This window comes from Budorcas taxicolor, chromosome 11, assembly GCF_023091745.1.
Source record: "Budorcas taxicolor isolate Tak-1 chromosome 11, Takin1.1, whole genome shotgun sequence".
NCBI lineage: Eukaryota > Metazoa > Chordata > Mammalia > Artiodactyla > Bovidae > Budorcas > Budorcas taxicolor.
Window position 1 is genome coordinate 162,267,640 of NC_068920.1, and position 69,929 is coordinate 162,337,568.

The following is a 69,929-nucleotide window of genomic DNA, read 5'->3' on the forward strand; positions in this document are numbered from 1 at the left end:
TCCCTGCCCAGGTCGACTCCCAGGAACCTGCCCACCTGCCCCTGGCATCTCTGTCCTTCAGCCTGGGGCCCTGAGCCTGTTGCCAGGAGACCGGATGGTCCTGACCCCTGGTGGAGCTGCTTCCTACAGCTTTCTTCTTTCCCCCTTGTCATCTCCGTGTCCACTGCTCCCCCTGAATGTATGCCACGGTCTCCACCTGTGAGGTCACTGTGTGTGTCTGTGGGCACGTCGGGAGGCCGAGAGGACAGGGCCCCTCGTGGGAGGGGGAGGGGATGGACAAGGGTCCCCCCAGGACGTCAGAGGCTCTCCTTCCCCAGGGAAACTCCATGGGAGTGGCTGAGCCCTGAACTAGGAGGCTGGAACCTTTCCTTCTCTTCTGGAGTCTGCCTCCCCCCTTCCACGCGACTCCGCCGTGGGCCCCGGGCCAGCCCCTGTACCTCTCCTGGCCTCAGTTTCCCAGTCGTACCAGGAGGGGCTGGACATGGAACTGCGTAAGCGCGCGCTCTGCGTGGACTCTCCCTCCCGGCTGGGTCCGGTGTGGGCGGGGTAGTCGGGGTAGGGGGGCAGACGGTCCTCCCTCCACCCGCGACGACTGGGAGGGCGATCGCGGCCGGGCGGGGCACTCACCTGGCAATCTACCATCATTCTCAGCCCCGGCAGCACATCGCCGGCCCCAGGGCGGGGCCCCGGGCTAGCAGAGGCCGCTCGCCTCGGCCCGCGCGCGGCGCAGGGGGGCGCCCGGCTGCGGGGCTCATGGCGCGGCCTCCCGTCCCCGCCGGGCCCAGGGCTCCGCCGGCGCCGGCGCCCGCGCCGCTCCCATTGTCTGCGCCCGCGCCGCGCCACCGGCCGCTCGGGCCGCGCCGCTCGGTTGCGCCCCGGCTCCCGGGCTCCGGCCGGGTGGGCGGGCCCCGCCGCGGCCCCGCCTCCGCTCGTCCCGCCCCCCGCCCGCCGCAGGTGTGAGGGGCGGGCCCCGCCGCGCGCAGCGGCCTCCCTCCAGCGGGAGGACCGTGGGGGTGGACACCGGCGGAGGCAGGCGGGCCGCGAGCCTGCGGCCGCGCGCGCGCACATCCAGGGCCTGCGCGGGCCCGCGGGCGGCGCGTGCACCGGAGCCCCGCCTGGCCGCGGGCTCGCGCGCCGCGCCCCGAGGGCTGACCGCGCGGTGTGGACCCGGCGCGTCCCCCAGCCCCCGCCGCTTGCTGCATTCCTCCTGTGCCCCCTAGCGCTTCGGGCCACCCCTAACCCCACCGGGCGTGGGTGCTGGGCCGGTGGTCGTGTAGGCCTGGAGATGTGGGAGTCACGGATTGTGCACCCCCATCCTTCTGTCCCCGGAGGAGGCGATGGCACCCCACTCCAGTACTCTTGCCTGGAAAATCCCATGGACGGAGGAGCCTGGTGGGCTGCAGTCCATGGGGTCAAGAAGAGTCGGACACGACTGAGCGACTTCCCTTTCATTTTTCACTTTCATGCATTGGAGAAGGAAATGTCAACCCACTCCAGTGTTCTTGCCTGGAGAATCCCAGGGACAGGGGAGCCTGGTGGGCTGCCGCCTATGGGGTCGCACAGAGTCGGACACGACTGAAGCGACTTAGCAGCATCCTTCTGTCCTGCACCTCGTGTCCGGGCCAGCTCGATACACGGCTGGGACAGCAGTCCTGGAAGAGGAGTAGGAAAAGGAGATCACACTCCCCCACCCCGACTCCCTGTCTCCTGGACTTCCAGACAGGAGGTCCAGCCTTTCTCCAGCTGCAGCCCTGGTTGGCGAATGGGGGGCTGGAGCCCAGGGAGGAGGGGGGCGGCCCACCTGGGATGAACGCCTGTCAGTGGGCGTTAGTGTGACTAAGGATACCCCTGGGTGCTCAGGGATTTTGCCCCTTTTAATTTATGAACAGTGACCTCAGCTCTCAAGGTCACTCAGCTGTAAGTGAGCAAGGCCAGCTGTGAACAGAGGACTCAGAATCACTTCCCCTCACCTTTGCTCAGCCCATGGCGCTGACCATTAGAGAGGCCTTGTCCTGGGTTGGGCTCTCCCAGCCAGGCCACGTCCTGAGCCCAAATCCTCTGGGTGTCTTCCTCTCCTTGCTTTAATCCCCAGCCTACCTTCCCAAGGGCAGAGTTCAGTCCAGTTGAGTTCAGTCGCTCAGTCGTATCCGACTCTGCGACCCCATGAATCGCAGCATGCCAGGCCTCTCTGTCAATCACCAACTCCCGGAGTTCACTCAGACTCACGTCCATCAAGTCAGTGATGCCATCCAGCCATCTCATCCTCTGTCGTCCCCTTCTCCTCCTGCCCCCAATCCCTCCCAGCATCAGTGTTTTCCAATGAGTCAACTCTTCTCATGAGGTGGCTAAAGTACTGGAGTTTGAGCTTTAGCATCATTCCTTCCAAAGAAATCCCAGGGTTGATCTCCTTCAGAATGGACTGGTTGGATCTCCTTGCAGTCCCAGGGACTCTCAAGAGTCTTCTCTAACACCACAGTTCAAAAGCATCAATTCTTCAGTGCTCACCCTTCTTCACAGTCCAGCTCTCACATCCATACATGACCACAGGAAAAACCATAGCCTCGACTAGACGGACCTTAGTCAGCAAAGTAATGCCTCTGCTTTTGAATATGCTATCTAGGTTGGTCATAACTTTTCTTCCAAGGAGTAAGCATCTTTTAATTTTCTGCAGTGATTTTGGAGCCCCCCAAAATAAAGTCTGACACTGTTTCCACTGTTTCCCCATCTATTTCCCATGAAGTGATGGGACCGGATGCCATGATCTTAGTTTTCTGAATGTTGAGCTTTAAGCCAACTTTTTCACTCTCCTCTTTCACTTTCATCAAGAGGCTTTTTAGTTCCTCTTCACTTTCTGCCATAAGGGTGGTGTCATCTGCATATCTGAGGTTATTGATATTTCTCTCGGCAATTCCAGCTTATGATTCCAGCTTATGTTTCCTCCAGCCCAGCGTTTCTCATGATGTACACTGCATAGAAGTTAAATAAGCAGAGTGACAATATATAGCCTTGACGTACTCCTTTTCCTATTTGGAATCAGTCTGTTGTTCAATGTCCAGTTCTAACTGTTGCTTCCTGACTTGCATACAGATTTCTCAAGAGGCAGGTTAGGTGGTCTGGTATTCCCATCTCTTGAAGAATTGTCCACAGTTTATTGTGATCCACACAGTCAAAGGCTTTGGCATAGTCAATAAAGCAGAAATAGATGTTTTTCTGGAACTCTCTTGCTTTTTCCATGATCCAGCGGATGTTGGCAATTTGATCTCTGGCTCCTCTGCCTTTTCTAAAACCAGCTTGAACATCAGGAAGTTCACAGTTCACGTATTGCTAAAGCCTGGCTTGGAGAATTTTGAGCATTACTTTACTAGCATGTGAGATGAGTGCAATTGTGTGGTAGCTTGAGCATTGCCTTTCTTTGGGATTGGAATGAAAACTGACTTTTCCAGTCCTGTGGCCACTGCTGAGTTTTCCAAATTTGCTGGCATATTGAGTACAGCACTTTCACAGCATCATCTTTTAGGATTTGAAAATAGCTCAACTGGAATTCCATCACCTCCACTAGCTTTGTTCGTAGTGATGCCTTCTAAGGCCCACTTGACTTCATATTCCAGGATGTCTGGTTCTAGATGAGTGATCACACCATCATGATTATCTGGGTCATGAAGATCTTTTTTGTACAGTTCTTCTGTGTATTCTTGCCACCTCTTCTTAATATCTTCTGCTTCTGTTAGGTCCAGACCATTTCTGTCCTTTATCAAGCCCATCTTTGCATGAAATGTTCCCTTGGTATCTCTAATTTTCTTGAGGAGATCTCTAGTCTTTCCCATTCTGTTCTTTTCCTCTATTTCTTTGCATTGATCACTGAAGAAGGCTTTCTTATCTCTTCTTGCTTTTCTTTGGAACTCTGCATTCAGATGCTTATATCTTTCCTTTTCTCTTTGGCTTTTCACCTCTCTTCTTTTCACAGCTATTTGTAAGGCCTCCCCAGACAATCATTTTGCTTTTTTGCATTTCTTTTCCATGGGAATGGTCTTGATCCCTGTCTCCTGTACAATGTCATGAACCTCCGTCCATAGTTCATCAAGCACTCTATCTATCAGATCTAGGCCCTTAAATCTATTTCTCACTTCCACTGTAGAATCATACGGGATTTGATTCAGGTCATACCTGAATGGTCTAGCAGTTTCCCCTACTTTCTTCAGTTTAAGTCTGAATTTGGCAATAAGGAGTTCATGATCTGAGCCACAGTCAGCTCCTGGTCTTGTTTTTGTTGACTGTATAGAGCTTCCCCATCTTTGGCTGCAAAGAATATAATCAATCTGATTTCGGTGTTGACCATCTGGTGATGTCCATGTGTAGAGTCTTCTCTTGTGTTGTTGGAAGAGGGTGTTTGCTATGACCAGTGCATTTTCTTGGCAAAACTCTATTAGTTTTTGCCCTGCTTCATTCTGCATTCCAAGGCCAAATTTGCCTGTTCCTCCAGGTGTTTCTTGACTTCCTACTTTTGCATTCCAGTCCCCTATCATGAAAAAGACATCTTTTTTGGGTGTTAGTTCTAAAAGGTCTTGTAGGTCTTCATAGAACCGTTCAACTTCAGCTTCTTCAGGGTTACCGGTTGGGGCATAGACTTGGATTACCGTGATATTGAATGTTTTGCCTTGGAGACGAACAGAGATCATTCTGTCGTTTTTGAGATTGCATCCAAGTACTGCATTTTGGACTCTTTTGTTGACCATGATGGCTACTCCATTTCTTCTGAGGGATTCCTGCCCGCAGTAGTAGATATAATGGTCATCTGAGTTAAATTCACCCATTCCAGTCCATTTTAGTTCGCTGATTCCTAGAATGTCGACGTTCATCCTTGCCATCTCTTGTTTGACCACTTCCAATTTGCCTTGATTCATGGACCTGACATTCCAGGATCCTATGCAATATTGCTCTTTACAGCATCGGACCTTGCTTCTATCACCAGTCCCATCCACAGCTGGGTATTGTTTTTGCTTTGGCTCCATCTCTTCATTCTTTCTGGAGTTATTTCTCCACTGATCTCCAGTAGCATATTGGGCACCTACCGACCTGGGGAGTTCCTCTTTCAGTATCCTATCATTTTGCCTTTTCCTACTGTTCATGGGGTTCTCAAGGCAAGAATACTGAAGTGGTTTGCCATTCCCTTCTCCAGTTGACCACGTTCTGTCAGACCTCTCCACTGTGACCCACCCGTCTTGGGTTGCCCCGCGGGCATGGCTTGGTTTCATTGAGTTAGGGCAGAGTTACTGACCCCATTTTCAGTGGAGGAGACTGAGGCCTGAGAGTCACCACACGAGCTGGCCTGGCACAGGACCGTGAGGTGGCTCCACCGTGGGTTCGAGCCCAGGTCGTTCTGATCCCAACGGCTGTGCTTTCATAGGAGCCTGCGGAGGTGGCCTCTCAGCCCGGCCTTGGAGGTGAGTCCATGCTGGATGGGGGGGCTGTGGGGAGGGGCACTGCAGGCAGGGGGCTGTGAGGGGGAGGGCATGGTGGCAGGGAGGTCCCTGAGGGAGCAAGGCTACAGGGAGGCTGGGTGGGGGAGGTGAGGGGTGCTCCGTGGGGAGGGTGTCTGGACCAGCCTGCACAGGGCTCTGAGTGCAGGGTAAGAAGTCGCGGGTCACCGCAGGTTGGTGGGGGTCATCGCAGGCTGCGGCCACAGTTCACATGGTCTCCAGGTGATTTTGTCAGAGCCGCAGCACCTCAGCCGGGAGGCGCTTAGCAAGAGTGTTATTCACCCCACCACTCAAGCATGCACCCCTGCAATGCCACCAGGGATGGGGCCTCCTCCTCCTGTGCACAGAGTGGGCTGTGGTGGTTGTCTGCCTCTTCCCAGGGCTGGGCATATTGCCTGGCTTCTTCTCCAAGTGCCTGCCCAGAAGGCAGTGCCCAGAGGGCTCCCAGCCATAGTCCCATTTGATCATCACCTCAGGCCTCAGGGTGGTGGAGTGGCCTGCTGAGCATTCCACGTGTGCTGCTGCTACTGCTAAGTCACTTCAGTCATGTCCGACTCTGTGTGACCCCATAGACGGCAGCCCACCAGGCTCCTCCGTCCCTGGGATTCTCCAGGCAAGAATACTGGAGTGGGTTGCCATTTCATTCTCCAATGCATGAAAGTAAAAAGTGAAAGGGAAGTCACTCAGTCGTGTCCGACTCTTCGAGACCCCATGGACTGCAGCCCACCAGGCTCCTCCGTCCATGGGATTTTCCAGGCAAGAGTACTGGAGTGGGGTGCCATAGCCTTCTCCCCTGACGTGTGCCAGGACAGACCAAAACCCGATTTCTCTCAGCTGCCTCACGTTCATGCAGTCATTCAACAATCATTCAAAGAATGCCTCCTGGGTTTCAGGTACTGGGGTAAACCTGGTTGACCACCACCTGTATCCTCTTGGGGTTTATGAACTGGGAAAGTGGTGGAGGTGGACAGAACATTGTAACTGATGACATAGGGATGAGGATTTATGGGAACACCAAAAGGCACTCACTCTGGAAGGGGGAGCAAATCAAGGCAGGCTTCCTGGAGGAGGTGATGTCATGAATATATTCCTGGAATTGGGCCAGGTGATTGGACAGGGAGACCTGACCAGTAGGCAGCATGAGCGAAGGTATGCTGGTCCTGGCCCTGTGGCGGAGCAGTGATGTTGGACTGTAAGGCGTGGGGAGGAGGTAGTTGGTCATGAGGGGACAGGAAGCTTACATTTCAGGGGCCTCCATTGCAGGGGACACCGCAGACATTTTGCACTTGTGATTCTGTTGATTTCTATTTCTGTACTCCCCCTTTCTCTGCTGGGTCAGGCCTGTCTCCCGCCACCCCTCCCACTCCTGCCAGGCCCTGTACTTCTTCCCACCCACAGAGCAGCTCTGGCCCCAAGCCCTCAGCTCTCTGGGAAAGGAGCCTGGACCCTGTTTTAGGTCTAGGAGTTGGGTAGTCATTCACTCAACTGTGTCTGAGGGCCATGCCTGGGATGTGGTCCGGGGTAGCCATAGTGCCTGGGGGCTTGGGCCGAGGCTGAGAAGGGCCCATCAGCTGGACCCAGAGCTGGGCTGGAGTGAGCAAGGGTTCATTTCTCTCCTGCGATGCTGCCCAGGCTCAGGGCCACCTCCTCCTCCTCTGATCTCCACGTCAAGGGGCTTCTCCCTGCTCCAGCACAGAAGCTTGGTGAAGGCAGGGCCTGCCCCTTCAACACTGCCAGCTTCATATACTCCGCAGGGCAGGGCTGGGCACCCTGGGAAGGTGAGGACACACGGGCCCTCTGCCCGGGGAGCACCCCAGGGCCTTTCTGACTCGTCCTCTCCGGCTCAGGCTATCTCCCCACGTGGTTGCTCAGCCTGTCTGTGCGCCTGCGGTCTGTCCTGGCTTGCCAGCCAAGCGCCGGCTGCAGGAAGAGTAGCTTCGGGCTGGCCCCAGCTTTGCCCAAGGCGCCCAGGTGGGTGGGTTCCTGCTCCTCATGACTTGGCCACAGACCATACCCCCTGCCCTCTACCTTATGTGGCAAGGATGCTGCTGCCCCCAGGGGAGTGCATACTGGGCCCCCCACCCCCCTGCCCACCGCTTCTGTCCCACCAGGCAGATGCGACCACCGCAGGGCTCTGAAGCCCCTCTCTTCCTAGGCCTGCCTTGTGGCCTAGTGCCCCGCGCCCACCAGGAGTCCCCCAGGCTGAGGTTGATAGCAGAAGCATCAGACACACGTGCTCTGCACTTAGGGACCAAGAGCCCAAAGGACATCCAGCTGGGGGGCAGGGGCTCTGCTTCCCCCGACTCAGGAGAGCTGCATAGCCAGTGATGTTTTCACTTCACCCATCTCCCAGGAGAACTGGGATGAAATCCTGCCTGTTGCAGTGGCCAGCAGCAGCCCAGGCTTTCTAGAAAACTGTACCCTGCCCTCCCACCCACGCTGACTGTACTTGCAATCCAGGCTGCCTATATCCCTAGGGGCCCGGCAGCCCGGATGCTCAGAGATGCAGGTGAAGAAAGCCTGGTTAGGCCCTAGCACACGCTACTTTTTATTAAACGCTGCCCAAACCCTCTTACAGAAGAGGTGCTTGGTGCCGGGGACCGTCCACCTTGAGTGAGGCAAGGACAGGAAACCAGAGGGCCTAGAAGGCTTCCTCTGGGTCCTGAGTGAAGAACTGGCGGGGACACAGCAGGGGCCCCTGCAGCCAGAGAAAAGGGGGGTGGGGATGCCTTTCCTATGAGTGTTAGAAAGTGCAGCTTCAAGGGCAGCAGGCAACGAATGGGCCGGTGGCAGAGAGGGGATTTGGGGTGCTCGGTGGGGCTGCCCCGAAGGCTCGTAGGCTGGCAGAGGCCCCATCTTCTTCCACCTCTGGCCTCCCCTCCTTGGGCCTCGGACAGTGTGATCTTTGTGTTCTCCTCCACGTGGACACCGCTCTTCACAGTGGACAGAGGCCTTTCCAGGCCCGTCTTCCCGCTGGATTCCACCAGCAGAAGCGGAGGTTAGAAGGCACAGGGCTGATCCCACCTAAGGCTTTAGGAGTGAGGCCCTGGTGCTCGGAGGCTCTGGTGAGCTGGGTGCTCGCTAGGGTTCCCCCGTCCATGGCGGCCCCGCCTCTGCTGTCAGCTCCGCAGCCAGGCAGTGTCCTCGTTCAGGGTGGAGAAGCGGATCAGCTTCAGGCTGGGGGGCTGGGGCTTCCTGTCATCCCAGAGGTACTCAGGGGACAGCACCTTGGAGGGCTTGTGCGAGAGGAAGCGGCGGTTCAGGTGGCTCTCCTCCTGCCAGGCTGCCATGATGCCGTTGGCCTTGTCTGCCAGGATGCCCATGTGGCAACCCCTGGTGAACTCATACACCCTGGCCACCCGCCCTCCGAAGACTGCCCCACCATAGTAGAAGTCCCCCTCGCCGTCTGCCACGAAGGCGGTGGAGACAGGCCGGCGTTCATAGGGGAACTGGTGGCGGGGGACGGTGAAGTAGTCCGGGTGGATGGCAGCCACAAGGTCCCCCAAGGTCTCGGGGCCCCACGGGTTTCGGAATGCCATGTCCACATCCAGGCAGAAGAGGTAGTCCACCTCCCGGTGCGCCCTCTTGGCGATGTGCACGCTGATGGCCTCCATCCGGGGCATGGAGGCCTCCTCCCACTGGGAGGGCCCGGGGACTGGGATGACACTGAGGTGGCGGCCGGGGCCCAGTGGGACCCGAGGAATGGCCTGGGGGTCGTGAGTGAAAATGTAGTAGTGCACGCGGTACCCCTGCATGAAGAACCGCTCGGCCGACTCCAGGAAGTGCTGGACGAAGTGGGTGTACCTGCTGGAGAGGACCCGTCATGTACCACGGCCTCCGCAGGGCGCACCCCATCCCCAGCTTCCCGTCTCAAGAAGTCATACCTGGTCTGCCCCTCGTGTGTCAACTTCCCTTGATCACAGTACCAACCTCTAGGGACCGTCCTAATGATATCTTGATGATATTCACAGGCTGCATGCCCTGACTTTTTCTGAGCACTTACAAGTGCCAGGCAATGTTCTAAGGGATTACCTCCTGGCCTCACAAACTCCCCGCTTTACAGACAAGGACACTGAGGCTCAGAGAGAAAAAAGTAGCCGAGAAGGTGGCTGCCCATCAAGGGGAAGTGAGTGGTGCTGGGTGCTGACTGGTCTTGGGGAGAGGGAGCCCCGTGACTCCAGGTGGGCCATCCATTAGCTTTAGTCATTGGCCACCCCCACATTGGGGTCCCTCTCTCAGGAGTCCCAGAAAGGAAAGGCCAGGTGGGTAAGGGAGGAGGGGGGAAAACAGGGGGTGTCCAGAGAGCAGTCAGGCCTAGGGGCGGAGGAGAGAGGGTCCCCAGGGCAGGGCCAGCTCTCTCTTGACCTGCCTGTGGCCTGACCGTGGACCCTCCATTTCTGGGGGCTTGCCATTCCTTTACACCTGCCTGGACGGTTCAGGGGAAACAGATGGGGTGAGGCAGCAAGGCGTCTCTTGACAAAGGCTCCTGGTGCTCCCTCACTGGGCTGCCTCCCCTCCCCGCTTGCATGCCAGGCCCAGACCACCTCCTTCCTCCAGGAAGCCCTCTCTCACCATCACACTCAGCTCTGTCGCTTCCCACCTGGCACAGCCTCCCTGGTGCCCGGGCAGGGTCCTGTCTCTTCCCAGACCCCACTCCCACCCCCACCTCCAGCCCAGCCACCTACTCACTTTCCCACGGCAAACGCCGTAAGCCCGATGGTCAGGTTCAGTGGCTGGTAGATGTGACGCAGAAGCTCGGCGTTAAAGGTTCCCTCGGAGACGATGGGTGCCAGCCAGGGTGTGAGTGTCAGTAGCTCTGTGGGCCTGGCAGAAGAGGAGGCCGAGGGGGCTGAGACCCTCCCCTGGGGAAAGCCTCCGTCTCATCTTGGTCCTGCCTCCCACGCTGTGTGACCCTGGGCAGCTTCATCCCTGTCTCTGGGCCACCGTATCCTCAAGTGGGGATGATAATAGCTCCTTCCCAGCGAGAGCAAAGGACCAGGAGTTACCGCACGTCCAGTGTCTAGAGGAGCCTGGCACTTCTGGGGTCTGCGACGGGCCTCGGAGATGGCGGTTATCATTCTCGTCATGAATAATGGATCGAGCACTGAGGGCGCGGTGCTCGGCAGTGTTTTTGGTTTGTTTGATTTTGGCTGTGTCGCCTGGCTTGCAGGATCTTAGTTCCCTGACCAGGGAGCGAGTCAGGGTCCTTGGCAGTGAAAGCACAGAGTCCTAGCCACTGGGGCTGCCCAGGAATCGCCGCTCTGCATTTTGCCAACCCCATTTCATCTGGCCCTCTGCCCTGTCGAGTGAGCATCACTAACCATCCACCTGTACAGCAGCAGCTCAGAAGCGTCGGGTTACCCGCCCAAGATTACAGAGCTGGTGACAGAGCTGGACTGGAGCCCAGGCCCCAGAGTGCCCGGACCCCGAGGTCGCTGACCCCCCCAGCACCCCAGCTTCTAAATCAGGGCTTTGCCCCCGACCCCCACCCCCTCGAATCTCTCTATCCTGCACCCAGGCCCTAACAACACCTACTTTTGCTCCAGCAGCTTGGGCTGAGGGTACTGTGACCTGCAACCAAGAAGGGCGAGTGGTTAAAGGGATGGCAGCCCCCTGCCCTGGGGCCACAGAGGGCGAAAGGACAGGCTGCTTACTGTGCCACAGGCTGGGACGGCTCCTCCTTGTACTGAAGCTTCATGTTGCTGGTGGGAGAGGTGAAACAGGGCCATCGGTGTCATTAGTAGAGATGCTCAGCAGGGATGGATGAAGCGGGGACAAAACACCCCCATGGGCCAGGCACCCCCTCCCCCAGGCTCCCTGGCCCCTCCTCCATGGCTCTGCCCGCTCTCCGGGGGCTGGGCTCCTACAGAGGCCATCCACCCAGGGTCCCCGTGTGGCAGGGCGGTGATTCAACCTGGTGCCATTTGTCTCCACAGTCTTTTTCGGCTCTGGAAGAGCCTGGGCACCGTGGAGAAGCTTTGAGAAGCTGCAAAGTGAGCCCAGTTCTGCCTCTTTCTAGCCCGGGAGCTCAGATAGACAAGGGTGCAGGTGAGGCCCCTCCAGCTGGAGAGACCCAGGGCTGGACATCCCACTCCTTGGGGTTTTGTCCCCTCTCCCTTAAAGTGGGGACAATAACAGGGTCACTCCGCAGGGCGGAAGTGAGGCCTGGAGACGGGAAAGGCCTGCTGCTCTGACCTAGGGAGCCAGTCAGAGCCGGTTCCAGCAGAGGCCTGAGGTTGCCTGTGAGGCTCAGACCACCTGAGGAGGGTGTCTGCCGTTCATTCTATCACCCATGGTGGGCTGGCTTAAGCTTCCTGGAGCTGTCCTGGTGCTTTCCGTCAATGCTTTGTGTGTGTGGTAAGATATACAAGACAAAGATTTACCACCTTAACCATTTGAAAGCACAGAGTTCCAGGGCATTAGGTAGACTCTTGTTGCTGTGCAAACATCACCTCCACCCATCTCTAGAGCTCGTTCATCGTCCCCAAACTGAAACTGTCTCCCTGAGATACTGCCTCTCCATTCCTTCTCCCAACCCTTGGTAACTATTATGCTTACTTCTGTCTCCGTAAAAAAATCTTCTTCTTCTTCTCTTTTTTTTTTTTTCAATAAGATCTCTATTCATTTTGGCCACACCATGTGGCATGCAGGATCTTAGTTCCCCGACTTGGAATCAAACCTGTGCCCCCTGCATTGGGAGTATGAAGTCGCAACCACTGAACCACCACAAAGTTCCATTTCTCTATACTAGAGATGTCTTATAAATGAAACCCTACAGTATTTGTCCTATAGTGATTACCCTATACTCTGGAAGATATATTTTTTAAAGTTGACCCATCAATTTGGCCCTCTGCCTTAGTTTCACACAAACAAGCACATTTCAGGTCCTGCTCAGAAAGTGACGGGACTCTGAGAAGTTGGTCAGAAATGAGAAGAGGAAAGGGGCCCTCGTCCCACACTTCCCTGGCCAATGGTGTCTCCCTTCGCCTCACCAGCCCCGACACGCTCCGCTCTGGCCACATTAAAGAGTTAGACGGAAGAACACCGAAGCACAGATGAGCCAGAGCCAAAATAAGAAAAGGGACTTCACGTTTCCAGACCTCTGAAGGTAATAACATTGAAAGAAGAGATCCAAATGAACAGAGAGGAAGGTGTGACCATCTAAAGCTGACAAAAAACCGCCAACTGTAATCTGTTTAAAACACTCAGAACCTGAAGATAGACTGCAAATAATTGCTTAAAAACTCTCAAGGAAGTGAAATTCAAAACACAGCACATTTCCCATCTCTCAAATCAGCAAGGTGGTTTGGTTTTCGTTCTTCATGACACCTAATACTTGCAGCCTCAGCCCAGGTGCACTGCAGCTGCTGGGGGTGGGGGAGGGTGGGGAGGTGTACCTGTGTGTTTGCCACGGTCCCCCTGGAGAGCTTCCAGGTGGTGTCAGATCGTGTTAGTGGTAAAGAACCCGCCTGCCAACGCAGGAGACGCAAGAGATACAGGTTGGATCCCTGGGTCCAAACAAAAACCCTCGTGTCCTATTGGCCTGAATCACTCTGACTCAGGGTCAGGAAGATCCCCTGGAGAAGGAAATGGCAACCCACTCTAGTATTCTTGCCTGGGAAATCCCATAGGCAGAGGAGCCTGGCAGGCTGCAGTCCATGGGGTCACGAAGAGTCAGACGCAGCTGAAGCGACTAAACAGGCAGCCTGGAGAGCAGCCTGATGAGATGGATGAAGACCCTGGCCATATCCTTTGGCCCAGGAACGTACCAAATAAAAGGATTTCTAAGATGTAAAAAGCTGGGACTTCCTGAGTGGCCCAGTGGCTTATACTCCATGCTCCCAAAGCAGGGACCTGGGATTCAATCCCTGGTCAGGGAGCTAGATCCTATGTGCCACCCACAACCAAAGATCGTGCACGCTGAGCCGAAGATGGGAGATCCTGTGTGCTGCAACTAAGAACCAGCACAGGCAAATAAATTAATAAAAAAAAAAGATGAAGAAAACTTTATATCCAGAGTTGCTCATTACAAACTAACTTAGAAGCTGGTAAACCACAAACAACCTAAACGCCCCACAGTTGCTGGTGGAAAAAGGAGACGGTTTAAGAATTAGGGCCCGGCCCTTGCGTGGAGTAACATGACGGTGACCAGATGCTGAAAACTGAAGCCAATTCTGGGGAAATAAGATAAGAACTGCAAAAACATTCTGGTCACAACTACTTTCAACAGCAAGCGTACTTTCTGCTTCCATAACCATCTGAATAGAAAGTGCAGCAATCAGCAAGCTGACAATGGAGTCAGAGTGTGGTTCAGGCCACTGGACACAAGAGGGGTTTTGTTTTCTTTTGCCTTTTCTGTTGTCCTGCCTAATTTACCACATTCTGTTTATAATAGTGAAACACACCTTACTGTTCATTAGTAGTCTATGATCCAGATTTTAAACTTTCCTTTCGGTGTCATGAAAACCAGAAGACCACGGGGCCAAACACCACCTTGAGACTGTCCCAAATCATCTGAACTAAACTGTCACTCTGAACTGTCCAAATGTCAGATCTGTTATCTGAGGGAGACTGGCCATGTGTGCATTTGTCCTTCGAATTCACAGAGAGCACAACACTGAGCAAAAAGGTCAAGTCCTAAAACCATTCTTTCCTGAGCACCTCCTATATACCAGGTGCAGCACCAGGATATTTACAGGCATCATCACACCCCAGGCTCTATCATCTCGTTTTACAGATACGCCAAGTGAGGCTCTGAGCTATGCAACAGGCTCAAAGTCACACCGTGGAGAGGGCACTGCAAAGATACCTGAAGACGGAAACAGGGAACTTCCCCATTCATGGCTCAGAATCATGAGTTTAGGACCTAAGAACCTACAAAGTGACCTGAAAAGCCTTCCCATCTTCCCTAGTCCGGGGGCCTCTAATTCTGCCTGCCCCATACTTACAAGATCTCTGGGCAGGGGAGATAATAGGGGATGTAGGAGACCAGCAGCCAGTTCTCGACATACACCCTGGGAAGGAAATACATGTGTTGGCTTGGATTTTTAAGCTGAGGCTGAGAAGTCACGTTGGTGCATGTTAGTGGAAATGCAGGTCCCCAGTGGTGCACCCCCCCTCCCCCGCCCTCCACCTATCAGTCCTTGGGTCTGGCTGACCTCAGAGGACAAAGCTTCCTGGCCTTCTGCAGTGAGTCATTACACAGCTATGCAGCCATTCATTCCTGGGGCAGGAATATTCTTGACACCAGTCCCACAAGGGACTGGTGGTGTGGGGGAACCCCCAGAGCTTTGCAGAAAGGACACAAGAGGTGAATTCTGGAGCATAAACAGGAGTTCCTCGTTAACACAGCTAGAAGAATAGTCCAGGCAGAGGCAAGAGTTAAGTGTAGAGGCCGGGAGGTCAGTGCAAAGGAAAACCCATAAGCCAGGCTGGTTCAGTCGTACTGAGGCTAGGGGGAGGGACAGGTGTGCCTAGAGAGTAGGGGGGGACCTGGAAATCCTGGGAAGGGGTCCAGGTTTGGGGGTTGAGATGCTGAGAGAGGAAGGAGTCTGGGGTGGGGACAGAGGGCTGCAAGGGGCATGCTCACCACAGAGAGCAGAGGGCAATGCCCAGCAGCAGGCAGAATCCCAGGCCCAGGGCCAGTCTCGGGCAGTGCATCGCTGGGGGCGGCATCTGAGCCTGGGCACCTGCAGAGACCGAGTGGGTCTTGGTGAATCGGCCCACCTCTCTCAGGGGTGTCAGGCTCAGAGTCTGGGTCTCCGGGGTGGGGGAACACCTGCAAAGGGATGCTCCTTATCCACAGGACACTGACCTCCCCTTCTTTTTTGTTGTTTTGCTGCTCTGCCCTCCCCTGGGCACCACCGTCAAGGGGAATGTGGAGTCCAGGCGTTGCCCTGTCCAGCTGGACCCCAGGCCCAGATCTGGCAGTTCCAGGGGACAGAGGCTCAGGATTCAGCCAAAGCCTGCTGCTGTGCCTTGGGAGAGGCACTGGGCCGGAAAGGCGACTGGCCGCCCCCCCTGCCTTGCCTCGCAGGTCTCCCTCCTGAAACCTTCCACCATGAGCCGGGCTTCCTAGCGACTAGGGCCAGAGCACATGGAGAAGGATTCTGGGGGAAATCCAGCCCGGAGCCGGCACCGCGGGGGCACACACGGCCTGCGGAAGAGGGTTGCTGGGCAGAGATGGGCGGCGGCGATCTCCCTGGCCGGGGGTGGGGGCCAGGGGAGGCAGGCGCGCGTTCCTCCGGGAGGCAGAGCTCTCCTGGGAGCACGTTTCACCTCTCACCTGCTCGGCGCCAACCTTGGGCAAGGCACTCTCCTCCCCGGTCCATCACAGCCTGGTGGTGGGGGCGGGGGCGGTGGTCCTCCTCAGCTATAGGCGGGGTGGGGATTGGTGCGGGGGACAAGACGCAGTGCGCGCCTCTCCGGACACGAGGGGAGGGCTGTGAAAGCGCTACGCCCAGCCCGGGCCATAGGGAGCGCGGGACCCCCCTGCGTCCTCCCGAGGTCAGAGCGAGATCCCCAGGCAGGAGCTTCGGGGCTTTGGTTCCGCTCACGCCGCGCGTGGCCTCTGGCCAGCTCGCTGGCGCTCTCGCTCCCTCTGCGGACCTCGGCTTCCCCACCCGGGCTTGGGGCGCCGGTTCCTCCAAAGGCTCCACCTGACGCGTCGGCTCCGCTAGATCGTGGGCCGCGCCGCCGACGCAGAGCCCGGCCCGCACTCCGGCCGCCCCAGCCGGTGACTTGCACCCCGGAGCCCGGGGCCCGCACGCGAGCGCCTCCACTTCCGCCGGCCACTGCGGGCCCCAGCCAGACCCGTGGCGCGGCGGACGGAGCGCGACTGTCCTTGCCGCCTGCAGACTCACCCCTTGAGGCCGGACCGAGGTGGGGACGAACGGAGGGGCGCAGCTGGGCCCGGAAATCAGGGACGCGGCTGGCCGGGGCGCCTCAGAGAGCGCGGTGGGCCGAGCCGCACGCAGCCTGTGGGCGGGCCCCGGCGGGCTCGAGTGGGGCGGGGAAAGGAGCCTCGGGTCCCGCCCACAGGCTGATGCTCCTCCCACCCGGCCTCGACCCGCCCACCAGCTGCAGCCCCCGCCCCCTAGAGGTCCCCCGGGGGCTCTACACTCTGTGCCACGTGGGCCACGCCTCCAAGGCGGAAGACCCATCTTAGGTGAGAGGAGCGTGGGTCAGGGAACTCCGGGATGGGGGGGCCGGTGCGCGCTTGAGAAGTCAGGGATCCGATTCGGGGAGAAAACTTCATTGTTTTTAGAAGAGCGTTGGAACAGTCACTGGAAGGGAAATCCAGAAGGACGTCGTCCTTACTTTCTGGCTTGGGATCATCACTCTTGCTTAGGAGCCCTGAGCTTGGCATGCTGGCCTGGAGACCGTGAGCAGCTCTCGGAATCTCTCGGAGCCTCTACCTCCTCTCTGAACGGAATTAGCCATGCTTTCCTCCAGAGGTTGTACTGACCCTAGTTCATCCTAGGGAGTCCAGGAGCCCCAGGAGGACTGTCTTAGATATCTCCAAGGGTAGGCCAAGGGCAGAGATAGTGGACCTCAAAGGCAGAGGGGTGGTGAGGGAGGGGGCATTCAGAGGGACAGAAAGGAAGGCACCCTGTTTGTAAAGAAGGGAGCCGTAACAAGGGCCAGTGACGAACAGATTCAAGGGGTTAGATCTGGTAGACAGAGTGCCTGAACAACTGTGGACAGAGGTTCTAACACTGCAGGAGGTGGTGACCAAAACCATCACAAAGAAAAAGAAATGCAAGAAGACCAAGTGGTTTGTCTGAGGTGGCTGTACAAATAACTGAGAAAAGAAGAAAAGGAGGGAATGTACCCCTCTATATTCAGTTGGGTATGTCTTTTCTAGCGAAAGGCAAGGGAGAAAGGGAAAGATATACCCAACTGAATGTAGAGTTCAAGAGAATAGCAAAGAGAGATACGAAAGCCTTCTTAAGTAAACAATGCAAAGAAATAGAGGAAAACAATAGAATGGGAAAGACTAGAGCTCTCTTCAAGAAAATTGGAGATACCAAAGGAACATTTCAGGCAATGATGGGCATGATGAATGAGAAACTGTAAGGACCTAGCAGAAGCAGAAGAGATTAAAAAGAGGTGGCAAGAATACACAGAACTATACAAAAAAAGTTTTAATGACCTGGATAACCACGATGGTGGTCACTCACTTAGAGCCAGACATCCTGGAGTGTGAAGTCAAGTTCGCCTTTGGAAACATTACGACAGACAAAGCTAGTGGAGGTGATGGAATTCCAACTGAGCTATTTCAGATCCTAAAAGATGCTGCTGTTAAACTGCTGCATTCAGTATACCAGCAAATGTGGAAAACTCGGCAGTGGCCACAGAACTAGAAAAGGACAGGTTTGATTCCAATCCCCCAAAATGTTCAAACTACCATACAATTGCGCACATTTCACAAGCTAACAAGGTAATGTTCAAAATCCTGCAAGGAAGACTTTAGCAGTAAGTGAACTGAGAATTTCCAGATGTACAAGCTGGATTTAGAAAAGGCAGAGGAACCAGAGATCAAATTGCCAATATCCACTGGATCAGAGAGAAAGCAAGGGAATTCCAGAAAAACATCTACTTCTGCTTCATTGACTATGCTAAAGCCTTTGACTGTGTGGATCACAACAGACTGGAAAATTCTTGAAGAGATGGGAATACCAGACTACCTTACCTATCTCCTGAGAAACCTGTATGCAAGTCAAGAAGCAACAGTTAGAACATGGAACAACAGACTGGTTCAAAACTGAGAAAGGAGTACGTCAAGGCTGTGTATTCACCCTGCTTATTTAACTTATATGCAGAGTACATCATGAGAAATACTGGGCTGGATGAAACATGAGCTGGAATCAAGATTTTAGGGGAAAATAACAGCCTCAAGATATGCAGATGATACTACTCTAATGGCAAACAGTGAAGAGGAACTAAGGAGCCTCTTGAGCAGGATGAAAGAGGAGAGTGGAAAGGCTGGCTTAAAATGCAATATTCAAAAAGGGAAGATCATGGCGTCCAGTGCTATCACTTCATGGCAAATAGATGGGAAAAAATGGAAACAGTGACAGACTTTGTTATCTTGGGCTCCAAAATGACTGCGGATGGTGACTGCAGCCATGAAATTAAAAGACGCTTGCTCCTTGGAACAAAGGCGGTGACAGATCTCGACAGTGTATTAAAAAGCAGAGACGTCAGCTTGCCAAAAGAGTTGGACCATAAAGAAGGCTGAGCACTGAAGAATTGTTGCCTTTGAACTGCGGTGTTGGAGAAGACTCTTGAGAGTCCCTTGGACTGCAAGGAGATCAGTCAATCGTAAAGGAAATCAGTCTTGAATTGAATTGGAAGGACTGATGCTGAAGCTGAAGCTCCAAAACTTTGGCCACCTGATTCTAACAACTGACTCGTTGGAAAAGACCCTGATGCTGGGAAAGATTGAAGGTGGAAGGAAAAGGGGACGACAGAGGATGAGGTGGTTGGATGGCATCACTGACTCAGTGGAGATGAATTTGAACAAGCTTTGGGAGTTGGTGATGGACAGGGAAGCCTGGTGTGCTGCAGTCCATGGGGTTGCCAAGAGTCAGACACGACTGAGCGACTAACATAAGTTAAGGGATATCTATGCAGAGAAACAGCATCAGACAGCAGCTGTGGCTCAGAGAGGTTATAGTGAGACAGGAAGTGGACAGGGCACAACCTTTGAAAGGATGACACAGTTTGAGGACACGACCTAAATTGATTAGAATCAATTAGGTCTATGATGGCAGACTCAACTCGCACTTGATCTTAAGTCTCAGTATACAGCTTATTATAATATCTCAAGCGGCTTGAATATGACCCTGATCTTGGGAAAGATTGAAGGCGGGAGAAGGGGACGACAGAGGATGAGATGATTGGATGGCATCACCGACTCAGTGGACATGAGTTTGAGTAAGCTCCGGGAGTTGGTGATGGACAGGAAGGCCTGGTGTGCTACAGTCCATGGGGTCGCAAAGAGTCGGACACGACTGAGCCACTGAACTGAGCTGAACTGAGGAGGCTTGACCATAAATGTCAAAAAGTGGCCAGTGACCCAATTTCTGAAAATCTCCACCACTTCCCTAAAACAGCTATAATACTCCTCCCACTCATTCAGTTCAGTCGCTCAGGAGTGTCAGACTGCTTCCCCATGGACTGCAGCATGCCATGTCTCCCTGTCCACCAGCAGCTCCCCGAGCTTGCTCAAACTCACGTCCCACTCATTATCCTGTGTAATCACCCACCCCATCAAAAACTGATGACTCTGTCCTGCTTCCTCTCGTGCGTCTCCAGATGGCGCACATTCTGTCTATGAAGTGTGTTTCTTCCTTGAATAAACCTTGTTTCACTTTACTATGCCTCCTCTTGAATTCTTTCCTTCAAGAAGCCGAGAACTGCCGCTTGGCTCTCCCAGGGACTGAGATGTGACCATCCTCTCTCACCCCCACTCTCTTCCCTGCAACTATAGGTTTGTCAGGGTCGCGATGATGCAGTTTGAGGCTGCCAACGTGGATCCGTGTGGCACCGGCCACAGCATCCTTTGTGGGTGCCTTTGCCTGGGTCCCTGGGCTTTCCCTTGAGGGTCACAGGTTCCTGTAGGGCAGGGCTTGTTTCCCCAGAGTCTGCAGGGGCCTGGCACAGGCCAGGGAGCTGGTGACTACTGACTGAAAGATTGTGCTTCCATTTTTAGCTGCAAACAACTGGTTCGCTGGGACTTGGTCTGGGACCAGCTGACTGGTTTGTCTCACTCAGAGGTCTTCAAAGTTCTCTGGTGTGCCTTCCGGGCGCTGGTCCCTGCCTGGTCACTGCGGGGAGCCAGATGCGCAGATCAGCCCTGGGGCCCTGGCACGCAGGCCAGCATTCCATCAACAGCCAAACCAGCATTCTCTGTTTTCCCCATTCCCCCTTCCCTCTAGGAGAGGATAAATCCAGCCCAAGGACAGCCTCAGGGCTGGCCTGGGAGAAGCTGGGTGAAAGGGTGAGGGAAGATAAAAGGTCCTGGTCTCTCCTTCTGGCGGGTGACTCCGCAATAGGACTCCGACACCCCTCCCCACTTCCAATGTTCATATCCACCCTTCCAATGAGTGAATGAATATTCATGGGAAGGACCAATGCTGAAGCTGAAACTCCAATGCTTCCGCCACCTGATGCAAAGAACTGATTCACTGGAAAAGACCCTGATACTGGGAAAAGGAGGAGAAGGGGGCAACAGAGGATGAGATGGTTGCATGGTATCACTGACTCAACGGACGTGAGTTTGAGCAAGCTCCGGGAGTTGGTGATGGACAGGAAAGCCTGGCGTACTGCAGTTCATGGGGTCACAAAGAGTCGGACACGACTGAGCGACTAAACTGAACTGACCCATCCCCCCTTCAACTGGGTTTATCTACTTCTAGAAACCAGAGGAAATGGCTCGAGACATATAAATTGCTCATATACATCACTGTTCATCTCTGTAGGGGACCCGCAGGGGTGGGCAGGAGGGTCTGGTGTCCTGCCAGTGGGAACACTCCCAGGCACCCACAGTCCTCACCACTGCTCAGCGGGCTGTGGCCGAATTGGAAAAGCTGGGACTTTTATGTAAAATAGAAAACGTTAGAGGGACTTCCTTGGTGGTCCAATGGATGACTTTGCTACTCAGTGCAGAGCACACGGCTTTGACCCTTGGTCAGGGGGCTGAGATCCCACATGCTGGAACTTTCTCGGGCCAGTGGCTAAGACTCCCACTGCAGGGGGGCCAGGTTCAATCCCTGATCAAGGAACTAGATCCTACATGCTGCAACTGAGACCCTGTGCAGCCAAATAAATAAATAAAATATTTAAAAAAAGATTCCTTGTGCCTTGTGGCCAAAAAGTCAAAACACAAAACAGAAGCAATATTGTAAAAAATTCAATAAAGACTTTAAAAACAGTCCACGTTAAAACAATTTTTTTTAAAAAGAAAAGAAAGCATCAGAGGGCAGCTCTTTGAGGAAGAGCCAGTGTTTCATGGACTGTGTGTGTGTGCGTGTGTACGGTTTCAGATATGAAGTGTGCCCCAGCTGGGGCTGGGCTAGGGAACAGATATCCCAGGTCCCAGGGTTCTGACACCCTTGCTTGGGTGTCCCCCAGGTGGAGGCCAAACCAGTCATGGGGAAGGAGATGCACGGGAGGGCAAGCTTGTGTCTTTGGACCAGAGGATGCACGCCTGCTCTGCATGCCAAGTCATCTCATTTGTGGGTGACTCTGGGTGACTCCGTGGACTGTAGCCCACCAGGCAGGCAGTCCATGGGATTCTCCAGGCAGGAATACTGGAGTGCGTGGCCATGCTCTTCTCCAGGGGATCTTCCCGAACCAAAGACTGAAACTCCGTCTCTTATGTCTCTTGCGTTGACAGGCAGGTTCTTTACCACTAGTGCCCCCTGGGAGCCCCGAGGGCTGCTTTAACCCCTGGGCTGCTACTCACAGGCCAGGGAGGGATTTAGCATCTCAGTGTCCACTTAGAACAAGGGGGAACCGTGGGGCCCAGCTCAGAGGCTTTTGTACAGATGATGGAGGTCTGCCTACAAACTCCAGGCCCACATGAATGCAGCTGGAGGATCATTGAACCTTTGTCCCGGGGCCTCGTCAGGCAGTGATCTCACCCAGCCAGCTTCTCTGAGCCAGGCAGGCTCTAGGATCACTTCACAGCCTGGCCCCAGCAGCTCTTGGGCAAGCCCTCTTCCCCTGTGGAAGCTGGGGTCCTCCTAGGCTGACCAGATCTTCAGCCCTGGCCTTCTGTATGTGATCTTCAGGGCCTGGCAGGAGGGGGGAGGTGTCTGGAGGACCCCGTGTGACAGAGGGGAGGCAGACACTGTGCTGGGGTTTCCAGCTGTCAAAGTGCCCTGTGTGTCTGCATGGCAGGGGCGGCGGGAGCGGGGCTGGACCAGAGCAGCGTCCATCCTCACGCTCCCAGAGCGACTTTGGAGCTGTCCCTTCCTCCCTGAGCTTTGGTCTCCTTGCAACTTTGTTTACACACGGTGGTGGTGCCCGCTCCCAGGCTGGACAGAATGAAATCAGCAAGCTGAGCAGGCCACAGCAGGACCAACAATGGGACTTAACAGGTTGAGAATAGAGGCGGGTGTGGCGACCTGCTGCAGAGGCTCGAGGGCTTGGATGTGGGAAACCTGGGGTGGGGATGCTGCTGTTGTGCTCACGCAGTCCACCTGAACGCACCTGTAGCTGGGGGAACCGGTCCCCGAGAGGCCGACAGCGTCTGCCTGGAACACCTGTGTCCTTCCTCTCAGCCTCGGGGAGCGTCCTGTAAATCAGTGCCAGCCTGCAGTGAGGAGTGTTAACATCCTGGCGATAACCCTCCACCTGTGGGGGATGGAGCCAGTTCCTTTGGGACCTGACTGCCCAACTAGTCTGAGCTGATGCCCATCACAGCGCTCCCTCCCCCAGGCCCCTTACCCCGGTCCTCCCCCAGGCTTCCTGGGCTCATTTGCAAGCAAACAACTTGCCCCCAAGTCCCATTCACTCTGCGGTGGCTCCACACTGTGTCTTTGAGCAGCGGACAGGTGGGCTTCCTCACTTGTAAGAAGGGGACAAAAGGCCCGCGTCACCGAGGCCCCAGAGGGGACGCAGTCCCTGAAAATGCAAACCGAGGCAGAGCACTGTGCCAGGTGGCTACAGAGTGGAAACCAAACCCGGCCAAAAAAACACAAGGCCGAGGAAGGAATCTGGGTGGCGGGCAGGCCCTGAGAAGTGGAAGAAGAGACAGGGACAAAGATGGAATGGAGGTTCCCAAAGAGAAAGATTTCAGAATCAGAGGGTCAAAGGGCCCTTTGGAAAATTAGGGAAGATGTTTGTTGAAATGCTCTTATTGGTTAGAAAAAAATGTGTCACAAATATCCAGTTAATTCTAGATTTATTCTTTGCTGGTTCTGGGAGTCAGGAGAATGGAGACTTTCCAGCTGTCCTTCAGCACTAAAACTCCTTCACCTGTGCTGTGCTGACCTCCTGGACCTTGTTCACATAATGCTGCCTATTCCTGGGGGCAGGGCTGCAGGACGTGCCCCTGAGGAGGGACATCACAGACCCTGACCCCTGCAGGACCACTGTGAGCCTGGCAGGGGGCTCTGAACACATTCTAGGCTTTGGGCAAGAGATCCACATGTCATTTTTTGAGTAATTCTCCCAATAACCCACCAGGCAGGCCATTTCACAGATGGGAAAACTGAGTCTCAGAGTTTTGCCTGAGGTCACCAGCTAGAACGAGGCTGAGCTGGATCTAGGATCCCTGCCTCCCTGGCTTTGGACCCTGTGCTCTTCGCTAGCCACTGTCCCAGGCTGTGGCCTCTTGGAGCTCTGGAGCCCTGGCTTCCCTGGGGGCCGCACCCTCCCAGCCTCAGCCCTCTCTGAACTAGAGGGGTGTGGGGCAAAGCTAATCTCTTTGTCTGGGTCTGGGAATGACGGCTGGGGAATGGCCACCAGCCCTGGGCACTGTGGGCTCTCCCAGTACCTGGACCAGCCTATCCCCACCAGAGGACGAGGTTCCTCTCTGGGCACCGGGACCAATGGCTCAGGGAACGTCAGAGCCCAGAGGTCCCTCCTGTAGCATCTGGATGCAGCTTTAATGTCAGGTGGGCCCCGTGGTGTCTGACAGGCACTGGGTTCAGATCCTGGCTCTGTCACTCTGTAGGGCACAGAGGGGGCAAATCTCTTTCAACTTCAGTTTCTCCATCAGCTTATGGCACAATTCTACCCCTACCTGTGTTGGGGGCCAGAGGTGGGAGGGAGGGAGGGATGGCGAGCCTCCCTTCCTCCTTTCCTTCCCAAACCACCAAACCAGCTGCCCTAAGCTCCCTGGAGTGTGCCCCACCCACCCGTCTCTCTGTGCACTTGGTAGGCAGCATTTCCCCTTCCAAGGGCACTGAGTGGTCAGAGTCATTCTGGCAGTATAGATCCAAGGAGTCCACAGACGGATGGGGGCAGAGCCTGGGGGTCGGGCAGGCGTGTGTTGGGGGCGAGGCTTGCTTGGGGGCCTGAGGAGGTGCTGGGACTGGAGGGGGGTCAGGGTAGGGAGCAGAGAATGAGAGAAGGGCTGGGTGGAGCCTGGAACAGGCTGGGGCAGGTGTGGTTGGTGCAGAGGCCTTCCTGCTGGGCCAGTTCAGGCGCCTTCATCATCTCCATTCCTAGCTCCTCCCCCTCCTGCCTCCCTAAGGTCTCAGCCCCAAGAGTCTGCACCCCTAAGAGTCTGCACCCCCGGTTTCCTAAACAGGGATCAAAGTTGACACCGCCGACATGGAAAACTGCAGCCAACACAAGAAGTCCTTTACATTAGGAAAAAGAGACTCCGCTTCTGTGGATCCGGGGTAAATAAAAATTTATGGGCGAGGATGTTCCTTTCCGCAGGACGATGGAAGTGAAAAATCGGAATGGTCTCAAGTCCCAAAGCAGGGGGCTCCCCAGAAATTCTGATCTTGTCCACGGGGGACACAAAGGAGAGAGGACCGATGGACCAGTGTCCAGCCCTGGGGGAGTCAGGTTCTGGAAGAGCACATGCCCCAGAATTCCTGCCAGGCTGGAACCAGACACCCCGTGTTACACGCCGTGTTACAGCTCTCCTTCTAGGCAGAAGGGCTTGGTTTCCTTGATTCTTAATCTCTTTATAATTCTCTATTTTACTGTGATAAACATTTATTGTCCTCTTAATAAAACAACTTTAGAAATAAAAACTAGGGCTGCAGCAAAAGCAGTTCTAAAGAGGGAAGTTCATAGTGATAAATGTCTACCTCAGTAAACAAGAGAAATCTCAGATAAACACTCTACATGTCAAGGAATGAGAAAGAGAAGAATAAATGAAGCCCAGAGTTTGTAGAAGGAAGAAAACAACAAAGATCAGAGTGAAAAATAAACGAAATGAAAATAAAAACCCAACAGAAAAGATCAGCAAAACGAACAGCTGGTTCTTTAAATTCGTTTAACAAAAGTTAAACAAAATGAACATTAGCTACACTCAAGAAGAAGAGAGGGGGCTCGAATCAATAAAATCAGAAATGAAGGAGAATTGGCAACCATCACCACAGAATAAGACCACAGCGCTGGAATTCCTTAGTTGTAAGTCTCAGTGTCACTGTGATCACGACTGTATTATGCTCTGCAAAAACAAACAGAAAAAGCACTAAATAATATTACTCCACAGAGGAGCGATAGAGGAATAACTTCAGAATGGGTTTCAATCTTTTTAGAATTGTTAAAGTAATATACACATTATAAAACACACAAATATCAAGTAAAGGAGAAGACTAGGCATTGATCACGCTCAGTGTTGACCCTGGTGAAGTGGTTTGACGCGTATCTCTCAGCTGCCTCTCTCGTTCTATCTCTGCCTCTCACAGACAGATTCATTCACCTCTGTTTGTGTCTCCCTGTTGACATCACGTCAGTGTGGTCTTATAGCCGGGATCCTGGATGCAGAGGGTTGGGCCACGTGAGTCTCAGGTAAGACCACCCTGGGATCTCCCTGCCGACACCCACTTTAGCAGCTACAGGGCATTTACTAGTCCATGAGGACCACGCCTGGTGGATCCCATCCCCTTTCCACAAACATGAGTGTTTCCGGTCCCCTGATATTTCAGCCAGTGCATTGATGGAGACTCTTGACAATGCATCTCTGAAAAACTAAGCAAGGATTCCTGTGGGTGAGGTCCTAGGAGTCGCTCTGCAGGTACACGCCCTTGGGATCCTCCCCACCTGACACCCCCAAGTGCACAGGTACACATGTGCACATGGACACACACATCACGTGAGGATTCCTGTGGGTGAGGTCCTAGGAGTCGCTCTGCAGGCAAAGGGATGCACCTGTGGAGCCCTGGGGTCCCACACATGGTTCTCCCAGAGAGGAGTGTCCTTCCGCACTGCCCTCCAAGGGTTCTGCTGGGCCTCACACTGTCCCCAGGGCTGCTTGTCACTGGAATCCCAGTGTGACGGTGGCACCGCTGTCTCCATGTTTTCGTTCTCGGGTCCTTCTTGGGGAGGTCGGGCATCTCTGACGTATACTGACCGTGTGTGTTGCCTCTTGTTGGAGTTGCATGTGTGTGTTCTTCGTCTCCTTTAAAAACACAGACTTTGCAGAGTTTTCAGGACCACAGAGGTGTTTCCCTGGGCTATGAGGGGGCTTCCCTGGTGGCTCAGATGGTAAAGAGCCCACCCGAAATGCAGGAGACCTGGGTTGGATCCCTGGGTTGGGACGATCCCCCTGGAGGAGGTCATGGCAACTCACTCCACTCTTCTTGCCTGGAGAATCCCATGGACAGAGGAGCCTGGTGGGCTACGGTCCACGAGGCCACAAAGAGCTGGACATGCCTGAGCGACTAAGCAGATAGCACATGTGAGGAATGCCGTTCCAGTTTGTGATTTATCTTTCCACTTTCTGCATTTTTTTGGTTTGTTTTTGCCACAGGAACGGTCAGCTGTTTTACTTATGACTTCTAACTCTGGTGTCACACTCAGTACAGGGGTCTCTACCCTGAAATTATGCACAAATTTACTAATAGTGCTTTAATCTAGCTGGGATTTCCCTTGCAGATCAAAATTTTTTTTTCAAATAATGACATAAAACAAAAATTAGTCTTTCTTCAAAGATGCAGGAAGACACAAAAAGACATTTACTATATGATTCCATTGATAGGAAATATCTAGAATAGGTAAAGAAACAGATTAGGTGTGACCCGGGGCTGGAGGAAGGAGGAAAGGGGAGTGAGTGCTTTGGGCACAGGGTTCCCTTTCAGGGGGTGAAACGTTCTCCACGGAGAGAGCAGTGGCGGCCATACAGCATTGTGAAGGTACTTAATGCTCATGAATTGTCCGATTCAAAATGATGATGCCTGAAATACTATTATATCTGAATATTCTAAATCATCAAATATAAGAGTGTAGAGTGGGAAAAAAAGAAGCCCCAAGACAGAAAGATGCGAAGAGCTGACTCACTGGAAAAGACCCTGATGCTGGGAAAGATTGAAGGCGGGAGGAGAAGGGGACGACAGAGGATGAGATGGTTGGATGGCATCACCGACTCAGTGAACAGGAGTTTGGGTGAACTCCGGGAGTTGGTGATGGACAGGGAGGCCTGGCGTGCTGCAGTCCACGGGGTTGCAAAGAGTCGGACACGACTGAGCCACTGAACTGAACTGAAGACAAAAAGCCCCATCACGGGGAGGGGGGAAGTCCTGTTTGGGAAGCAGGTGGAAGGTGTGGGCCGGGAACTGGCCCCGGGGGCGGGTCCTGGGGAGGACCTGAGCGGCCTCCGCCTCTCGCTCCGGAGGTGCTAATGGAACCCGCGCTGGTGTCGGCGCCGCTCTGGAGCCGCCGGTAGGGGGAGCGCTCGAGCTGAAGGCGGACGCAGGCCCTGGGGCCGCCTGGACCTCTCTGCCCTGCACCCGGCTCCTCCGACAGACGGGGGCTGCAGCCACCTCTGCTTCTGGAAGTGACGCTGGACCTGCAGAGGAGAAGAGACCACCCGCACGCCTGCCTTTCCAAAGACAGGACCACACCTCACAGGTTTCCGGAGAAGCCTCGGTCCCCAAACCCACAACACGACGCTGTCCCCGATGGCGGTCCCCACACAGGTGGTCTGGGGCCAGTCTCTGCTCCACGTCCAACAGCTGCCGTGGGGGTGGCCCCCTGAGTCCAGCGCCCACCCTGCCCTCCTCACCCTCTGGCTCTGCCTCGCCGAGGTCCGCGTGCTCCAGCCGGGCCAGGAGCCAGGCATGTTGAGCTGCACATAGGCCACCAGCTGCCTGAGGCAGGGGAAGTCGGGGGGCTGACAGAAGTCCTCTGAGTACTGGTCCAGCCGGGTGCCCAGGATAGAGGAGATGGCACTGGGGGCACGTGGGCGGGCAGCAGAGTCAGGGCCTGGCCTTTCCTTCCTCTCAGCCCTCCCCTGGCACCCCCTGGCGCCGGGCTTCTGGGCTCGCCCCGCCCATCTGGACGCCAAGGCCTGGTCAGCAGGGGGGCGGGCAGTCTCGGCTGGAGGGAGCCCTCTGTCCACGGTGACCACGTCTCCCTTCCTGGGGGAGCCCGACTCACTCCTGTCTGCCCCCACCCCCACTCTGGGACCCCACCCCACTCTTGGCCCCCGCCCCACTCTGAACCCCCCTCCAAAGGGAACTGCAGGAGGGCAGGCAGGGCCGCGCGTGCTCTGTTCATTGCTCTGGCCTGGCCGAGCTGCACACAGTAGGTGCTGGATACAGATTTGCTGAATGAATGAACCCCAACCAGCACCTTACAGACACCTGAGTGGCCTGGGGCCCTCTGCCAGCCCCCAGTGATCCCTGCTCTGGCTAATCCCAGGAGGGGACCCTGAGATAGGATCCTGAGCTTCCTTTACAAATTGGAAAATGCCTCTGTCCAAGGGCTGGAAGCAGAGAGCTTCTTCATGCGGGGCGGGGAGCAGGGAAGAAAATCTTAATGAAAACCATCCCATCCCTCAGCAGCCCTTTTCACAAAGCCAGGCACGGGGCCGCACGGTCCACCCGTATCTGACGGTCCTGACAACCCTATGAGGTCGGGCCTCTTGGTAGCCCAGCTTTCATGTGAACAAACTCAGGCTCAGAAAGGTAAAGTGACGGGCAGCAGGTGGGTGGGTGGGGAGCTGCTGTGCCAGGAAGGGGTGAGGCGCTTACCTCTTGAACAGCAGCTCCAGGACCTGCTGGGCAGGAGTGAAGGCTCGGTAGGTGCACAGGAAGCTGGTGACATAGGAGAGGTTGCTGACCCGGAAGGCGGCACCAGGTGCTCCAGCGGCTTCTCCAGGGGGTCTGCTGTGACCTCCCTCACCCTGAGGGGCTCATCCAGGTTCAGGGCGGATCCATTTTTCACATGGGGCTAATTTTCAGACAAAGAGGAATAGTTTGAAAAAACAAGCAATGCAAAAACACTCACGTTCCTGTCCTGAAATTCATTTCCAATAAAGGAATTGGCTTGAAGAATCTTACAAAGATGTGAAAACTGACTCCGCGCCTGGCCAAGCCAGGGGCCAGATGGTGGGAGGGGAGGAAGGGAGGTGCCCAGACTCCTTGGGTTGGGACAATGGCCACTCAAGAGTCAAAGCCCTTGGTGGAACCCCGGGTGGAGTCTCCCCAGACATCTCACCAGCATTGACTTGGGAGGTGAATGTGACCAGCCAGCCAGTCTTCTGACTCATCAGCCTGCTCCTTGCTCTGACATGAGCCCCTTCTCCCCTTCCCTTCTGCACATGGCAGGGGCAGGGGACACAGGACTGCACAGGAGGGATCAGAGTGGTGGCCTGCCCTGGTTTCTCCCTGTGTCACCTCTGGGTGCCTCCGGGCCAACACCCTGAGGCATCCGGGGTGCAGATGGAGCCAAGGTCTACAGCTTTGGAAAAGGCTCTCAGGACGGGCTTTGCTGAGGCCAGAGCCTCGGACGCTGAGACGCAGCAGAACGTGTTGCTGCCTCCAGCATCTGCAGACAAGTGGGCTGGGCGGGGTGCCGTCTCTAGGATGCAGGGAAAACCTCTGGGCACCTCGGGGACCCCCTGCCATCAGACTGGCATCTCTCCCTTCATCATGCTATGAGCCCAGGCCTGTTGTCAGGAGACTGGAAGAGACTAGAAGCCCCCGCCCCCGTGGCAGAGCGGTCTCAAAACCACAATAGCTTTCTTCTTTTTCTCTTGTCCCCTCCCTAGTGTTCACTCCCCTCTGATCCCTAACAGGGCAGTGAGAGAGAGTGTGCGTGTGGTGAGTGTGCGTGTGCTCCAGCAGCTGCGTTTGCGTGGCGATACCCAGAGGAAAGGGCCCCAAATGGGAAGGGGCAGGCAGCTCCAGGATCTTAGAGATTCTCATTCCCAAAGCAAACCCTCCCCGGGACGGTTGATCCCTGACCTAGAAGTGGAATCTTCCCAGCTCCTCTGGACTCGGCCCACGTCGTGGCCTCAGGCCAGTTCCTGCCTCTCTGGCCTCAGTTTGCCAATTGCCCCATTAGAAGTATTTGGAGGAGATGCTGTTAGCCCAGCTCCTGGCTCCCGGGTGGGTTTGGCGAGGGAGAACTCTGGGCATGCGCAGGCCTCTCACTAACGGCGGCTCGAAGCAGGTGGACCCCGCGAGACGCGCGCAGGCCGGTGGGCGGTGCACGCGCGGACCCCGCCTCACTGCGGGGACGCCCGCCAGTAACGGCCGTCCAAGTGGTGGGCCCCAGGGTCTGCATCTCTGCCCCTGGCTCTGCACCCCCTCGTCCGGTTAGGCCTGGGGCCGCCCCCACCCGAGCCAGGCGGGGCCACAGGGCCCTGGCTGTTTGCTGGGAAGGCCTGGGGACCAGAGAGACACGGAACGTGTCCCCCGTCCTGGTCCCTAGACACCACCGCGCGGTCCCGCCCAGGGCCTGGCCGGGTCCCCGGGAACGGAGCTGGAGACACTGAGTCTGGCCATGGCGGGGTGGGGGCCGTCCCCTGCCCCTCCTCCTCTGCACCCTGCCCCTTGTCTGATGGCAGGACACTGGAGACAAGGCCCAGCACTTTGAGTGCCTTCCTCTTCTTGCTTTAAATCCCAGCCCTCTCTCCCGAGGTCAGAGTCGCTGACTCCATCTTCAGCAGAGGAAACAGGCTCTGAGAGTCGCTGCAGGAGCTGGCCTGTCACAGGGCTGGGACGTGGCCTTGCTATAGGTTTGAACCCAGGTCGTTCTGACCCCAAATCGGTTCCAGCACAGGAGCCTTGGAGATAGCTCTGAAGCAGGTTGGTGGGGAGTCTGTCATTTGGGGGGCAGTGGGGAGGGGGCGCTGCAGGCAGGGGGCTCTGAGGGGAAGGGCTTGGAGGGGTCCCGGGGGGGGGGGGAATGCGGTAGGGAGGCTGGGATGGGGGCAAGGGGTGCTCACGGGGGAGGGAGGGTGGACGAGACCACACAGGGCTCTGAGTGTGGGGCGGGGGGTTGGAGGTCACTGCAGGTTGTGTGTGGGGACAGGACATGAGGGGCTGTCCTATCAGATCCGCAGCATCCTAGATTTGGAGGGAGCAAGGAGGGCACCCATGCATGCTACCCCGCCCCCAAGCATGGGTCTCCAATGACCTACCAGGAGGAGGAGGCCGCCTCAGTTTCCCCCTGCGCACAGTGGGGGCTGTGGTGGTCGTCTGCCCCGTCTCAGGGTGGGGCCCGCTGCCCGGAGGGTCCACAGGTGGCCTCTTGTCAAGGCGGCCATTCAGCAGAGGTCTGTACCCAGGGAGGTGTGAGTGAGGGGGCCGAGGCATCGCCCTCCCGGTCAGCATGAAGCTCTTGTCCATGTTGGGTTCTCATGTCCAGGCTGACATGGATGAGGCAGCGTCGTCCACCTGCCGGATGGAGAGTGACAGCGAGGGGCTGGGCTGCGGTCCCCGAGACCCAGCGTTCATGTGCCCGGGGCTCCACGACGTGCAGGCAGCTGAAGGCCAGGTGCGGCTGGAGGCCCCGCGGGGGCCCAAGGTCCCGGAGGATGAAGACGGTGTCGACTCCCAGAGCCCACGGATGGCGAGAGCAGCGGAGGCCCTGGACTCTGTGGGCGCCCCATGCCAGCGTCCTGCACGGGCGCCTCTCGGCCACTTCTGTGGTGTGGAGGGGGCGACCGGGCACCGGAAGGAAGAGCTGGGAAGAGCTGTTCGGGGAGGGGGGTGGCGTAATCACCTTGTTTTCCTGAACACCAAGGGCCTCGGGGTCACAGCCCACGTTGTCGTGACACACTGCAGAGTTGGGGAGCTGGGCACATGCTCACGCAGCGCAGGGCAGCGTCCCCACGGCTGAGGTCGGCGCCCCGCCTGAGCTGCTCACGGCCGCGGGGTGGGAGCTGGCCCTGGCCCTGGAGTCTGTGGGGGGGGACCTGGTGACTGATGGAGGGGCCAGCTCTGCAGGGGTCACACCCGCTGGGTGAATGGTGCTCTGGGGTGTCCATGGGCATACCCAGGGGACTGTGTGACCTGTACCCGGGAAGGTGCAGGGGAGGTGCACAGAGGGAAGGGTCTGGGTGGTGGACAGAGCGCCATGCTGGTGGGCAGCACTCCTCGGAAAGTCAGCTGGAGCTAGCCTGGTGGACGGGCTCCAGGGCTGGGCCGGCTCTGCCTCTGGCAGCTGTGCCCAAAGTGCTGCCCGAGCCAGTGGAGATGGGCGTGGCTTAGCTCTGGAGGGGAAGCCAGAGCGCACTCTGACCCTGGAGCTGGTCCAAAGGTGAGAAGGCGCTCGCAGCTGTGAGTGGGCCAGGTCAGGTCAGCCTGTTGAGCAGCAAGTGTCATCTTGGCAGCAGAAGTTCAAGGCGGAGTGCGCTCGGGTGGTCTGGACTGTCTTTTTGGGAACAAGGTGCCCAGCTGGTCTTGGTCTCCAGTCTGTAAGTGCTTGGCTTCCCAGCTGGGTGTAGACCCGGCAGGGCACCCTGTGACTGGCCAGTGCAGGGGCAATGAGAAGGTGCTGTTGGCAACCTTGAGCCCCTTCGGCTACATGTGGGGGAGGGTTGAGCTGGCTCCATGCCTGACCTCACCCCTCTGGTGATGGTCAGCATCTCCAGGACAAAGTCATGGTGGGCGGTGGAGCCAGTGGCACTGAGCACATGGTGTTGTCAGAGGTCTTCACCTCTGGTGGGGCGGGGCACAGGAGGGTCAGCCGAGCTCTGGAGGGGGCTGCAGGCCGGGGCGAGGGGCCTGCTCGGAGACCGCAAGCAGGTTCAGCTGCGCCTCTTGCAGGGTCTTAGTTCCCTGACAGGGGATTGAACCTGGGCCCGTAGCAGTGAAAGCCTGAGTCCTAACCCCTCGGCCACCAGGGAGGCCCCTCGGGACTGTTTCATAAGAGGACGGGAGCCGCTCTGACGTGTGGTGACAATGAGTAGTTCCAGCTGATCATCTCCTCTTCTCAAATTTATGTGCTCTCGCCTCATGTATTGTTAAGATGTTTCTTCTCCCCTGATTTAACACAGACTCTATAGAATACCGTAGCACATATCTCATTGTGGAAACTTGGCCTTTTCATTCTTCGCTCCCATCTCTGCCCCGGTGACCTTCTGAATTGCTGCCACAGAGGACGTTGTTGTCGTGGTCCGTGTGCACAGCAGTGTTTTCGTACGGTTGTGGGGTTCTCTTTGCCTCATTGCCCTGCATGCTGCCCTTCTGGCCTGGGGGCTGAAGCCTGGGGCATTCTTCATGGTGTGGCTTTTTGGAGCCGTTGGGTTTACATCCTGGAATGTGAAATCAAGTGGGCCTTAGGAAGCATCACTATGAACAAAGCTAGTGGAGGTGATGGAATTCCAGTTGAGCTATTTCAAATCCTAAAAATGATGCTGTGAAAGTGCTGCACTCAACATGCCAGCAAATTTGGAAAACTCAGCAGTGGCCACAGGACGGAAAAGGTCAATTTTCATTCTAATCCCAAAGAGGCAGTGCCAAAGAATGCTCAAACTACTGCACAATTGCACTCATCTCACATGCTAGTAAAGTAATGCTCAAAATTCACTAAGCCAGGCTTCAACAGAACATGAACTGTGAACTTCCATATGTTCAAGCTGGATTTAGAAAAGGCAGAGGAACCAGAGATCAAATTGCCACCATTCGATGGATCATCGAAAAAGTGAGAGTTCCAGAAGAACATCTATTTCTGCTTTATTGACTATGCCAAAACCTTTGACTGTGTGGATCACAATAAACTGTGGAAAATTCTGAAAGAGATGGGAATACCAGACCACCTGACCTGCCTCTTGAGAAACCTGTATGCAGGAAGCAACAGTTAGAACTGGTCATGGAACAACAGACTGGTTCCAAATCAGGAAAGGAGTATGTCGAGGCTGTATCTTGTCACCCTGCTTATTTAACTTATATGCAGAGTGCATCATGAGAAACGCTGGGCTGGATGAAGCACAAGCTGGAATCAAGATTGCTGGGAGAATTATCAATACCTCAGATATGCAGATGACACCTCCCTTATGGCAGAAAGTGAAGAACTAAAGAGCCTCTTGATGAGAGTGAAAGAGGAGAGTGAAAAAGTTGGCTTAAAGCTCAACATTCAGAAAACTAAGATCATGGCATCCGGTCCCATCACTTCATGGCAAATAGATGGGAAAACAGCGGAAACTGGCTGACTTTATTTTTGGGGGGCTCCAAAATCACTGCAGATGGTGACTGCAGCCATGAAATTAAAAGATGCTTACTCCTTGGAAGAAAAGTTATGACCAACCTAGACAGCATATTAAAAAGCAGAGACATTACTTTGCCAACAAAGGTCCATCTCATCAAGGCTATGGTTTTTCCAGTGGTCCTGTATGGATGTGAGAGTTGGACTGTGAAGAAAGCTGAGCGCCTAAGAATTGATGCTTTTGAACTATGGTGTTGGAGAAGACGAATCTTGAGAGTCCCTTGGGCTGCAAGGAGATCCAAGCAGTCCATCTTAAAGGAGTTCAGTCCTGAGTGTTCACTGGAAGGACTGATGTTGAAGCTGAAACTCCAATACTTTGGCCACCTGATGTGAAGAGCTGACTCATTTGAAAAGATCCTGATGCTGGGAAAGATCGAAGGTGGGAGGAGAAGGGGATGATAGAGGATGAGATGGTTGGATGGCATCACCGACTTAATGGGGATGAATTTGAGTAAACTCTGGGAGTTGGTGATGGACAGGGAGGCCTGGCATTCTGCGGTCAATGGGGTCGTGAAGAGTCGGACACAACTGAGCGACTGAACTAAACTGAGCTGGGTTTGTTCAGCAGAACCCCAGCCCATCTCTGCCCCCAGAGCTCATGAAGCAGCTGGTGAGGAGAGGCTAGCAGATTCCATGCTGGAGTGGGAGTTCTGTGGGAATAATGGGATCATTTGCCAGTCCCAAGTAAGTGAGACAGACAGCAGACAGATGCCTCCAGAGCCAGGAACATGGGAGCGTCCGAGTGTGTGAGCAGACCCTGGGACCAGAGGGGCAGCCTGGGGGCAGAGAGAAAGGTCTTCACTGTCGTTTTGTTTTATTATTCACTTAGTTTATATATGTTATATATTTTTATTTTACTTTTTGGCCTCACTATGCCACTTGTGGGATTTGGTTCCCTGACCAGGGATCAAACCCATGCCCCCTACAGTGAAAACACGAGTCCTAAGCACTGGCCTGCCATGGAATTCCCTTTTTGTTTATTTTATAAAGCCTGACTCTCCTGTCTCAGCTTTATGTTTGGAAAGCTCTGGGCCCAGGGAATACCACGGTCTACAGTGTGAATACCAGATTCCCCTGGTCATTCAGATCATCTCTGAGGAAGCAGCCTGACCCTCTCCAGAACACACACCAGCCTCACCCCCCAGGAAAGAGCTCCGATTGCCCTTCTTTGGGATTGGAATGAAAACGAACCTCTTCCAGTCCTGTGGCCACTGCTGAGTTTTCCAAATTTGCTGGCATATTGAGTGCAGCACCTTCACAGCATCATCATCTAGAATTTGAAATAGCTCAGCTGGAATTCCATCTCCTCCACTAGCTTTGTTTGTAGCAATGCTTCCTAAGACCCATTTGACTTCACACCCCAGGATGTCTGGCTCTAGGTAAGTGACCACACCACCGTGGTTATCCAGGTCATTAAGACTTTTTCTGTATAGTTCTGTGTATTCTTGCCCCCTCTTTTTAATCTCTTCTGCTGCTGTTAGCTCCATACAGTTTGTCTTTGATCGTGCCCATCTTTGCATGAAATATTCCTTTGGTATCTTTAATTTTCTTGAAGAGATCTCTAGTCTTTCTCATTCTATAGTTTTCCTCTATTTGCATTGTTCACTTAAGAAGGCTTATCTCTCCTTCCTATTCTCTTGAACTCTGCATTCAGTTGGGTATCTGTCCCTTTCTCCTTGCCTTTCTTTTCTTAGCTATTTGTAAGGCCTCCTTGGACAACCATTTTGCCGTTTTGGGTAGCTTTTTCTTAGCCAATGGGGAAGCAGGCAGCTCAGCCAATGGGAAAGCAGGCAGCTCAGCCAATGGGGAAGCAGGCAGCTCAGCCAATGGGGAAGCAGGCAGCTCAGCCAATGGGAAGCCCTCACCAGCCCTGAACTCGCACTTTCCCCCAGTGGATTTTCCTCCAAAGCTCGGTTTCCCAACTGCCTCCTGTTCTCTGCAGAGTACTCTGTTCTGCGGACTTGCCTATAGCTTTGCTGTGGTATGCTTGTCCTGAGAGCAATCCTCTGCCTTTCCTAATGAAACCCACTTAGTAAAATCACTGCTTTTCAATAAATTTGGATTCCTTACTCCACTGGCCCTAGGCACCCCAGCCAGGTTCTTTCAAATCCAAGTTTCCCTTCCCTTGTGTATCTGGTCGCAGGGAGCACAGAAGGCCCCCAGAAGCCCCGAGCGTCTCCTGAGTTAGCGGCGCCTCCTTCTCACTACCCGCTCATCCATCAGCCCCTCACGCTCTCCTCCCCCCCAAGCCCCTCCCATCTCTCCCGCACCTGATGACCTGGCCAAGCAGTCAATTTCAGGGTGCTTTCCTCTCTCTCCCAGAGGTTCTGCCCACCCGGTAACAGTCCCCCAATTCTACTGCGGGGCACTGTTACGCCTGCTGGCCTCCCGGGGAACCAGACAGACAGCTGGACAGGTATCAGGGGGCAGCAGCCCACAGCTAGCCCCCTCATCCTCTGGACCTGCCGTGCCTCCATGCTCTTCCCACCAGCAAAGCCTCTGCCCCCTGTCCTGCCCAAGGGGCCCTGATCTGAGCCAATGGCACAAAACCTATAGAACTCTTGGTGTGCCAGACATTTTAAGAGCTTTCCCTGTATTAGCTCATCAATCTTCACCTGATTCTTACCTTTAAAAGGTAACCAAGGCCCAGAGAAAGGAAGTGACCTACACAAATTCAGTAGTAGAGACATGATTTAGACCCAAAGAACTGGTCCAGAGGCTGCCCTCTCATCCAGTCTACATGCTCCAGCACTTGCTGGAGCCCCAAACCCGTTCCTGTCCAAATCGTGGTTCTTAAGGGTTTCTTTAAGCCCTTTCTGCTCTCCTCAAGCCCTCAGTTCTTTTCCCCAATGCTCTGGGCTGGACCATGGAGAGCAACTTTGGTTTTGGTCCATTGAGAACTAAGAAGGGTCTGAGATTGGGCCCACTTGCACACTAACAACTGAGCCTGTCACCATTTCCCAGATGCTGGAAGAAGACATGGGGTTCCAGGGTCAGAGACAAAGGAATTTACAACTCTCCCCAAGGCAGCAAGCACATGCTTCATGTTCCCAAGGGGACCCTGTGCCCTCCCAGCCCTGTCCTGGTGATGGGATGCTAACAGTTCCCCAGGGAGCTCATTTCTCCTCCAGCCTGGACTATGGAACTCCAGGGGCCTTACTTAGGCCTCTTGTCAGACCCATCTCCTGAGAACTAAACCTGCCTGGGAGGCATGTGTGCCTGGGCATGAAGATCTCATCTGTCAGCCTGTGTTCATGGCTCTGCCACCAGCATTTAGGAGGCGCCTGCATGGGGTAGGGGGCTTCCCAGGTGGCGCAGTGGTAAAGAATCTGCCTGCCAGCGCAGGAGATGCGGGAGACTGCGGGTTCAATTCTTGGGTTAGAAGATCCGCTGGAGTAGGTACTGTCAACCCGCTCAAGTATTCTGGTCTGCAGAATTCCATGGACCTAGGAGCCTGGCGGACTACAGTCCATGGGATCGCAAAAAGTCGAATACGACTGAGCACGCGCGCACGCGGAAGCCTTCAAGGAATAGGCGCTCGATAACTGTGGGAGAATGAAGGCGTCCAGGCAGCAGGGAACCGCCTCCTGTGCCCTCCCCACCGGTGGATGCCATCAGGCCACTTCCCACCTCTTTCTTCCTCCTCATCTCCTTCCAGGGTGCACTCCCCAGCAGGGCATTCAGTGTGTGTGTGTGTGTGTGTGTGTGTGTGTATATGTGTGTGACATGCGCACACTTGAGCCCACGTGCGGATGCCCAAAGGAAAGGGTCCCACGTGGGAGGGGTGGGCAGGGTGGGTGGGCAGGGTACCCCAGGACCTCAGGCCGTCTGGTTCCCAGAGCAAACCCCATGGCAGGGCTGAAGCCCGGCCTCGGAGCCTGGAAGCCTGCCTTCCCCTCTGCGCGGGGCCCACGCACAGTGCTGGGCCGAGTCCCTGCCCCTCTCCTGGCCTGTTTCCCAACTGTCCCGTGAGGGCTTGGACAAGGACTGCTCAGGAGGCTCAGGGCGCTCACTGCGCTGACTCTCCCTCCTGGGGGCTGGGGCTGCGCTGCAGGCTCTCAGCCCTCCCCGCGGCCTCGGGATGGGGTGCGGGGCGACCCGCCAGGGGGCGGGGCCTCGGTCACCCCTCCCCACGCGGCCGCACCGCCCCGCGCGCGCCGCCAACGGCTCCCCTGGTCGTGGCCGGCCCGCCGGCCCCCGGGTCGGCTGCGCTGGGGCCTGGCTCCCCTTGAGCTCCGAATGCAACCCCGCCGCAGCCAGGCCGGCCGCCGAGCGCTGGGCTGCGTGGTCCTGGAGCGCAGGAGGCAGGCCAGCCCCCGCGCAAACCCCCAGCCCTCCGTCTGGACCCCAGGGCCCGGCTGGGTGAGTCGCTGGCCGCCGACTCGGCAGGGAGAAGGGGAGGCCACCACGTCCCGCGCCCTCTGCCCGCGTTGCTTGTCTTTCTGACAGCACCCCAAGACTGAGGTCCGGCCTGTCCCCGCGGGCAGGCCTGGCTGGTGGCCGAGGGTCAGAGGGAGCCGTGGAGAAGGGCGCCCAGCCCCGCTATGGGCGAGAGTTGGGGGGCAGTTACTGTTAATAGTGAGCCCCCTCGTCACTCAGTGATGTCACCCCACTTTCTAGATGAGCAGCGGTCCCAGCACTCAAGGTCATTCAAGTCTAAGAGACCAAGTCCAGCCGTGACTGGGGCGGTCAGAATCATGGCTCCTCACGTTCACTGAGCCCACGCTGAGACCTTGTCCTGGGGGACTCCCCCAGACAGGGGACCTCCTGAGTCCAAGCACTTTGGGTGTCTTCCTCTCCCTGCTTTAACCCCCAGCACCCTCTCCCAAGGTCAGAGTCACTGATCCCGTTTTCAGTGGAGGAAACCGAGGCTCAGAGAGTCACCGCCGGAGCTGGCCTGTCATGGGCCGTGATGTGGCCCCGCTGTGGGTTTGAGTCCAGGCCAACCTGGCCCCAAAGGCTGTTCTTGCACAGGAGCCTGAGGCTCTGAGTCCGGCCTTGGAGGTGAGTCCATAGTGGATGGGGGTGACGGGGTAGGGAGGAACTTGGGAGGGTCCCTTGGGGAGGAAGGCAGTAGGAAGCCTGGGGTGGGGATGAGAGGTGCTCACAGGGGATGGTGTCTGGACCAGACCACACAGGACTCTGAGTGTGGGGCCAGGGGTCAGAGGTCAGTGCAGGGTGAGGGGGACAAGGTACAGGCTGTCTGGTCAGAACCCCCACTTCCTAGCTCCTAGATTCAGAGGTGTTTTGGTGGACCTGTGTTCCAGCCCGTATAGCATGGATCCCAGAGAACCCCCCAGAGACGCGGAGGCGGCCTCTGTCTCCTCCTGTGCTCAGTGGAGGCTGTGCAGTCCTCCTCCTCCTCTCAGGGAGGGGCCTGCTGCCCTGAGGGCCCAGGGGGGCTTCTCGTCAAAGCCCTTCGGGTGCCATCTGGACCAGAGAGGTCCGAGTGAGGGGCCGGGGGGATCAGCAGGGCGCTCTGGCCCTTGTCGCTCTTCTGATGTCCAGGCTGACATGGATGCAGGGCGTCCCTCACCTGCTGGTTGGAGAGCAGTGAGAAGCTGACGTTGCAGACCCTGAGACCCCGCCCTCATGTGTCCACGGCTGCCAAGGGCGTGTGGAGCTGAAGACGAGGGCTGCTGGAGGCCGAGGGCCGTGGGGATGCTGAGGACGGAACGTCTACTCCTGGCCCCCGAGGAGTGGAGGATCAGCAGAGCCCAGACCCCGCAGGGCGCCCCGTGCCAGCGTCCACCTCCAGGGGCTTCTAGGAGCTGGGGCGTCTTGGTCCCCTCTGGGTATGGAGGGAGTGAAGTACGCTGGAACTGGGAGGGGCTGTCCCAGGGAAGGGGTGGGGCAGTCATCTCCTCCCCCTGGCCACGAGGGGGGCCAAGCTCATGTTGGAAAAGCTCACGTTGATCCTCCCTGCTTGGGCCTGGAGTGCACACCGAGCAGGTGGGCACCTCCCCAGCCGCTGATTTCAGGCCATCTCCTTAGCTGATCCCAGATCCTGGAATGGGAGCTTCTGCTGGTCCTGGGCTCTGTGTTGGGGAACCGGTGGCTGGATGGAAGGACCGGCTTTGCCGTTGTCAGATCTGACTGATGGATGCTCTTGAGTGCCCAAGGGCATAGGCACCAGGGACCCAAGCCTGGAAGGTGTGAGGGAAGCACCCAGAGGCAGAGTCTGGTGGTGGTGGGTAGGGCCCTGTGATGGTGGGCAGTGCCCCTTTGCAAACTTCAGCAAGTCCTCTTGTTTGCAGATCACAGACAACACCTGAGGCTGTGGTCTGTGAGAGGCCAGGTCAGCCCGTCCATGGTAGCCACCAAAGCCTGGGGGCTGGCAAGGTTCAGGGTGAAACTGTAGTCTGGGAGAGACCTGGACTGCCAGTTGGGGTGAAAAGTGCCCGGTAGCCTAGTCCACTCCAATCTATGATTGTTGTCCACCCAACAACGCATATCTGGAGAGAGGCCCTGGCTGTTGTCAGGGGCTGGTGAGATGATGCCCTTGATTAGATAGGCAAAGAAGAGCAAAATAAACCCAAGGTTAGCAGAACAAAGTAAATAATGAAATTTAGAGCAGTGATAAACAGAATAGAGGAGCACTCGAGAAAATCATTAACACCAGTACTTCTTTCTTTTAAAGATTTAAAAAATGGACAACATGGGACTATTGTATGTCAACAAGTTGCTTAACCTAAATGAAATGGATGAATTCCTAGAAACACACAAGCTAGCAAAACTGACTCAAGAAGAAATGGAAAGTCTGAGTAGACCTCTTATAAGTAAACAAACTGAAGCAGTAATAAGAACCCAACAGGGAAAAACCCAGAACCTGATGCCTTCATTGGTGTTTTGTCTCAGATACTTAAAGATAGAAAACAGATCCTAAATTCTTCAAAAAGTACAAAACAAGCAAACACTTTTAAACTCATTTTGTGATGACATTAACATAACTTCAAAGATTCTGTAGAGAGAGTAGGACCATAAAGAAAGCTGAGTACTGAAAAATGGATGTTTTTGAACTGTGGTGTTGGAGAAGATTCTTGAGAGTCCCTTGGACTGCAAGGAGATCCAACCAGTCCATCCTAAAGGAAATCAGTCCTGAATGTTCATTGGAAGGACTGATGCTGAAGCTGAATCTCTAATACTTTGGCCATCTGATGTGAAGAACTGACTCATTGGAAAAGACCCTGATACTGGGAAAGATTGAAGGCGGGAGGAGAAGGGGACGACAGAGGATGGGATGTTGGATGGCAACATGGACTCGGCAGACATGAGTTTGAGCAAGCTCCAGGAGTTGGTGATGGACAGGGAAGCCTGGTGTGCTGCAGTTCATGGGGTCGCAAAGAGTCAGACATGACTGAGTGACTGAACTGAACTGAAAGATGCCATAAGAAAAGACATCTGTAGGCCAAAAATCCATTAGAAAGATGTAAAAATCTTCAGCAAAAGGCTGGCAGACAGAACCCAGCAGCATATTGAAAGAACTGTATAGTCATCTCCAGTGCTGTCTATCTCAGGAATGAGCAGGGCTGTTCAGCAGTTAATCGGTGTCATACACCACCTCAATAAAAACACGTGGTCATCTCAACTGATGTAGAAAAAGCATTTAGAACTTTGAATAAACACAAGCTTTTTTTTTTTTTAATAGCTGCTCTCAATGAAGTAGAAATAGAAGAGCATTTCCTTCACATGATTTAGGATATTTGAGAAAAACACGTGCATCACACTCAGGAGAAAGGCTGAAAGTTCTCTCCCTGAGGATGGGAGTAAGTCGGTGATGCCCACTTTTGCTTTTCATTTCAAAATGGTAATGGAAGTCTGACGAGCAATTAGCAAGACATCTATCAAAAGATATATAGATATATGTCTTGCTTAGATGGTATAAAATTTGTCTGCAATGTGGGAGTCCTGGGTTCGATCCCTGAGTCAGGAAGATCCCCTGGATAAGGAATGGCAACCCACGCCAGTATTATTACCTGGAGAATGGCATGGGCAGAAGACCCTGGTGGGCTACAGTCCATGGGGTTGCAAAGAATCTGACATGATGGGGCAACTAACACTTTCACTTTCATATCAATAGAATTGAGAAATAAATCCAGGCAATTGCTTTTGAACTTGTATATCAAGATCATTCATAAGAGAAAAACAGTCTTTTCAGCAAATGGTCTGGGGAAACTGAATGCCCGCATGCCACAGAACGAGGATGGAGCCTTACCTCACATCAAAGAAAAACATTATGGAACAAGGACCTCAATTTAAGACCTAAAATGGAACCATCTTAGAAGAAAACATAGGGATAAATCTCATACCCTTGATGTGATATTTAATAGAATGGCAATTATACAAGAGACAAAAAAAAAACAAAACAGAAAAATTGGACTTTATCAAAACGAAAACCTTTTGTGAATGAAAGGGCAATCTCTAAAGACTATAAAGAAGACCCAAATAATGGTATAAAATATTGGCAAATAATAAATCTTCTAAGGTCTTGTATCCAGAATACATAAAGGACTTTTACACAAGAGCATAGACACAGCATCATTGCAAATAATAGACATTTCTCCAAAGAAGATACACACATGGCCCGTGAAGCACATGGAAGGATGGTCAGCATCACCAGGTGTTAGAGAAATGCAGGCCAGTGCCACAGGGACACACTGCTTCACACCCACTGGGACAGCTGTCACGCAGTAAACAGTAACAGATGGTGAGGATGTTGATGAATTGGAATTCTTGTACACTGCTGGGTGGCGGGTGCCGTGGAAGAGGGGGAGTGGGCAACAGCAAGTGAGTGCTACATGGCTACAGGGTTTCTTTTGGGGGTGATGAAAACGTTAGGGAACTAGAGAATGGTGGTGGTGCACGGCATGGTGAATGTAGTTAGTGCCACCAAATCATGCAGTTAAATATGTCGGAAAAGATGAACTTTTACTTGAAAGTTAACTCACAAAGCACCGTGAAGAAACCATAGAGTATGTGTAGCGAAAAAGCAGAGAAAGGATACCCTCACAGGTGAGGAAGGAAGACTGGTTCTGGAGGTGACACCGGCTGGGTTTCATGAGCAGCTACTGGAGGTGGGTTCGGGGCTTTGTGGGTTGGTGGCTGGAACAGGCTGAGCTCTGGGGCTGGTGCTGGTGTTGACTCTTGCTGTGTCAACTGCACCAGCCATAGCTCTGCACGGGGCTCCAGAGCGGGCTCTGTGGCAGGAGGTGGGCGACAGCTAGATCTGGGGCTGATTCTAGCCCTGAGACTTGAACTGGCTCTGTCTCTGGAATTGTTGGAGCAGGTTCTGGCTCTGGAGCTGGGGATGGAGCTGACTCCAGCATTGGTGACAGAACTACCCTGTCTCCCGGATGACGGTGATGGGGGGCTAGAGCTTCTCCCAGCTTTGGTGTTGGAGCTCGAACTCTTGTTGCAGCTGCTGTTGGCTCTGGTGTTGCAGTCCTTTCATGGACCAGAGCCTGGCGGTCCGGAGTCGACAATAAGAAAGTGAAAGAGAGAGAGAAAAAAAGACAGATACGGGGACCCAAGCTCTGATGGAGCAAGGGTATTTTATTAGCAGAAATGCAGGCTTATATGTCTTTAGTGGGATGATTGCTCAGCTATTACACAGGATGAAAATTGGTCAAGAGCCACAATGTGGATAGTCTGATACATACAAGGTTACTGACGCTGAAAAGAGTCGCTGCGTGTCTCATCCTAGGACCTCAGTCCTGAGAACTGCGGGTAGCTCTATTCATTCTCGGAATAGGAACTGATAAGGAACAGAGAATCCTTGAGAAATAGGAAACAGCACGCAGGAATCCTGTTAAATGATCCCTGGCACTCTGGGGACTGCGCGTGCGTAAGTGTGGAAGTAGCACTAGAGCCGGTTCCGCACTGGATGCAGTACTAGAGCCGGTTCTGGACCAGACTCTGATTTGAGCTGGTTCTAATTCTAGGCCTGGTGCTAGAACTATCACTGGAGTTTCCACAGGAGCTGGTAATAAAACTGCCTCTCTCTTTGTAGTTTGTGTTCAGACTGGCATTCAAGATTTTTCCACCTCTAGTTTTGGTGCTAGAGCTGATGCTGGAGCTCTTTCCAGCCCCGGCGGTGGTGCTAGAACTGCCCGTAACTCTGGAGCTGGGGCCGGCCCGTGCTCGAACCCTGGAGCCCATGCTCGAGCCAGGTCGTCCTCTGAACCTGGCATTGCCTCTGACTCTGTTGGAGCCAGTGCTGGCTCTTGATGAGCCCGCCTCAGGGCTTCCCTGGTGGCCCAGAGATTAAAGCGTCTGCCTGCAATGCAGGAGACCTGGGTTTGATCCCTAGGTCAGGAAGATGCCCTGGAGAAGGAAATGGCAACCCACTCCAGTATTCTTGCCTGGAGAATCCCATGGACGAAGGAGCCTGGTAGGCTACAGTCCACGGGGTCGCTAAGAGTCAGACACGACTGAGTGACTTAGTTTTCACTTTCCAGTGAGGGGAAGGGTGGCATCCTTTCTTTCAGGGATGGGCATGCTGCCAGGAAGGCAGCCATTCAAAAGAGGTTGGTACCCAGAGAGGTCCTGAATGAGGGGATCAAGAGGACACTCAGCCTGACAAGCTCACAAGGATGCTCTCGCACATGTTGCCATTGTCCATGTCCATGGTGGATGATGCGGTGCTGCCCATGTGCTGGAGGCAGTGAGGAGGTGTGGGTGCAGACCCCTGAGACAGAGAGTTTGTGGGTGTGTGGTTGAAGCTCAGAAGGGGGAAGTGATGCTGGGGGCCGAGCTGATGCCAAATCTTCTCAGTAATCATGGAGACAGCATGGTCAGCAGAGTCTCTGGACCCTGCTGGGCAACAGAGGCTGACCACCCACTCACGGGCTTCTAGAAACTCTGTTTAGGAGCCAGGACTTCCTGGCCCCCTTTGTGGGTGTGGAGTGGGGAGCTCCAGTCCAGGAATGAAGGGGCTGGGAAGGGATGTCAGGGAGAAGGGGTGGGCAATAGCCTTCTTTGGTTGGACATCATAGGGCTCTGTGCCAAAGCTTGTATCATTTCCTATACTCCGAAGCTGGAGGAGCTGGCCAAGTGCATGGTGAGCACGTGGGCAGAGTCCCCACTGCAGACCTCTGCCCCCGTCTGAGCCGGTCACAGCACTAAGGTAGGAGCTGCCCCTGGTCCTGAACTCTGTGCCAGGGACCTGGTGACTGCGTGGCAGAGCTGGCTTTGCAGTGGTTAAATCCACAGGGTGAGTGATGCTCGGTGGGACCCATGGGCACAAATGACAGTGACCTGCACTAGGAACTTATGAAGAAACTCCAGACGGCAGTGCCTGGATGGCACGCTGCATGGGTTGCAGTGCCTGCAGGGGCTGAGGCCCGTGGGCAGTGCTCCTTGGCAAAGTCAGGTAGTCCTTTGGACCCCAGGGGTGAGAAGGCACCTGAGGCTACAGGTGGTCTACTGGAGGTCGGGTCAGCCTGTTGACTGGCAAGCATCACGCTGGCAGCAGGAGAGGTTCAGGGTGAAACAGCCTGGAGGTGACCTGGGCTGGCAGGTGGGAGGCAGGTGCCCACCTGACCAGTCTGTAACTAACTAGTTACCTAGTTACAGATGCTGGGGAGGGCAGCCATGTGACTGGCCAGTGCTGAGGACCAATTAGAAGATGCCCTTTGCAATCTTGAGTCCCTTCTGCTGTGGGTGGGGGAGGGTTGAGTTGGCTCTGTGTCTGACCTCCACCCCTTTGCTGGAGGCCGTCTTTGTCAGGACACCATCACGGTGGTCGAGGTCGTACGATGGAACGTGTTGGCATTTTGGGTCTTCACCCCTGTGATGGAGGGTCAGTTGGACTCATGAAGGGGCTGTGGAGCAGGGAGATGGAAACACATAGAGACAGGAAGCAGACTTGCGACTGTCAGGGTTGAGTGAGTGGAGCTGGGGCATGACTGCTTAATGGGCACAGGGTTCCCATTGAGATAGAAATGTCTGGAACTAGAGGGCCGTGATGTGCATGAGCACAGAGAATGTGGTTAGTGCTGCTGAATTGTACACTTTAAAACAATTGCAGGGCTAATTGTCATTGAATTTGAATTTGAACACATGAAATATAAAAGCAAAGATGATATGCAAAAGAAAAGTAAGAAAAACTTGCCTTCCTGGGCAGGTGAGCGAGCTCTGGGGCTGGAGCTGGTGTGGCTGGAGGTCAGTTGTTGGAGCTGAAGGTGTTGCAGCGGTGGAGCCGGCCCCAGAGCGGGAGCTGCGGCTGATGCTGAGATGCTGCTGGCCCTGCCGAGGGTCTGACCCGGGAGCAGTGCCTGCACTGGGGCTGAAGCCGGCCCTGTCTCTGGCCATAGTGCTAGAACCAGCTCTCGACCTGGCTGTGGTGCTGAGGCTGACTCTAGGTCTCTGGTATTACTCCCAAATTTGGTGCAAGAACCAGCACCTGCAGAGGCTTCCATTGTGGAGCCGGTCCCCGTGTTTGGGTGGAAGGGGCTTTGGTTCTGTAGCTGGTGACAGAGCTGACATTAGTCCAAGTTGGTGCAAATTGTGGGGCTTTCAGTGGCCTTAGCTTTGTAGGGCAAGGCGACCCCGGCCTTCCTGCGTGTATCAGATGTGCCTCTACTTACCCAGGGGGCGAACGGTCCTGTGATGACTCTGGCTTTCTTCCTGGTCCTGGTGCAGACGTTGGCCAGGCTCCGAGCTGCTGCTGTAACTGGTTGTGTCGTGGGTGCCAGTCCCCGGGGCTCTGCTGAAGGTGGCACTACAGCCAGTGACAGAAGTGACAGTCTAGAGCTGCTCTTAGTTCTGCAGCTGTTTTCTGCAGCTGGATCCAAGTCTCAGATGGTAATAGGCCTGGTGCTGGAGCCAGCTCCGCTCTAGATCTTGAGATGGCGCTGAAACAGCAAGAAGAGGAAAGACCAGGCGCCTGACTGCCCTTCCGTGTGACTTCCCGAAGAGAGACACGTCCTGCAGTCTTCCCCCGCAGTGCAGGGCTGGCTCCCTAATGGGAGCTGATCCCGGGGCCGGCTCCAAGCCTGGCGGTGGTGTGAGAATTGGTGGGAGAGCTGGTGGTGGAGATGGCCTTAGCTCTGGAGTTAGAGCCAGAGCTCGCTCTTGTTCTGGAGCTGGTCTGTTTGAGCTGCAGCCGGCTCTAGTCTGAGCTGGCACCAGCTGCAGCTCAATAGTTGCTGTCAGGGTGGGCACTAGTCTACGGATGGAGCACGTCCTAGTCCTTCAGGGGACTCTGGCCCTGGACTGACTCCAGAGCCTGCTCTAGCTCCACAGCTGTGCAAGATGTTGTGCTGGAGATGCCCTTGTTCTGCCCCCCACCTGCGGCTGTGGCTGAGATGCTGCCCTCGCCTCTCCCCCTGCCCCGTGGCCATGAGTGCTGAGGAAACAGTGGCATCTAGGATATAAGATGATATGATATTTCAGCTGACTGCACCCAGCAGGGAACAGTGCACAGATGCTCAATGCACGCAAGAGTAAATGAATGAACCCAAGCTATTGCCCCCTCATTCACAGATGGACAAAATCCACATGATGATCCGAACTGATGTAGAAAAGGGACAGACAAGATTCAACACCTTTTCATGAAAAATAAAAAGACTCAACAAACTAGGAGTAGACGGAAACTACTTCAACACAATAAAGGCCGTTTCTGAAAAACCCACATTAACACTGAGTGATGACAGACTGAAGTATTTTCTCTAAAAGCAAGAACAAGGCAATGATACCGATTCGCCATTTGTATTCAACACAGTCCTGGAAGTCCTAGCAAAGGCAGTCAGGCATGAAAACGGAAAGGTATTCAAATTTGCAGGGGAGAAGTGAATCGCTTCTGTCGTCATATGATGTGACCTTGTGTGTGGGAACTCTTATCTAAGGATTCCGCCAGAAAATACTGTAGGGCTAATAAAGTCATTCAGCAAAATTACTGGACACAAAGCCCGCCCACAAGTGAGCTGCCTTTCTGTATGCTAAAAGTCAGCAATCTAAAATTCAGATTCCATTTACGATGGCATCGAAAGGACAAAACACTGAGGAGGAAATCTAACCAAGAAAGTGAAAGACTTCTAAATTAAAGACAAATGGGAAGAAACCTCATGCATAGATGAGCAGACAGTGTTACTACAGTGTTCAGCTACCACAAGCAGTCTACAGAGTGCAATCTCTGTCAGTCTCTCTGTGTTTTCTTTGCAGAAATAGAAATATTTATCTAAAACCCGTTTGCAATCTCAAGGGAACCTGAGCAGCCAAAACAAAATGGTAAAGAGCAACGTAGGAGGATGCCACCTCCTGACTCCAGAATACATCACAAATCTTTGTTAATCAAGATGGCGTGGCACTGGCATGACAATAAGTAGACCAGAGGGACGGCATAGACAGCCCATAGAGGAACCCTTGTGTGTTTGTTCAGTTGGCCTTCAGTAGGGAGCCAGGGCACACAGTGGGGAAAGGACAGTCTCTTCAGCAAATGATGTTGGGACAACTGGATGTTTATGTGCAGAAGAACAAAACTGGGCCCTTATACTGTACAAAAATTAACTCAAAATGGATTAAAGACCCAGATGAGAGTCCGAAATCTACGAAACTCCCAAAATAAAACGGGCAATGCTCATGACACTAGATTGCTAATGATTTTCTGTATGTGATTGCAGTCACAGGAAACAACATCAGCAACAGAGCAAATTGGCCCACGCCAGAGGATGTGGCAGTTGAAAAGACAGCCTGCATAGCGGCAGGAAATAGTTGAAAGTTGTGTCTCTAACAATGGGTTATATCCAGAAGGAGTAAAGTACTCATGCTTGTTGGAAAATGGGCAGAGGACTTGAATAGACATGTCTTCAATGGTACACAGATGGCCACAAGCATATGAAAATGTGCTTAAAATCACTAATCATTAGAGCAATATAAACCCCAAACACAAAAAGAGAAAATCTCACACATCAGATGAGGCTGACTGCTTAATTAAAAATAGAGAAGATACCAAGTATTTGCAAAGATATGGAGAAACTGGAACTTGCGTGCGCTCTTGATATGATTTTAAAATGGCATAACCACTATGGAAAACAGTATGGAGATGACTTAAAAAAAATACAACTGCTTTGTGATCCAGTATTCCAAACTCTGTGTATATATCCAGAATTGGAAGCAGAGTCTGGAAGAGAAATTTGCATGCCCGTATTTCACAATAGCCAAGGGGTGGAAGCACCCCAGTGTTCAGCAGTGGATGAATGGATAAACAAACGTGGTTGAGTCATACAGTGAAATATTATTCAACCTTATAATGAAATCCTGGTACATGCTAATGTCATAGATGAATCTTGAGGACATTATGATAAGTGAAATAAGCCATTCACAAGAGATAAGCACTGTTGAATCCACTTCTAGGAGGCATCTAAAGTGGTCTTACTCATGGAAATGGAAACTAGAATGGTGCTTACCAGGAGACTTGGGGCAAGGGACACGGGGGAGTCTTGTGTGGGGTGTGGAGTTTCCCATTTGCAAGATGAAAAGCTCTGGGTGGAGATTTGTTTCATAGCAATGTAAATGTACTGAGCACTACTGACCTGTGCACTTAAGATGGTAAATTAAATGCTATAACTTAAAAAAAAAAAAAGTACAATAAAAAGAGAGTAATTCTATGTGAAGCTGTTTAAATTGAGCCCAACACAGACTTACTTATATGGACAACTTCATCAGAAAAAATTGGACAGGAGATTTGACTAGGCGTTTCACAAAGAAAAGTCACCAAATGGTGGTGGTATGCACATTATTACTCCTTAGGTATACTGCTCTAGGAAAATGCAGATTAAAGCCATAGTGAGATTTCGCCACACGTACGCCAGAGTGGTTGAGGTGGAAACATCCTGCAGCGCTGGCGAGGACGTGGGCAGTTCAGGCCTCTCATTCATGGCTGTTTGAGTAGAAAGTGTTCAGTCCCCTTTCTGAGGTTCTATTGATAGGAATGGCTTCCCCAGTGGCTTAGTCAGGAAAGAATCTGCCTGCAGTGCAGGAGACTGTGATGCAGGAGACGTGGATTCGATTCCTGGCTTGGGAAGATCCCCTGGAGAAGGAAATGGCAAACCACCCCAGTATTCTTCCCTGGGAAATCCCATGGACATAGGAGCGTGGTGGGCTACAGTCCAAGGAGTCTCAAGAGTCATACACGACTTACCAACTAAACCACCATCACTACCACCATTGATAGGGATAGAGTAGGATAATTAGTCAGTTTAGAAATCCCCTAGGGGATTAAAGATAGAACAGAAATTTTAAGGGAGTTTGGGAGACTGTTGTAAGCTAATAACCACTCAAGAAGAGAATCCAGTAACCTAGTGACAATCTGCGCTACTTTGAAGGAAGACAGGTGCATCCAAGCGCTAGGAACACTCAAGCCGCAAGCCCAGGTAGTTAAAGCACATGACATAAGATTCGGGGTTTCTGAATCCTGTTCCATGAAGTCGGGGAGTTAATAGTTCTTGGAGGGTAGCATTTCTGCATGTAGCCAAGACAGAAATGTAGGTGGGAGGGGACGGTGTCCCGAAAGCTGATGCGTTGCCGTGCTTTAGTGCTACCATCCTTGTGCTAACTGTACATGTGACTTGAACAGTGCCCTGACAGTCCGGGCGAGACCCTCTAGGGTCAGAAGAGGAGCTAATGATGTACGCCCGGAAGTCTGCCAATGAGGAAGAAGGTGGGGGTCTCCCCTGCCCACTTTTGTTTACAGAAATAAAGCCCTCTCAGTCCTCAAGGCAGGGCCTGCTCACCTGCCCACTTGTATCTCTCACAAGCGTGGATGCTGATAAACTCACTCTTTGCCTACCACTTTGCCTCACGTTCAGTTCTTTCTGTGATGAGACAATAAAAACCCTGAGCTTTAGTAAGTCCTGACACCTGGTTAATGGTTTCAGTGAAGACAGTGGGTTCAAGTTCCCTCCTAAGTCAGGGATTGTGGGTTTAAGTTCCATCCTGAGGTGCGGGTGGGTTTGAGTCCCACGCAAGGAATGCAGTTTCAATACTTTGTCAACATGGACATACACTTATTCCGTCCTCGCACTTCTGCCCAGACATACGACCCCGCACAGGTGTGTATTTCACCATTACATATCCTCCGGCTGGGGTAGGGAAGCCCACCTTGTATAATAATAGATACTTTCGACATTAGAAATATACATTTTAGTAATTTAAAGATTGCCTGTAAAACAAGGTTACATTTTACATGTGCATTAATGGCTTGGAAAAATGATTTTGGAGCCTATTTATTAAGAGCAGGGATAGCTTCCAAAAAGACCTGAGGCTCCTATGTAAGGGACAAGTCCGTCTGCAGTGGGTGGAAGGATATGAACAAGGCTGACTGGGCATTTGAACCAGTGAATGAAAAATCATCTGCCTCAGGCAGAGAAAATGTTCTCAGAATCTTATGTAAATTTTGTCCAGCTTCATGATGGTCTTAGCACATCAAAGACTGTCAAGTGGCTGTTCCACGCATCCTCTGAGACAGTGGTTCTCAAGTCATCAGTAGCACCAGCTACTAGTCAGAAATGCAGGTACTCAGCACACACTCCACCGTCTTGATTTGGAAAAACTGGATGAGGCCCAGCAGACTGTGTTAGGAGGGAAGGTGTTTGTCCTCTCTCTACTTGGGCCATTTTTACTCTCGTAATGGTGTCATTTGGTGTAGAGAATTTCTTAATTTTATAAAGATCCAATTTATCAATTTTTCCATTTGTTAATGTACTCTGGGTTCTAAGAAGTCTTTGCTTACTCCAAGAACAAAAATATTCTATTCTACTAGAAATGTCTTCGTTTTAAACTCTCACACTCAGATCTAATATCCACCTTGATTTTTTTTTTAAGTATTTGTGCTTTTATTTTGCCTAATTAAGGTCATGCTGTGTTTACAGTGTTCACACCTGATTTTTGTACATCTAGTATTTCATTATTTTATATTGTTTTATAAAACCTTTCTAAAAGTGTGTTTTATCTTACTTTTTTTTAATTATGAAAGTATGATAACATTTAATATTTACAGGAGACTTGGAACATACAGAACTAGTATAGTTCCACTATATATTACTATTTTTTAAAAAGTAGATAAATTAAGATTTTTAGTTGAAGTTTTAACGTCAGACTCCCCAAAATTACTAGAATAAATACACCGAGAAGGAGAAGGATGTGGTAGGCCTGAAAAGCACAGGCACCAATTCAGCATAACTAAGCTTCATGCAAATGTCTCACAACAGTAGGCTACAGATTCTATTCAAGTGCCCATAGACTGTAAAGTAGGAGACATTGGAGCACACCCAGGGACATAAGCCAGGGCGCCGAGATCCCGTAGAGTCTGAAGCTACTGGGGTCACACCATCTACCCCCTCATCCCGGTCCCCTCTGGGATCTTTGCTAGGACGTGGAGTAGGAGCAAGATGAGGGTTTTTCCCAAATGAGGAACAGGTGGCCCTGGACCAGTCACCGAGAGCGCCCGCTGCCCTGCAGTGCCTCTCAGCTGCAAGTACGACGCCTGTGTGTCTGTGCTGGACTGTATTTCCATGGAAGGATGCAGAGTCTGCTCTTCAGGTCCGGGTTCCCTCATCAGGCTGGTCAGAGTCATGAACGTCCCCCTGTGTGGGTCTGGGGTGGACTGCCCCAATTCCTGGAGCTTCATAAGAAGTCTGAATGCCTGGTGGCAGAGCCTTCCGCTGTCTTCGTCAAGATCACCCTGCGTGTCCTCAGCCTTTGTATTTTTATGTCAATGTTCAAATCATCACATCAGTTTCTCCCTGAGATGTCTGCTGAGGTATTATAAAGGATATGTTGATGTATAGATATTAACAGATTGGGAAAGAACTGACATCTTGACAATATGTAAAGGTAAGGCACATAAATTGAAAACATAATCCGCTGGGACAGATATTTGTGCCTCATGTCACAAGCAAAGTGGCTTGACCGCCTTATATAAAGATGTTTAGACTTTAAAAAGAAAAAAGCAATCATGCAGGGAATATGCACAAAAGACACTATCATTCATTAAAAAAAATAAACAGAGACTTCAGCTCAAGGAAGTAAGCTCAGTTCTGGTTATAATATCTCTCCCTCTGTCACACACACACACACACGAAAGACCTGATAAGCTAAAATAATACTCGGGGGCTGTATGCAAAAAGGAAATTTTATTCTATGCTGTAGAAACACCTCTACACTTGCTATGTGTATGTTTTATTTCCTGCACCTTCCTCATCAGAGCAAAGGACTGAAAACACCCCAGCTCCCTCCAGTAGGGGAGAGGATACGTGATGACCGTCCACACGAGGAAACACAATGTTGTTGGGGAAGAAAATCAGCAAGAAGAGGGAAGGGAGGAAGACCTCTGAGTGCTGTCCTGGAGAGATCTTCCCTGGTGCTGACCGCTGGCAGGGCTGAGCCTCACTGGACAGTCCCCTGGACTTCGCGCTGCCTTTTCCAAGCACCTCCAAAAGCTCCTGGACCTGTGTGTCTTCAGTCTCCTGCTTTAAGGCCACCAGGGGTCAGAGCCCAGGACTTCTAGCCTAGCTCATCTATTAACCAAAAGGAGAACTCTAACCAGTCCCCTAGGAAAACACTGTCTAGCTCCCCTGCCAAACGCAGACCCTACCTAGGGGGTTCTAATGAGAAGACATGCAATGAGGAGTTCTTCCTTGTGCATCTCAGAGGATCAAGACCAACTCCACAGAGGAGCCTAGGAATGAATATCCTACACCCACCTCACAGAGGGCAAAACTGGGGATGGAGAAGGAAATGGCCACAGAGAGAAAACAGGCAGCCTGGGCACTCAGACTGAGGGGTGCCAGGGGGTTGACTCTGAGAGGAGAGGGGTGCAGGTCACTTGGAAGCACCACCAGGAGGAGGTGGGCTGCAGGGTCCCTGTGATTCTGCGTCCTGAGCTGCTCCTGTGCACCAGGTTTCCAGTTACAGTGTAACTGACAGATGCCTGCAGAAGTGGGGAGATAGCACGGTGAGGGGCCGTGTATATTGCTCCAGCCTTTTCACATGGTTACCGTAGTACATGAGGAAGGACAGGCCAAAAGTCATTTCCTGGGTTTAGGACCCACAGCTAAAAGGTCAGAAGAAATAAATACACATTCTCGTTACCAGCCTGAGCCAGGTGGATGATTTCTGTCTTGTTCCACCCTCCGCCTTCCACAAAACCCTCGAAGATTCTCATGACCTCTGGGTTCTCATCCAGGGTGTGGCCTGCAGGGGAGATGCATGAAGGTGGGTCCAGGATGTTGAGGCCTGCCGACCAAGCCTGCGTCAGGAGGGCCGTTGTCTCAGCCAGGGCCCTGTGGGCTCGGAGAGGACACCTGCCCACTGTCCTCAGGGACAACCCCAGGCTGGAGCCTGCCCTGCCAAGGCCTCCAAACAGGTGGGGCCCTCCAGAGCCTTCAGGCACAAGGTGCGTGTGAGTGCCACTTGGGGCAGGAGCCGCCCGCATGACTGGGGGCCCTGGGGTGGTCCCCTTATCCGAAGGCTCCAAAGGCAAGGGGGCCCACCCGCCCCCTGGTCCTGGAGGGCAGAGAACTGCTCTGCTGGTGGATGGTGGGGAAGCCCCCAGATACACCTCCTCCCTATGCCCTTCTTCCTCAGCCTCAGAGGAAGGGCCTCCAGCATTTGATGGCTTGGTGGGGGTGGGAGGTGCCACTCCAACAGAAAGGGCCCCGGCTCTCTGTGCCTGACGTCCAGCGTCCCGTGATCTTCCCATCTCATCGTCCTCACCCTGAACCAGCCCCAGTCCCTCCTGAGGGGGCCCCCATTTTCCCCAGCATGGCCAGGAGCTCCTCCACCCCCACCCCGTGCAGGCACTCATCCTAGAATCGGCTGGTCTCTCGCTGCGGCCCTCGGCCGCCCAGGGCGTTTGCCCCTTCCAGCTGCCTGGGCCGGCCTCTCCCTGCGGGAGCCGGGGACCCAGAAGCTGCCCCCAAGCCCCTCCCAGCAGGCAATGGCACATCGCACCTGCATCCAGGCCTTCCCAGCTCTGTCCACCCGGCGCGTGCGCAATCCAGGGACGGAGGGGCCTTGTTCAGGGTGAAGGTTTGTCCTGCACAGGAAAGCAGGGGGGGCGGGGGGCGGTGAGGAGAGAAGGCACCTGGGAGATGCCGCCTGGAGCAGGGAGGAGTGAGGCTACCCGGGGACCCCGGAGAAGGGTCTGGGCATCCCTGAGGGCCCTTGTGGTCTGTCGTGATACTGTGAGGGTGAGACCAGCCCCTGCACGGCCCCGGCCTCTGCCTGGCTCACAGCTGCACACAAAGCCGAGAGTTGGGCTCCCAGGGCGGGCTTCACCAGCCAGGACCCGGGGAGAACAGGTGTTGGGGGCTGCCCCAGAGCCCAGCAGGTGCAGAGTTGGGAGGGATGTGATGCCAAGGAAGGAAAGTGGGCATGGGGCAAGGTTGGCAGGAAAAGACCCAGAGGGCTGGTGACTTGTCAGGGGCAGGAACCCACGATGAACTGGCGGGAAAGACACCGAGTAGGTACTGGCAAGGGCGGCTGGTTGCAAGTCACAGGTGTTGAAACGTGTCGAGGGAGGCCGAGGCAGTGAGCGGTGGGGGTCCAGGGAAGGAAGGGAGGAGGCCAGGGCCTGAGGGTTCGGGATGCTGGAAGGATCATAGGGAGGGGGGATGAAGAGTGACCAGGAGGGGGCTTCCCTGGGGGCTCAGTGGTAAAGAATCTGCCTGCCAATGCAGGAGACACGGGTTCGATTCCTGGTCCGGGAGGATCCCACGTGACAAGCCCCCATACTCCAACTAGAGAGAAGCCCGTGCAGCAACGAAGACCCAGCACAGCCAAAAATAAAGACATTATTTTTTAAAAAAGAGTAACCGAGAGAGGTCACCGACAGTGATGGTGGCAGACAGTGCAGGCACACGCACACGCGCACACACACACACACACAGGCCCTGAGCAGTTATCAGGGTGCAATGCAGTTTGACCCAAAGGCTGAGCGCTGCTACCAGAGGTGTCCGCGGAGGTGGGCAGGCCCTCTGTGGCCAGGCTGCAGTCCTGACGGCCCCTCCTGCCTTGGAGCCCCTCACCAAAGAGCGGCATCATCTGGAAGTGCTGGCTGTTCATCAGGTCCTTGAAGTAGGCTAGGGCCTGCATCCTCTCTTTGACAAACCAGATTTGGATGATGGGTCTCCACCCTGGAAGGGATGCAGGTCGGACTCACTGGGGCCCACGGGGTCAGAGAGAGGCCTGGAGCCCGAAGTAGGGTGACCAGAGGGAAGAGGGAGGCCTGTGCAGGGAGCCCTGAGGTCAGCAGGGGCTGACCGTGGAGGGAGGCAGTGGCTGGGGGCTGCGGGGACCAGGCATGGTGCCCCCTCTCTACTGGCCCCAGCAGGGCTTCCAGCAGCCAAGGCTCCTGGAGGCTCATCCCCGTGGATTCTCCCAAATGCTGCAGGGAGTGGGTGAGCAGCTGACTCGTGGCCCCCAGAATTCCTGGCTGGGTCTCCGGATGAAATAAGGCGAGATGGCAGGCACTGTGCCGACAGGGTGCCGTGTCCCCCAAGCGTGGGACTCAGTAAGTAGGGAGAGCACAGCGGTCCTGTGCCTGGGTGCAGGGCCAGCCTCAGTGAGAAGGGCCATCACCAGGGGCGGGGGGTGGCCTGGCAACAGAGCTCCTGGGCTCCAGGAAACCGGAGGAAGTTGGTTCTCAGATGTGGTGTAGAAGCACCAGGAGCCGGTGTTGGGTGCAGCCAGGGACCTGAGAGATCTGAGCGCAGGACAGAAAACTGCCAGCCCCCACCCGCCCATGGAGAGCTAAGGTTTGCAGGGGACAGAGAGGCCCAGTTTCTCACGTTCAGGGGCTGGGTGTCTCCTCTGACGTCCCCACAGGAATGTTGTCTCCTGAAGACCTGGAGATCCGGCCCTCCATGTGGCTGAGCCAGTGGTCACTTACAAGATTGGAATTTCTCAGGTGATAGTTCCTGGAAGGGCATTTTAAACAGAGGGCATCTGCTTGGCTTCCTGGAAAACAGAAGTGACCTTGGAGCCCATGTCTGGTGATGGAAGTGTCCCGGAGTCTGGAGGGGCTGGGCCCTGGCTTCTCAAACAAAGGGCCCCCTCCTTCCCTGCCGTGTCCCAACCTGGCTCCTTCACCCAGGGGCCATCTCCAGCTCATCCTCCCAGCCAGGCTCCTGCCCTGTCAGCACCCCTCACCGCCCCACCCTCCCCAAGGCTTCCAGGACCTCGTCCTGGAATTCCGCAGCATCTTCGCTCAAACAAAACAAGAGGATGGTTTCAACACTAGCCCCTGCTGTCGGCTTTCGGGTGCTCTGGTGTCGTGCTCTTCCAAAGCAGGTGGACACCTATGGCCTCCCCCATCCACGTCCCCAGCCAGCACCGACTTGGCCATGCAGAACGAACGGTCACAAGTTATCCGAGGAAGCTTGCAAATTTCTTCTCCCCCAGACCTCAGCCTGGATGAAGTCCCGCCATCTCAAGCCTGGTAAGGCCTCAGGCAGCAGGACTGGCCTTTCTCTTGGACCAAGCTTGCCCACCTGTCGCTCAAGGAGGCTGTGAAGGTTTGGGATGAGAACACATCTTGTTTACCTATGTGTCTCCAGAGCCCAGGGTGGCGCAGAGCAACACCTGGCAGGTGCGGGGGGCCAGGGTTGGGGTGGGGAGGAGCTGCTGGAAAGGTCAGTGCCCTGACTGGCTGCCCTCCCCCTACGAGGACACGGGGCTTGCAGCCTCTCGTTATGGGACCTTCGGAACTGCACCATCGGGTCTATCCTCAGAAACACAAGCTCAGCTTGCTGGTAGCACCCAGCACCATCCCAGCGGGCTGTCGACCTGCGATGGTGAAGCCCCGAGTCTGTCTCCCGCCCGTCCCACCTACAGCGCTGAGCTGCAGGATGAGCCCACCAGGGGGTCCACTGAGCACATTAGGATGACCACTGGCCTGCCTGTCCAATGGACGAGAGGCCTCCGTTCCTCGTCTCCACGGAAGCCAGTCTGAAGATTTGCCTGTGCCTAGCTAACCATTCATTTCCAGTGCAAGTGAGAGCCTGTAAGAGTGGTCCTCCCACGAACCTGCAGTGCCGAGCTTTGCAAGGTGCGAATGAGACAAGGCTTGTGAAGCACTTCCCAGGTAACTGAGGCTTAGTTCCTTCTCAGTCCATGACGGCGGCTTGGCCTTGTTTTTCATTACCTCCACCATCATCATCACTTGCATGGAGTCTGCCAGGAGAACCAGCATACAAACCATGCGGAAGACACAGGATCGACCCTGGTAGCTGCTGCCTGGCTCCGGAGCGCAGGAAGGCCCAACAGCCCCGAGGTCAGGATGGCGGACCCCAGGAATTGGCAGGGGGAGAAGGGCACTCACATGATGTGCATTCCAAGTTCCAAAGCAGCGTTGATGTTCATCACGAAGGCGAAGCGTGGCAGGGGGTGAAGCTTCTTTTCCCTGGGGATATCTAGGATTCTGACCCAGTGCTTTATATACGATGTTCCTAAAATGCTGGGGGGAAAGGATGTCTGTAATGAGAGCTTTTGTGAGGAAAATATAAAATGACTGGGGGCTTCCCTGGTGCTCCTGGTTTTCCCAGTGGCTCAGGAGTAAAGAATCCACCTGCAATGATACGGCTCCATAGGAAATGGGGGTTTGATCCCTGGGTTGGGAAGGTCCCCTGGAGTAGATCGCCTAGAGGAAAAATGGCAACCCACTCCAGTATTCTTGCCTAGAGAACCCCATGGACCGAGGAGCCTGGCAGGCTACAGTCCATGGGGTCACAAAGAGTCAGTCATGACTGAAGCACCTGAACATGGCTGATGGTCCAGTGGTTAAGAATCTGCTTTGCAATGCAAAGGACACTGGTTTGATCCCTGGTCTGGGAAGATCCCACTTGCCTCAGAGCAGCTAAGCCTGTCGCCACAACTACTGAGACTGCCTCAGCCCTAACCTCCTGAGGAGGGTGGGCTGATAAACCCATCAAGTGGAGATGTGCAAGGCGCTGGACCCCGTGAGCATGGGACAGTTCTGGATTCAGAAGGTGAGAAGCAACAAGCAAAGCAAGAGGAGAGGAGGGAGCAAGTGTGCAGAGAGTGCACAGTGATGGTCAAGTCAGTTTAGACTGTGCTCTTAGAGGTGTCATGTGTGCCTTATCAGTCCTGGTCTCACAGGCATCCACCCCTGTCTATTCATCTCATCTCATGTGTTCATCACCCAACCATCCACCATCCCTCCCTCCAACTGTTTATCCGTTCTTTTATTCATCTATTCACGCACTTACCATCCATCCATCCATCCACCACCCTTTTGTCTTTTCACCATACATCCACCATCGATTCATCCGTCCACCATCCGACTATTACCATCCATCCATCCACTATCGTCCACCCACCATTCATTTATCTATTAATCCATCCGTCCACCCACCATTCTCCCATCCTTCCCCTATCCACCCACCCTTCCACCATTCTTTTATCCATCTGCCGTCCATCCACCCATCCATCCATTCATCACCCGTCCATGGGGCCATGCATCCCTCCATTCTTACATTCCTCCGCCCACTGTCCATTCATCTATCATTCATTTATCTATTCATTTACTGGGTCATCGAGGAACCTGCCATAGAAATTACTGTGACCATGGGGCCAGACCTTTCTTTGTCCTGACATACCTGAGGGCCCCAGGCCCTCTAACCACTGCTCTTGCCAAACCCCCTCCCCTGAAACCCAGGGCAGTTCTGTTCTGATGAGAAGCACACATGTGCTTGGCAGTCCTTGGGTTTGGGGCAGGACCAGTGACCAGCATTTGGTTTCCCAGCACCAGCTCCTGCCTCATCCTCAGGTCCTGGAGCTCACTTTCTTGGGAGAATGAGGATGACTCTCAGGATTGAATGAGTGCAGTCCTTTCATGGGTGGGGAAGAGGGAGGACTCAGATACAGACGGCACCTGGAAGGAGCCACCTACGCCCGAGGCCAGGGCCCAAAGCTGGGAAGAGCAACCCAAGGAGTGGTGGCTACGCAGGCGCAGGAGGGCCTGGAGGAGCTATCCCACGTTGAAGGTCAGGAATGGTGGCGGTAAGGAGATACCCCTCATTCAAGGTAAGGAGCAGCGGCTGTGCTTTGCTGGAGCAGCTGTGAAGAGATACCCCCACATCCAGGGTAAGAGAAACCCAAGTAAGATGGTAGGTGTTGCAAGAGGGCATCAGAGGGCAGACACACTGAAATCATACTCACAGAAAACTAGTCAATCTAATCACACTAGGACCCCAGCCTTGTCTAACTCAATGAAACCAAGCCATGCCTGAGGGGCAACCCAAGACGGGCAGGTCATGGTAGAGAGGTCTGACAGAACGTGGTTCACTGGAGAAGGGAATGGCAAGCCACTTCAGTATTCTTGCCTTGAGAACCCCATGAACAGTATGAAAAGGCAAAATGGTAGGATACCAAAAGAGGAACTCCCCAGGTCGTTAGGTGCCCAATATGTTACTGGAGATCAGAGGAGAAATAACTACAGAAAGAACGAAGGGATGGAGCCAAAGCAAAAACAATACCCAGTTGTGGGTGTGACTGGTGATAGAAGCAAGGTCCGATGCTGTAAAGAGCAATATTGCATAGGAACCTGGAATGTCAGGTTCATTAATCAAGGCAAATTGGAAGCGGTCAAACAAGAGATGGCAAGGGTGAACGTTGACATTCTAGGAATCAGCGAACTAAAATGGACTGGAATGGGTGAATCTAACTCAGATGACCATTATATCTACTACTGCGGGCAGGAATCCCTCAGAAGAAATGGAGTAGCCATCATGGTCAACAAAAGAGTCCAAAATGCAGTACTTGGATGCAACCTCAAAAATGACAGAATGATCTCTGTTCGTCTCCAAGGCAAACCATTCAATATCACAGTTATCCAAGTCTATGCCCCAACCAGTAATGCTGAAGAAGCTGAAGTTGAACGGTTCTGTGAAGCCCTAGAAGACCTTTTAGAACTAACACCCAAAAAAGATGTCCTTTTCATTATAGGGGACTGGCATGCAAAAGTAGGAAGTCAAGAAACACCTGGAGTACCAGGCAAATTTGGCCTTGGAATGCAGAATGAAGCAGGGCAAAGACTAATAGAGTTTTGCCAAGAAAATGCACTGGTCATAGCAAACACCCTCTTCCAACAACACAAGAGAAGACTCTACACATGGACATCACCAGATGGTCAACACCAAAATCAGATTGATTATATTCTTTGCAGCCAAAGATGGAGAAGCTCTATACAGTCAATAAAAACAAGACCAGGAGCTGACTGTGGCTCAGATCATGAACTCCTTATTGCCAAATTCAGACTTAAATTGAAGAAAGTAGGGAAAACCGCTAGACCATTCAGGTATGACCTAAATCAAATCCCTTATGATTCTACAGTGGCAGTGAGAAATAGATTTAAGGGCCTAGATCTGATAGATAGAGTGCCTGATGAACTATGGAATGAAGTTCGTGACATTGTGCAGGAGACAGGGATCAAGACCATCCCCATGGAAAAGAAATGCAAAAAAGCAAAATGGCTGTCTGGGGAGGCCTTACAAATAGCTGTGAAGAGAAGAGAGGCAAAAAGCAAAGGAGAAAAGGAAAGATATAGGCATCTGAATGCAGAGTTCCAAAGAATAGCAAGAAGAGATAAGAAAGCCTTCTTCAGTGATCAATGCAAAGAAATAAAGGAAAAGAACAGAATGGGAAAGACTAGAGATCTCTTCAAGAAAATTAGAGATACCAAGGGAACATTTCATGCAAAGATGGGCTCGATAAAGGACAGAAATGGTATGGACCTAACAGAAGCAGAAGATATTAAGAAGAGGTGGCAAGAATACATGGAAAAACTGTACAAAAAAGATCTTCACGACCCAGATAGTCATGATGATGTGATCACTAATCTAGAGCCAGAATCAAGATTGCCAGGAGAAATATCAATAACCTCAGATATGCAGATGACACCACCCTTATGGCAGAAAGTGAAGAGGAGCTGAAAAGCCTCTTGATGAAAGTGAAAGAGGAGAGTGAAAAAGTTGGCCTAAAGCTCAACATTCAGAAAACAAAGATCATGGCATCTGGTCCCATCACTTCATGGGAAATAGATGGGGAAACAGTGGAAACAGTGTCAGACTTTATTTTTGGGGGCTCCAGAATCACTGCAGATGGTGACTGCAGCCATGAAATTAAAAGACGCTTACTCCTTGGTAGAAAAGCTATGATCAACCTAGATAGCATGTTCAAAAGCAGAGATATTACTTTGTCGACTAAGGTCCGTCTAGTCAAGGCTATGGTTTTTCCTCTGGTCATGTATGGATGTGAGAGTTGGACTGTGAAGAAGGCTGAGCGCCAAAGAATTGATGCTTTTGAACTGTGGTGTTGGAGAAGACTCTTGAGAGTCCCTTGGACTGCAGGGAGATCCAACCACTCCATTCTGAAGATCAACCCTGGGATTTCTTTGGAGGGAATGATGCTAAAGCTGAAACTCCAATACTTTGGCCACCTCATGCGAAGAGTTGACTCATTGGAAACGACTCTGATGCTGGGAGGGATTGGGGGCAGGAGGAGAAGGGGACGACCGAGGATGAGATGGCTGGATGGCATCATGGACTCGATGGACATGAGTCTGGGTGAACTCCGAGAGATGGTGATGGACAGGGAGGCCTGGTGTGCTGCGATTTATGGGGTTGCAAAGAGTCGGACACGAGTGAGCTACTGAACTGAACTGAATAAGGAAAAAGGGAAGGAGAGAGGAATTTGGGTCCTTAGACCCAGACGGACAAGAAGCCATCAAGTTGACCATCTTTGAGAGAGGGAAGGTGGACGTGGGGAGTAAGGGGGCAGAGAAGGTGGGGGGCCCTTGGACACTTCAGTGGGAGCCCAGGTGTTGGGGACACCAGGAACTCAGGCTCGAGTCTCGGGGACATCCAGGTCACATCCCTGGATGTGCCAAGGAGGCACCAAGGCCCCTGAGAAGGTGAGGCTGTGACAGTCCCCCAGGGGAGCTCAGCAGTGACCGGAGAGTGGTGGCATCTAGACACATGCAAACCTCAGACACTGTTCCGTCTGCACCATTATTCTTCCAAGTTTTTAACATGCTTGATAATAATGCGCTTAATCTTTAATACTGACCCTAAATGTAGTAAGCCTTGCAAAATATAACTGGGACAATATTCTTTATGTTTACGGAAGGGCTTGAGATATGCAAAGTTCCTTGCAAACCATGACTTTGACCTCTGAGGGAACTACGTCTTAGAAAGGCCATCCACCTCGGCCGTGACTTCACTAGGATGAAGAGGCCGAGAGGACCCACTGTGGATGGAAATCTGCCCAAAGGCTCCCTAAGCCTGCCCCCCACCCCAGGTGGGCAGGAAGACACTGTGCTCCAACAGGGGAGTGGGCTCTCCCTGCATCACCCAGCACCCCTCCTCTGTGTGGGAGACGTCCCCAAAGACACAGACAGGGGACTCCGGCCAAGTCTGCCCAGGGCGGGAGCAGCAGGACTGGGACCCTAGCCCAGCACAGGCGCCTGACCTGGGCCATGCTCGTCCCACGACCCCACCCTCTCAGAGCCCCTCACCTCCTGAGCACTGGTGGGGGTCAGCTGGGGCCCCTGGGCCCCCAGCACGGAGAGCAGACCCAGCCCGGCCGTCAGGAGGAGCAGCTGCCTGGCTGGGGTCCCCGTGTCTGCTCCAGGGGTGCCTGGCCTCGGGGTCACCCATTTATCCCTGGACCGGCAGCCCCACCCCCTCCCCTTCACAAAGGCCCCTCAGTCCAGCGGGGTGGGAGGGGAGACATCATTTTCTTTGGATCCTGTGAATGGAGGTTCTCAATCATGTCATTAGCTCCCCTGGCTCTCAGGTCAGACAAGTCCAGAGAAGCCTTGTCTGGGAGGAGAATGTTATCAGAACGGGAAGCAGTGCCTCTGGGTTCAGAGCCAGGAGATGAGACAGCGGCTTCCTTGTGCTCCCCGCTCCTGTCCCGTGGCCTTCACTGCACCAGTCCCGGGAAGCCTGGACCCGCCCTGGTCCCTTGAGGCCCCTGGAGAGCCGGTCCCCATCCAGGCTCCAGCTCCCGCCTTGGAGCTGATACCCTGATATCCCCAGACCTCCTGAGCCCCAAGTGCAGCCTCAGGACAGCTCTAAGCACCTCCTCCAGGTGGCCCACCAGGCCTACTGCAGTCCCTTAACCCCTTGCAGCCTGAGTCGATCTTCCTGTTGTCTGGTCAGTACCCCAGTGTGGACCCAAGAGGCCTTGCTGACTCTCTGGAAACTTCTCTGCTCCCCACACAGCCTGAGCTGTCTGCCCTCCTCCCAAACCCACCTCTTCCCCCCATCGCTGCCGCTCCTCCCTGGTTCCAGCTCGGAGGTGCTGGGTGACTCCACCGACAGAAACACAGAGGTCTCGCTTCCCCAGCCCCCATTCCGCTGCCTTTCTGAGCCCAGAACTTTCCACCCAAGTGCAAATGGCATCATCATGCCCCCGTGCAGGTGTTTGTGCATATGTGTGTGTGCATCTGTGTGTGTGACATGTGTGCATCTAGGTTTGCCTGTGCACACATGTGTCTGTGCATGTGTGCCTTTCTGTGTATATGGATGTACATGTGTGTGTCTTGTCTGCCCAAGTGTGTGTGTATGTGTGTCCTGCATGTACGTCTGTGTGATATGCATGTCTGAGTGTGTGTTTGTGTGCATATTGTATTGTGTGAGTGTGTCCGTGTGTCTCCTATGCATGTGCACCTGTGTATGTACGTCTGTGCATGTGCGTGTGTGTCTGCCTGTGCACAGGTGGGGGAAGGCTCCAGACCGTTCCCACACTGCACACCTCTGACTCCAGTGGTGGGTGGTCCCATCCCCCCAGACCCCAGAACCTTCTATGACCCCTCTCCCTGACCATGCAGCCCTTCTGCTGGGAACGCATCACCCTGAGGTCACGATGAGGCCAGGGCTCCCCTCCTGGGAGGTCCCCCCGCTGCTCCCGAGGGGCTCAGCCCTTCTGTGTGTCCCCCGCTTGTGGCTCCTCACACACAGTGGCCCCTCCTCGCTGTCGGATGGCGGAAGGAATGCCTGCTCCATGCAGTCAGCCTGGTGTGGGCACTGCCCCCTGAGAGGCCCCGGAACCATCCCTCTCGCTGGTCCTGGCAGCGCCACCTGTGTGCCCTTCCCAGCCAGTCGAGGCCCAGGTGAGGCTCTTGGCGAAGACCTGAAGGTGTGGCTGGACCAGGGGGCCGGGCAGCTCAGCGTGAGATGGAGACGATCCTGGTGTGCCCAGGCCCAGTGCCATCACCCCTGATACGGGGAGGGGGCGGGAGGGGCCAGGCAGGGAGAACGTGGGGGTGGGCCAAGTCAGAGGACTCGGTGCAGGGGCTCCATGGGACGCTGCGGGGTCTGAAGGTGGACAGAGGGGCCACAGGCCGTGGGGCTGGCAGCTCTAGAGCCGGGAAGGAGAGCAGACGGGCTCTGCCCGGAGCCTGAGGAGGAGCCGGTGCGCCTGTCTGTGGGCAGATGGTGTGAGTGGAGCACGTCAGCCCCTTCACGAGGGCGTCTTGGTGTCCACTCACAAAGGGCAGGGCTCAGGAAAGGCCGGGGTGGGGGTGGTTTCTGGGAGGAGCTGGTCCAGGCTTCGCAGGACTGAAGGCAGATGTTTTTAAGTCACCGGGTGGGCTTTTCAGGGGGTAATCCAGCCTTGGAAGAAAAGCTATGACCAACCTGCTGCTGCTGCTGCTGCTGAGTCGCTTCAGTCGTGTCCGACTCTGTGCGACCCCATAGACGGCAGCCCACCAGGCTCCCCCAGCCCCTGGGATTCTCCAGGCAAGAACACTGGAGTGGGTTGCCATTTCCTTCTCCAATGCATGAAAGTGAAAAGGGAAAGTCACTGAGTCATGTCCGGCTCTCAGTGACCCCATGGACTGCAGCCCACCAGGCTCCTCCGTCCATGGGATTTTCCAGGCAAGAGCACTGGAGTGACAAACCCAGACAGCATATTAAAGAGCAGAGACATCACTTTCCTGACAAAGGTCTGTGTAGCCAAAGCTATGGTTTTTCCAGTGGTCATGTACGGGTGTGAGAGTTGGACCATAATGAAGGCTGAACACCAAAGAATTGATGCCTCAAACTGAGGTGCTGGAGAAGACGCTTGAGAGTCCCTTGGACAGCAAGGAGATCCAACCAGTCCATCCTAAAGGAAATCAACCCCGAATATTTATTGGAAAGACTGATGCTGAAGCTCCAATACTCTGGCCATCCGATGTGAAGAACCGACACACTGGAAAAGACCCTGATACTGGGAAAGATCGAAGATGGGAGGAGGGGATGACAGAAGGGATGAGACGGTTGGATGGCATTACTGATTCAATGGACATGAATTTGGACAAACTCCAGTAATGGTAAGGGACAGGGAGGCCTGGCGTGCTGTTAGTCCATGGGGTCACAGACACACAACTTGGAGACTGAACGCACCCACCATTCAGCTTGAGATGACAAGCTCACTGTGGGCAGGAGAGTGGCCACTGTGTGTGTGTGTGTGTGTGTGAGTCTGTGTGTGTGTGTGTCTGTATCTATGTATGTGTCTGTGTGTGAGTCTGCGCGTGTGTCTATGTGTGTGTGCACACGCACGAAATAACACACAGTTATGCTCTCACAGTGTGGAGGCCCAGTGTGCAAAGTCAGGTGCTGTCAGGAAACTAACAGAGTGCTCGCCTTAACCAGTGATGTCTGTGGCCCAGGACACGCTGCTGACCTGGCTCTTTCTGGGCTGGGTGTCCTGTGACTTCTGCCCCCTGGATCCCACTCACCCTCTGGTCCGATCGCCCAGGTTCCTGCTAGATGTATGAGCTGCAGGGTCCTCCTCCTGAACCGCTTCTGCTGAAATTCGCTGAAGTCCCACCTGGTATTTGCAGTCAGAACCCTGAAAGCCCAAAGGCTACAGAACAAGTTAACTACTGTGACTCCTGCACAGAAGCCTGGGGCAGAACTGGCCCCTCCGTGTCCTTGGACTGCGTCCATCAGACAGAAGGACAAAGAGACATAAACTTGTGAAGGGGAAGAGAAAACCCATGGAAGGTGCATTGCAAGTCCATGAAACTCATCCGATCCTGCAAATGTCTTTATTCAGAGACGGATTTAAGAGTCTCAGTGTGGTGTTATTAACACAGGGGGTGGGGGCAGGGGTTCGGGGGGAGGGGACACATGCATGCCTATGGCTGATTCATGCTGATGTACAGCAAAAACCATCACAATGTTGTAAAGTAATCATCATCCATCAAAACAGATTAAAAAAAAAAAAAACCCCAGGGAGTGAAAGGGCAAAATCGCAGCTGCTCGGCTCTCACGGAGCCTGGGCTTAATAAGAAATCAAGACTTGCATTTACCATTTACAACAGGTAGACACTGTTCCTCCCTCGGAGAGGGATAGTCTCTGGGGAGGGGCTGCCCAAGAGACAGGTGGGGAGCTCCCTCCCCTCCCCTCTTATGCGGCCCCTTTGCAACCCCATGGACTATACAATCTATGGAATTTTCCAGGGAAGAATACTGGAGTGGGTGGCCTTTCCCTTCTCCAGCAGATCTTCCCAACCCAGGAATCGAACAGGGGTCTCCTGCACTTCAGGCAGATTCTTTACCAACTGAGCTATCAGGGAAGCCCCTATGTGGCCTCAGCGACCCTCGAAAAGGCTCCTTAGGCTCTCCTTCCATCAGAGTGGGAGGAGCCAGCCCAGGGCACCCCGAGGGCCCAGCTGTGCCCTCACTGCTGAAAAACGACAGGACACAGACCCCGGGCATGTCAGGGGTGCAGGCTGGGGCAGGGGACTGTTCCTGGGCCTTTGCTCACATGGGACCCTCTTCCTTCCAATTCCATCCAGACCTCCCCTTTTCGTACTGCTAAGTCACTTCAGTCATGTCCGACTCTGTGCGACCCCATAGATGGCAGCCCACCAGGCTCCCCCGTCCCTGGGATTCTCCAGGCAAGAACACTGGAGTGGGTTGCCATTTCCTTCTCCAAAGCATGAAAGTGAAAAGTGAAAGTGAAGTCGCTCACTCGGGTCCGACTCTTAGCGACCCCATGGACTGCAGCCTACCAGGCTCCTCCGCCCATGGGATTTTCCAGGCCAGAGTACTGGAGTGGGGTGCCATTGCCTTCTCCACCCTTTTCTTACAGCTGGCTTCAAATACCACCCCCTCCAGGAAGTTTTCCCACTGGCCACCCTTCCCCCCACAGCCAATCGGACAGGTCAGCTCTGTGCATCAAACTCCCAATAAATCTGAGATGCAGAGGACGGAGCTGGGATGGGGGTGGTCCTCGCAGGTGGGTCTCTGATTTCACGCCCCACCCTCCTTATGTTCCCCTGAAAGGTCCAGCCCACCACCACCTGGGCGCCTTCTGGGGCTGCACTACCGACAGTGACCAGCAGGGGCAGAGCATACCCAGAAACAGAACAGCATCTGCCCCAGGCCCGGGTCTCAGGGGAGGAGGCTCCCAGCCCCACCCTCTCTGATGACAGAGGAGGAGGCCGAGGCCAGGGTCAGGTTGGAGCTGCTGGTGCAGTTCTGTGCTCCCCGATTTTGCGGCGCCACCTGAGCCAAGGCTGGGGTCCAGCGTAGACCAGTCTCCTGAGGCTCTGCGGGCAGCTCCGAGCCCACCAGCCCGAGGCCTGGGCAGGGGAGCTTTGTGAAGCCTCCGCTCACTCCAGGCTGAGAGGGGCCCAAAGTCCAGCCTCCAGGAAGGTGGGAGGCTCTCAGAGGGGGTATTTAAGAGCTCAGGGCTCAGAGCAGGGTCTCTCCCTCCTACACCTGAGGAACCTGGTCCCCCTCGGCCCAGCCTTCAGATCCCCACCCTAGAGAGCCCTCCACTGCAGATCCCAGCAGCTCCAGGTCCGCGAAGGGGACAGCCCCCTGTGCTGTCCAGGTTGGGGAGGTGAGGAGCCTAGTCTCCTGGACCTGCCAAAGCCACTCTCCCAACACCCCAGCCCCTGCCAAGCCCCCCACCCCAAGGCTCCCTGTGGAGCAGCCTAGGACTCCCCCCAGGGCTGCCTCCCTCAGCCTCCAAGGACCCCAAACTCATCCTAGTCACCTCCTAGGGCCAGCTTTTGACAAATCCCAGGCTTGGGGGCCCAGCCCCTCCACACCCACATCCATCGTTTGCTAGATGAGCTTGGGCATGGTGATGACTTTATGGATACAAGAGGCACAATCCATGAGGGAAATAATTGGTAAGCTGGATTTCTGTCTGTGAGAGACAAGGATGAGAGAATGAGAAGAGAAGCCAGACCAGGAGGAAAGATATCAGGGACACATCTGACAAAGGACTGATGTAAAAAAAGTTTTTAAAAAGAAAAGTCTCTTGAAACTCAACAATAAGGAA

The 69,929-nt window shown here is 54.0% G+C and overlaps 1 protein-coding gene and 1 long non-coding RNA gene across 7 annotated transcripts; one reads left to right on the forward strand and one right to left on the reverse strand.

Annotated features, from left to right (window-relative positions):
• Window positions 1-8,011: 8,011 nt before the first annotated feature.
• Window positions 8,012-16,463, reverse strand: GBGT1 (globoside alpha-1,3-N-acetylgalactosaminyltransferase 1 (FORS blood group)). 6 transcript variants are annotated; one of them, XM_052647961.1, is made up of 7 exons: window positions 16,340-16,463; window positions 15,067-15,166; window positions 14,426-14,491; window positions 11,132-11,179; window positions 11,013-11,048; window positions 10,167-10,301; window positions 8,012-9,284 (listed from the first exon to the last, which is right to left on the reverse strand). In XM_052647961.1, the coding sequence occupies exons 2-7, from the start codon at window positions 15,150-15,152 to the stop codon at window positions 8,597-8,599; spliced, it is 1,059 nt and encodes a 352-aa protein (XP_052503921.1). In that variant the 5' UTR covers window positions 15,153-15,166; window positions 16,340-16,463; the 3' UTR covers window positions 8,012-8,596. The 6 variants fall into 6 exon arrangements, with proteins under 6 accessions (XP_052503921.1, XP_052503920.1, XP_052503917.1 ...); XM_052647960.1 differs by having other exon boundaries at window positions 15,067-15,255; window positions 16,340-16,462; XM_052647957.1 differs by lacking the exon at window positions 16,340-16,463 and adding an exon at window positions 15,763-16,023 and having other exon boundaries at window positions 8,012-9,281.
• A 22,364-nt stretch (window positions 16,464-38,827) lies between these two features.
• LOC128056843 (uncharacterized) lies at window positions 38,828-40,429 on the forward strand. The gene is made up of 3 exons (XR_008200179.1): window positions 38,828-38,978; window positions 39,447-39,620; window positions 40,125-40,429. It is a non-coding gene; the product is annotated as an uncharacterized LOC128056843 (long non-coding RNA).
• The last annotated feature ends 29,500 nt before the right edge of the window (window positions 40,430-69,929 follow it).

What these genes read in the sequence shown, in the direction of transcription:
- GBGT1 (XM_052647956.1), bottom strand. Translation starts at nt 15,808, where the DNA reads ATGGACCGGGGAGGAGAGTGCCTTGCCCAAGGTTGGCGCCGAGCAG. An exon ending in ATTGCCCTCTGCTCTCTGTG is followed by an intron (nt 14,492 to 15,066) that starts GTGAGCATGCCC and finishes TTTCCTTCCCAG; the next exon opens with GGTGTATGTCGAGAACTGGC. An exon ending in CTCCCCTGCCCAGAGATCTT is followed by an intron (nt 11,180 to 14,425) that starts GTAAGTATGGGG and finishes CTCTCCCACCAG; the next exon opens with CAACATGAAGCTTCAGTACA.